At 38.1% G+C, this 72,089-nt stretch overlaps 5 protein-coding genes across 7 annotated transcripts in view; 1 reads left to right on the top strand and 4 right to left on the bottom strand.

Moving 5' to 3' along the window:
• Positions 1–3,694: 3,694 nt before the first annotated feature.
• LOC108680705 lies at positions 3,695–5,560 on the bottom strand. Its single transcript, XM_018169591.2, has 3 exons — positions 5,364–5,560; positions 4,358–4,429; positions 3,695–3,926 (listed from the first exon to the last, which is right to left on the bottom strand). Exons 1-3 carry the CDS (start codon positions 5,499–5,501, stop codon positions 3,816–3,818), a joined length of 321 nt encoding a protein of 106 aa, XP_018025080.1. The 5' UTR covers positions 5,502–5,560; the 3' UTR covers positions 3,695–3,815.
• An 8,984-nt stretch (positions 5,561–14,544) lies between these two features.
• Positions 14,545–21,668, bottom strand: LOC108680709 (period circadian protein). 2 transcript variants are annotated; one of them, XM_018169597.2, is made up of 7 exons: positions 21,572–21,668; positions 19,674–19,776; positions 19,305–19,496; positions 19,040–19,102; positions 16,343–18,133; positions 15,871–15,966; positions 14,545–15,495 (listed from the first exon to the last, which is right to left on the bottom strand). In XM_018169597.2, coding segments are annotated over exons 1-7 (2,571 nt in total). In that variant the 5' UTR covers positions 21,574–21,668; the 3' UTR covers positions 14,545–15,171. The 2 variants fall into 2 exon arrangements, with proteins under 2 accessions (XP_018025086.1, XP_018025087.1); XM_018169598.2 differs by lacking the exon at positions 16,343–18,133.
• A 7,041-nt stretch (positions 21,669–28,709) lies between these two features.
• Positions 28,710–45,871, top strand: LOC108680707. 2 transcript variants are annotated; one of them, XM_018169593.2, is made up of 8 exons: positions 28,710–28,930; positions 38,520–38,623; positions 39,188–39,736; positions 40,661–40,813; positions 41,553–41,663; positions 42,347–42,501; positions 43,077–43,254; positions 43,420–45,871. In XM_018169593.2, exons 2-8 carry the CDS (start codon positions 38,543–38,545, stop codon positions 43,555–43,557), a joined length of 1,365 nt encoding a protein of 454 aa, XP_018025082.1. In that variant the 5' UTR covers positions 28,710–28,930; positions 38,520–38,542; the 3' UTR covers positions 43,558–45,871. The 2 variants fall into 2 exon arrangements, with proteins under 2 accessions (XP_018025082.1, XP_018025081.1); XM_018169592.2 differs by lacking the exon at positions 28,710–28,930 and adding an exon at positions 34,916–35,061.
• A 10,026-nt stretch (positions 45,872–55,897) lies between these two features.
• LOC108680698 (ceramide synthase 5-like) lies at positions 55,898–57,846 on the bottom strand. The gene has a single exon (XM_018169585.2). It carries the CDS (start codon positions 57,733–57,735, stop codon positions 56,578–56,580), a length of 1,158 nt encoding a protein of 385 aa, XP_018025074.1. The 5' UTR covers positions 57,736–57,846; the 3' UTR covers positions 55,898–56,577.
• Positions 57,847–71,565: 13,719 nt separating this feature from the next.
• Positions 71,566–72,089, bottom strand: part of LOC108680703 (ceramide synthase 5-like) — a 1,307-nt gene continuing 783 nt past the window's right edge. Inside the window, exon 1 of the mRNA XM_018169590.2 lies at positions 71,566–72,089. This exon is cut by the window's right edge and continues 783 nt beyond it. Coding sequence (XP_018025079.1) covers positions 71,637–72,089 — 453 coding nt within the window. The 3' untranslated portion in view covers positions 71,566–71,636.

Here is a 72,089-nt window from a genome sequence, read left to right as displayed (position 1 = left end):
GCGTCTAGGCGTGCAATGTTCTAAGCTAATTGCATTTGCCTCATTGTATTTTCGATACTTGTGATCTCGCTCTCCACAAGGTTGACGAGTCCGGTCACTCCGATGCGGGAGTGCAGTGGGTCTTCCGTGCTGGATCTCAGCAGGCTTGACCTCAAAAAATCTGGTAGTATCTTCGGTTGGTCTTAAAAATCTTCTGGTACACATCTTCTCATATTGGTCGGAAACATATTGAGCCAGCTCCCACAGATCGCCCGCATCTCTCTGTTCAGCCCGATCTCTGAGATCGGAAGGAAGCCCCTCAATAAACGCGTCGATCGCCATCTCCTCCGCCCCTTGTCTNACCTTACAGGAGTGGACAGCAAGGATACGGGTACGAGCCGTATCACAAAACTGACGACCTTACAGGGGCGGACAGCAAGGGTACGGGTACGAGCCGCACCACAAAACTGACGACCTCACAGGAGTGGACAGCAAGGACTGTCTCTTATACACATCTAGATGTGTATAAGAGACAGGTCTCGTTCCAAGACTACCACAGCTAGACAAGTTTCCATATTACGGTCACGAAATAAATATTCGTTTACACATTGTTTAGTCATAAATTAATACATTCAACCATTATTGAGTCATATTTTAACGTAATAGATAATATCAAGACTCGAATCTCTTAATGAAGTTGACCTTCCAAGTCCAGCCAATACTACGTTCTAAAAAAAATTATTTCATAAAATTCGGGTTCCGTCACACGGCCCCCTACTCAGGATTCAAGCGTCCTCGCTTGACCAAAGGCGCATTCTTGAATCACATCGAGCCTCACTTCAGTAGCACGTAGCGCCGTTGTAGTATCATCCTTCCAATAGCTGGTAGTTGAAGTCCGCTGTTCATGCCGTATCAAGCATCCAGGTTCATATTCCGTCGTCGTCGCGACCATCATCCTCCCGGGTCGAAGACAAAGATGGTGTCTTCATCGAGTACCATTGAATGCTCCAGCTTTCGACACCTGTTCCACGTTCCACAGGTCGAAGCGTTGCTGGGTCCCGGTCCAGTCATCACGCCACGAGCGTCACAAACTCCAGGGATGAAAATGGCATCTTCCGACCCAACTGCGCTCAACTCTCGCCTGTCGGTCACGAACTGAACAGGCCCATCCATCTCATCCGGCGAAACATCATTCGCGCTCCAAGCGCAGTCACTAGGAACAATTCCCCTCAGTTTGCAGCCAGAATGCGTAGAGACCTGCATTTTGGCCACAGGGATCAGCGTTGGGCAGAAATTCCGTGTTTCCCGTAATTGAGGCAACTCTGGCGCGCGAACCGCGTTCGGAATCGAGGTAGGCTGCACCTCTAATTGTGCAGATTGCCCTGTACGAGCGGCTGCCAACGCAGTACGGACGGCTTCTGTGATGACTTCTTGGATCTCCTCCAAAGATAAACCCTGTTGGTCTTTGCCTGTTTCCTCTGAAGGGTCTTGTTGGTGACAACTTCTCTCATCAGATCGTCTGCCTCCAAATCTCTTCAATTCCGAGGTTCTAGATCCATAATGCAGCAGTGATGCGTAACACTGCCGTGACGTATGACCAGAGTATTCGACGTAAGGGCCAGCAAATTCATTATCATTAGTGCGGCGTCTAGGCGTGCAATCTTCTAAGCTAATTGCAGCAGCCTCATTGCATTTTCGAGACTTGTGATCTCGCTCTCCACAAGGTTGACGAGTCAGGTCACTCCGATGCGGGAGTGCAGTGGATCTTCCGTGCTGGAACTCAGCAGGTTTGACCTCATAAAACCTGTTACTATCTTCGGCTGGTCTTAAAAATCTTCTGGTACACATTTTCTCATATTGGTCGGAAACATATTGAGCCAGCTCCCACAGATCGCCCGCATCTCTTTGTTCAGCCCGATCTCTGAGATCGGAAGGAAGCCCCTCAATAAACGCGTCGATCGCCATCTCCTCCGCCCCTTGTCTGTTACCCGGCCATGCCTTTAGCGCAAGACCCAGACAATCAGCAGCGAAGTCCATAAGTTCTTCATTCGGACCCCAGGTCCGTTGACTCAGCCTCCGCCGAGCTCGATTCCTCTCCTCCGTGCTTCCTTGCCGCAGGAGATAGAAGCGCACATCCTGCCAAGTCAGCAACTCTCTGTCGATCATTTTCAATCGTCGTCGTGACGATGCGTTCAGAAGAGCCCTGAAGAGACGGACCTGCTCATCTTCATCAACTTCAACGGCAGCACAAAAATTTTCAAAATACTCTGCATAATCTTCTAGTTTCTCATGTTCACGTTGAGGTCGTGCCTCAAACTTGATCTCATAGCGACGCCTCGGCTGAGCATCACGCCGCGCTCCCGCTCTCTCGAGCAATTGATCCGCCATTACGCCGTAGCTCCTGATGTATCCTAATATTTTCTGTTTCGCGCCGAAAAGTCCGCCATTATACCGCTGGCTTCGGATTCATCCGGTTATCATTGTCACGTAGTCATAGTTGGTTATCGAAGTTTTCTTCTTCGTTGAAATCAAGCGCCAAACTTGACACAGTCGAGCGGCGCCTTGGAGGGGTGACTTGTTGTGCTCCAGCTCCCCCTAGCAGTTGCTGCTGAGCCTCAGCCATAACGCCGAAGGTTGTGGGTCCGTCCGGTATATAAAAGCAGGAAAGTTTGTTTCACTGCTTCGGAGCGCCGATGGAAGACACTCCAATCCCACCGCTGCCACCAAATTTCTTAACTTCACTTGTGTGACCGGAATAAAAAATAGATAATATAATATAATACAATAAAGTCAACATTTTTGGTAATCATTTGGCAATCTAATCACAGTTAAAAATCTAATAATCTTAAACTAATTCCAAAGAGACCAAACTCTCCATCGTTCACGACTGCCTAGCGCGCGCTATAACGAGGTTAGGAGCAGCTTGACCAATCACGCTGGAGCCACGCCCCGTCTCGTTCCAAGACTACAATCACCTCAGCTAGACAAGTTTCCATATTACGGTCACCAAATAAATATTCGTTTACACATTGCTTAGTCATAAATAAATACATTCAACAATTATTGAGTCATATTTTAACGTAATAGATAATATCAGGACTCGAATCTCTTAATGAAGTTGATCTTCCAAGTCCAGCCAATACTACGTTCAAAAAAAATTATTTCATAAAATTCGGGTTCCGTCACACAAGGATACAATGACTCTCGAATCATGATTATTACACTGAAGTGCGATAATTAAGGATATGCAATGAAGTATAAAAAAATTTGCACCATTCGATGTTCGCCCACCTCGCTCACATGCGCCTGTGGCGTGCACGCAATGACACAATGACTCTCGTACCGTGATTATTATACCGTAGTGCGATAATTAAGGATAGTAATATAGTATATAGTATAAAAAACATAATATAATATGTATGTAATATGTAATATAGTATGAAAAACTTTGGACGAAAGTGTTGTTTGATTTTTCTACTCAATTTTTCGTAGCATTCGAAAGCTATTTCAAACTTGCGCAAAGCACTAGTTCAGTTGCTTTCATCTGAGAAATTGCTTTCCTAAATCTGTTGAATAACATCTTACTTGTATCAACTTACCCAGAATCTATTGAATACCTTTTTGGCTTGTATCAACACATCCTAAATCTGTTGAATACTTTTTTGGCTTGTATCAACTCATTTTGAATCTGTTGAATACCTTTTTTGCTTGTATCAATACATGCTAAATCTGTTGAATACCTTCTTGGCTTGTATAAACACATCCCAAATCTGTTGAATACCTTCTTGGCTTGTATCAACTCATTTTGAATCTGTTGAATACCTTTTTTGCTTGTATCAACTCATCCTAAATCTGTTGAATACCTTCTTGGCTTGTATCAACTCCAGACTCTCGCTGATTTTCTCCGCAGTGAAGCCCGAGCAGTCGTCAGGTTTGTCTCTGACGCTCTGTACGATAATAAATGAATATGATTTATTTTTTGATCGAAGATGACAAATTTCATTATAAAACTATATATTGGTTTACATATTCATCTATATATGATGGCAGAGACAAAATTACGTGTGTTATTTCAAATAAATTGTTCTTGTTTTATGTCATGTTGTTTGTCTTGTACTTGCGGCTTACTAGCTGTAGAATTCTTTAAATAATTCGAGTTATGCCGTTAGAATATTTTTTACTCAATCGGAACAAGTTTGTTGGAGGCAATTTAATTACACTAAATGTCAGTGCAATTTAAAAATTAAATAAACTCACAGTTCCGATTTAAAATGTAATTAGACCAAGTAACCAATTAATTAAAGCAAATCATAATAAGAATCTGCTTAATTGAACTAAATAATAATAAAATGAAGCTGTTAAGTTTTATGTTGGTTACCTTGCTTGGTGACGACAGCCCAACGACTGACATGAGTTTTTTGAACGTCCTGGCGCTGAAAATTTCCGCCAACTGAAATTTTGAAAAATTAATTACTTAATCATAAATTACATAGAAAGTAACCATAATCATAAAATAAAAATAATCATCATAAAATATTATAATAAATAAATATAAATAAATAAATAAAATATCATAATAATCATAAAATAAAATTAATCCGAAATTACTCAAATTACGTCGTGAATTTGGACACCTCACTGCGTGTATTTGATGGGAAAAAGTTGTAAATTACTTGTTCATGATGACAATACATTCGGTGATGAAGCAAATTACTTAAATGTCATATCATAATGAAAATGTGGAACGATTTGACAAAACAATATTAATTGATTTAATGTTAGGCTTTTTTAATATTTTTTAATATCAAAATTAATAATAAAATATTAAAATATTTTTTAATATTTTTATTTATTATTAAGCTCTTAATGAATATGAATAAATTCCTGTCATTTTCACAAACAATCAATTTTTGGATGAAAAATTTCATTCAATAACGAATAGATATTAAAAATCTATTATATACAAATCAATTGTGGATATTATGCATTTGTTCACTTACATACATCCAATAATGTTAACTATATTGTGTGGCATAAAAAAAAACAAGTTTTAGATAGCTTAGACAGGCAATGAAGATTGAAATTGCTAATGATGATTGAGAACAAGAGAATAATAATAAAATTATCAATGACGACAGTAGACCACGATAATATTAAAAAAATATGATTAATGATAATGAAAAAGATTATTGCGATACAAATTGTATATGATCACGATAATATTGATAATTATACGATTCTGTATTATGTGTTGATACGGGAAGGAGTGTTGATACACATCCGAGCACCTGCTGTGGCTTCTATATGATCGCGATAATATTGATAATTATACGATAATTATACGATTCTATGTAGTGTGTTGATACGAGAAGGAGAGTTGATACCTGTTGAGGCAGCCAGATGAGGCAGGGGATGAGTATCTTGTAGATATACACGGAGGGATCCAGCCACGACGCCTTGTGTTGGATCACTAGACGTGGCTGCTGATCCATCGTGATGGGAGGATACGTGTAGCCACTCATTTTTTCGTTGAGCTACTATTAGCTTATTGATAGAAATCTATTTCTGGAATTTGTAACCTGGGAAAATTATATGTTCAATTAGTAATTTATTATCGGGTATTATTTTTTTAGTTATTAATAATTATTACGCAGGACATACTTATTTTTGTTACACACGTTTTTGTTTGATATTAACAATATTATATGCGATTCAATGCACGACTAATTCTCTGATATTCGGAGACTAACTACTAAAACTTAAGCCTGAACTATATAATGAAGACTGACTATATACGTAAATAACTGAGTAGGAATATAAGAATATCTGTAGATTTTTATATCTGTAGCACCCCACTCAGTAAAAATTTTTTAGGGCGTTAAATGTGAGATTGCCTGCAAATATTCCCGGTTTCTACTCGTCTGGGACCCGATCGGTTAATAAAAACACCGTAAAGTTTTTATGTGCGTTTTTCCTACACCTCGGTACCCAAAAAACTCGACCCTATACAATATGAAGGTTCGTTTAGGCCAGGTTCAGGTTGTAGATGCCCCGCACCCTTGAACTTAGAGCCCTACATTTTCTCTGTGGGTCTTTTGAGGGTTGCAGTTACTTATTTTCATTGTTCCCTTCACCGAGATGTAACTTTTTTTGAGTTGTACAATAAACATTTATTGTTTATGTTCGTGAGTCTATTGTGGTCTCAGCTACAGCCTGAGAGGAACATAAATAGGGTAAAAGACATTAAATATTTTACATAAGTGTTCATTGTTTTGATTGGGCTAGGATTGTAAGGTTGCACAATACAAGTGTGTGGTTTAAAAATTGTATTTCTGACTGAAATTTACGTCACTCAATATTTCATAGGGGCAAGGGGCATGCAAGGCTTGCATGTATGTATACCTGATTACCGTTTTTTGAACTCGTAAGTGCAGCTCAACGGTAAACTGGTTTGACGATAAGTTCAGCTGAAGTCAAGGTGAATCCTGGAGGTTTAACCTGACTCATAATGACATACTTTGAAACATTAAATTATAATTTGACACAATTGAAGAAAGTTGTACAAGTTGTTTATGATAGGATCAAGTTATTATATTTTAGACCTGCTATACATTAAAATAGATGCACACACACGGCAGATCTATAAAAACCATAAATTTAGCTAAATAAAAATGGTTTGTTTTTAGAATATTGTTAAAAAAATGTGGAGGTGAAACAGTGTTAAGAAGCTCAAAATATAAGTTGATGTCTAGAAAATCTAATTGTTAACACTTTACTTCTATTGCCAATTCATTTTTGCCGATCGATTCTCTTCTCTGCTCCCTTCTATAGACAAATTTTGTACTTAATTTTTTGTCATATGCAATATTTTAACTTCGTTTAGAATATTGAGCAAAATTCTTTGCCCATCATAGCAACAGGGCAGTTTGCAACAGAATCAACATGGCAGTTTGCAGCAGAATCAAGAGGGCAGTTTGCAGCAGAAGCAACAGGGCAGGTTTATAGCAGAATCAACAGGGCAGGTTTACAGCAGAAACAACAGGGCAGGTTTGCAGCAGAAACAACAGGGCAGTTTACAGCAGAATCAACAGGGCAGGTTTGCAGCAGAATCAACAGTGCAGTTTGCAGCAGAATCAACAGGGCAGGTTTGCAACAGAAACAACAGGGCAGGTTTACAGCAGAAACAACAGGGCAGGTTTGCAGCAGAAGCAACAGGGCAGGTTTACAGCAGGATCAACAGGGCAGGTTTGCAGCAGAATCAACAGGGCAGTTTGCAGCAGAAACAACAGGGCAGGTTTGCAGCAGAAGCAACAGGGCCGGTTTGCAGCAGAAACAACAGGGCAGGTTTACAGCAGAAACAACAGGGCAGGTTTACAGCAGAAGCAACAGGGCAGGTTTGCAGCAGAAACAACAGGGCAGGTTTACAGCAGAAACAACAGGGCAGGTTTACAGCAGAAGCAACAGGGCAGGTTTGCAGACTTGAAGGAACTGCCCCTAAGGCGGTGGATTCCCAGCAAAGATAGCCGGCTTTATAATGTATATGCATGAGAACGCAATATGCTACTCTTACACCCGCAATTCGTTAAACAGATGATGTCTATCGGAATTTATCATAAGCTTGTTCATTTATAATATAATAAATTGAATTGCTCTTCATCTCCTCGACGTACACATATATTTTGACCCTCCTGGAGTCCTTGACTTGTCCTTCATAAATTGCGTCAGGAATTACCGAGGATTGAGTTGCGCTGGTTTATTCCGATGATTCAGCATGAATTACAGGGTCGTGCGCATTACATTTCGTTACTTGACCATTACCATTAGCTGCAGGGCCATTACCATATTTGCGGGACCTAGAGCATCACCAGCTGGACCATTACCATTAACTGACGCTGTTTTACTAATACTTTTTACTTATGTGTCAGACCATTACCATCAGCTGTTATAACTTTACCATTACCTGCTGCTGAATCATTAAGTCATGTCCCAGACCAATACCATCAGCTGCTACAACATTACCATTACCCTCAAGACCAAATAAAGTCAAATACTCGGAACTCTGAGCTAAAATAATGCTAGTAATTATGAAATACTCAAACATCAGAGGATAAATTCCACTTATAGGGTATCGAATACTCAAAACTGGCATGTCGGGAAATAGCGTTAATTTTAGGCATATTTAACGAAGCGCTCAATGAATTGAAAGCTGCGTCTTAGCGAGGCCTGTGACTCGCTCGATATGAGCTCCATGCATCAGATCACGTACGTGCGTACTCACTAAACTCTTTTTAGCGCATTTTCTCATTTATGGAAAAAATGAACTATTGTGCTCGCCATGTCCGTCTGTCTGTCCGTCCGTCCGTCTGTCCGTGACCTCAGGTTTTCGTCGACGAGAAAATGCGCTCTCTGTCACTCACTGCTGTGAGTACTGAGTTATATTTTTTATTATTGTACTAAGAATACAGAGGCAGCTTCTGGCACCTGCTTGTCATAAAAGAGAAATTTTGCCTATGCACCAGTAAAATGCGAAAATACAAGTCAAATACATTATAATAAATGACGTCATGATATTTATTTAAAACTGTTTGAAATTTATCCAAGATCACTTAATTCATTCAACAACTGATATAAATTGATATTTGACTGCCCCATGCTTATAATTACCTAGCACAGCTTCACATTCATTCATACGAGATTGTTAGATAATTATTTAGGACAGCTTGATTATTTCGCAACACTGTTAGGTCTTTATCTACGACTGCTTTACACTAATATGAGACTGTTTTCTATTAATTTATGACTGATTGATAATTTAATAAAACTGCTAGATATTAAAGATATCTATCTATCTTTATTTAATTATCTAGTAGTCTATTGTACTGCCTAATCTTGTCAACTTTATCATGCCGATTTATTGCCGAACAAAATGTCATCCTCTACCGATCTGGGAGACAGCGACGCTGCTGGTGGCAGTGATCCACAGCATGGAAGCTGGTGGTGGCAGTGGTCCACAGCATGGATGCTGGTGGTGGCAGTGATCCACAGCATGGATGCTGGTGGTGGCAGTGATCCACAGCATGGATGCTGGTGGTGGTGGCAGTGATCCACAGCATGGATGCTGGTGGTGTTAGGCTTCAGGTTGTAGCAGAATTTCTGTCCAATTTCGACTCTGTTCAAAATTGATTTAGTTTCTGAACGTAGTAATGTGAAGTGTTATTAAATCTATTTTTTATGACGGGAAATATCTTATTCGCACAACCGCATCATCACACATCACGCACAACTATATTGCTCTATAATTCGCTAAGTCAAGTTGCATCTTCGTACAAACACGTCTCATAGAATTTGTAAATCTTGCTACAACGTATGGTCATCACAACAACATTACCGCGTGATTGTAACCACCATACCAGCACATAACCATCATCAACATATTCGAGCGTAGTCCGCTCAATCATGCCACCACATAAGTATAGTTCGCTAATGTTGATTTTGTCGTATTGTATGCGCCGAGTGCAGCCGTGCTGTAGCTTGCAGCAGCCTTACTTTGCTCTGTGTCCATTCTACAATGTAAGCGATACGCAACTTGATTTATTACAATAAATTGAGCTTTTCTACCGTAAGCTTAGCGTCTCTAGATGCTGGTATAGGGTGTAAACGGAGCTCAAGGATGTTTGTTATGTGCAACAAATATTATTTCAAATCAAACAAGTCGTCATATATAATTTTATTAAATCAATTCACGTTTACAATATTAAATTCAACGTTAGAGACGTTGTTTGAACTGGCCACAAGTTTCCGCAGTAAGGAATGCATAGCTGCATGATATGGACGATGCATTAAAGAGTTAAGCAACGTACGTCGTGTAGCAGCGATCATTGCGCTGGCAAGTGAAAGTGAGCGGCAGGAAAGAAGTGGCCAGGCTTCCTAATTACTTTTTGTTGGCATCTGAACAAATTGACGATAAATAAAAATACTGATCCGAACAATTGTTATTAATGGTGACAACATTAAGTTCCTAGTTTTTTTTGAGGGTACATAAAGATCAATAGTACTTCATAGTTGAACAGTTGTTCCGTCAGCTGTAAACAAATTATTTTCTACAAACATGACATAACCGCAATTAATTGATAAATATTTATTTTTTTCATAAATTTTTTGTAACTAAACTAACAGGAGGGTTATTAAGATGGGGTAAGCAAAATTTAAAAAAAGATGAGCAAAGTCATTACGTAATCAGCCAGAGGAGCGATGCTGCAGGCCGCCAGAGAATAACAATTATCAGAGATCGACAATTAAGGACGCAGGTCACCACGAGTACACCAGGAGATAACCAAGAGTCTTAAAATGTTCAAATTAACTAGGATATTTCTATAGAACTAAGAGTTAAGTTATTTTCTTAATGTAAAATCATGAATTATTTTCAGATGAAATTTAACTTAGGCGCACGAGGGTCAATAACTCTAACTGAATGGAAGCAATTTTGTATCTCAACGAGGAAAAGTTATTTTATTATTTAAGAGAAATGCATTTCGTTTTAGCCAATTTGAAAATTCCTAGAAATTATTTGGAAAATATATTTTTAATTTTTTGTAAATTTCAAAATTAACAAAATTGTTGTAATTAATATTTGCTAACATTTATGGGCAAGAAAGTGTGTGCCTTAAATCTCATTCATGCTACTCTCCACATATTTTGCTTTACCTCTATCAAACATAAATAACAAAGTTTACAGTTCCTGAATGCTACTCAATCCAACTTAGTTTTAAATCGAACAAAATTGTTTTCAGGAACACGTTGAGCGCGATGAGCCGCCCAGACACGCGCACACCTCACCCCACCAGCGCTCGCCAGCGACTGACCTGGAGAAGTGGACGACCGCAGGACGCAAGCGCTGCCTGCTGCTACTCGGTGAACCTGTAGCCTGCACCGGCCCTGAACTCATGAGGATTATCATAAATATTGGTTATTTAACAGCCAATATATTATCTTTCAGAACCATCTGGTGATAATATGCTTTCACAATGAAAGTTTCACTGTGATTCATGCTATGACATTGCACAAATATTATTAATTAATTTTAAAAACACGCATATCATCCCAACACTATCACTAAATTTAGTATATAATTTTACAAATATTCATGGACAACACTTAAAAATATCGAATAAATCGACAGTCAATGCGATATTCCCGCATTGAATTTTCGGCAGCGACATTCTTCACAGTCCAGGACCAGCGGGAGCTCTAGCGTCGTCGCGCAAAAAGAGAAAGACGTTCGAAGCAAAAAGTGAAAGACGCCATAATAACTGTAGTTAATTCCCGCGCCGCGCGTGCTTTACGGAACCGCTTTCGGTTTTGCAGCGCCAACTACGAATACAATGCGCGTGCTGCAAGACTCTGTGTGATACTTGCGCGCCTGTTGCTTGCAGCATTAGGATGCTTGCGCGCCTGTTGCTTGCAGCATTAAGATACTTGCGCGCCTGTTGCTGGCAGCATAAGGATACTTGCGCGCCTGTTGCTTGCAGCATTAGGATACTTGCGCGCCTGTTGCTTGCAGCATTAGGATACTTGCGCGCCTGTTGCAACTATTGTCACACATTAGCACTGGCATTTTGATACTTGTTACGATTGAGATACATGCGTCCAGTTAAAAGTAATGATTACGAAACTTAATTAAACAGATGATGCCGTGATAGTTGCAATGATTAGGATACTTGAGCACAGGTACTGTAACGACTGGGTTATTTTTGAGCCCGATTCAAGTAACAACTGAAAAACTTGAGAAGATTGTACTGGAGCTTCTTTCATTATCATATACGGAAAATGAAAAGTTTTTCATTACGTTAATTATTGATTTCTGAAGATATAAGCCGAACTTATGTCAGACACTTCCATTCACTTCATTGATTTCATTCCTTTACATAATTTGTTCTATCATTTTACTGGAAAAGATTTGAGTATCACACTTGAAGAATTAAACAACCTAAATACTAAGACATTCTCGTTTAGAAACAAAATTTGGGGATTCAACTGTTCACGTTATTTAGTCTGATACTGCTTATTAGAACTTTTAATTTTCAGCCTAATTTCTATGATCTATTTTCATTGTCAACTTGAGGGCCGGAACAACGGAACCAATGATCGAGTGAGAGAAATTTTAACCGAAATAACTTTCCTATGAATGAAGAATGGTGTAAAATTCTCCGCAATATATATTTGAATTCAACGTCACAGTCTCCATATTCCAGCCGCAGGCCACAACATGACGACACACACAATGACGACAGATATTATGACCACGTTTGTTCCACTCAGGCTGTAGCTGAGACAATAATAGACTCACGAACATACACAATAAAAGCTTTATGTGCAACACATGACGACATGCATTACGCCCAGGTAACTAATGGACGTAATTGGTCACAGCCTGCAGTGATAGGATACTTGGTCACAGCCACTGGGAGAAAATACAAATATACATATAGTTACTGCAGTGGTACTTGGTCACAGTCACTGCAATAGTACTTGGTCACAGTCACTGCAATAGTACTTGGTCACTGTCACTGCAATGGTACTTGGTCACTGTCACTGCAATAGTACTTGGTCACTGTCACTGCAATAGTACCTGGTCACTGTCACTGCAATAGTACTTGGTCACTGTCACTGCATTGGTATTTGGTCACTGTCACTGCAATGGTACTTGGTCACTGCTAGTTAGAAAGAAGGACTGTGAAGGACATGCGATCGTTCTAAGAATTCCAGATCATGCAGCCCAAAAATTCGACTAAGTTCTAATTCTAAAGCAATAGAAAATGCAAGCGCTTGAAAAGTAAAAAACTCTCCTATGTAAGTTGGGCAAAATAGAATTGATCTCTTCCTAACATTATGCTTTGTCGTAAGCAACTCGAACTGGAAGAAATTATAAAATCATGCTGACTTCCTCAAAAAATATCCCAGCATTCAAAAAATATTTTCTTTGTTTGGGTATATGTATAAAGCACCACAATAACTGGTTCAATATGTATCTATATATGTTTATGTTCTTTTTGTAAGGCATCTTAAAAAGTCAATAAATTAATTATTCAGGAATGAGTTACATCAAAGGCTAATTTGTAAATCTTTCCTTGCGGACAATATTTTTTCAATTCACTGGTTGATTCAGTAATGAACGAAATTAATTGTGGATTAATTTCTTTTCCTTTACTTGAGGGAATATTTTATCTAAGTCACTGAATATTTCAGTAATTAACGACATTCAAACTAAAGAGTCAAGCAATTCTCCTCACGCTGATACGAGTCAGCTTCTAGTTTATTATAAGAACACCGTTATCCTATAGGATACCGTTCAAAGGATATAAGACACAACTTCAAAAGAGTTGGTGGTTGAGGAAAATAAGCATTCACGGTTGAAATAACATATTTATTAAGAAGAAAAATCTAAAGCTTCTACGTAATGAATAAAACAGCCTGAGAACATGAATTAATAACTACACGAGACACTAAACCTCCCAGTACAGTTCTTGCAAGACTTGCAGGAGTACATGGGAAGTGTGGGAGGCTCAGGACCCGACGTTCGCTCAGTGATGGCCTATTGTGCTATGACGACCTCAGTCTTGTGTCGTTACGAAGGGAAAGGGTGAATTTGCCTGCTGAGACGGCCTGTGCTTGGAAAAAGCGAAGGTACATAGGTTTCGTACGTAGGGAAGTGGTGTCCGTGTCAGCGACAAAGGGGCTTGTTGAATACCTGGTTCTCAAATGCGCTTCTCGTGTACATTTCGCCACCGGATGCATATGTGTCAGTGACGTTTTACTTTAGTTCGATTTTAAAGGCATCTATAGAGTCAGTTGCGGTGTTGGCTATGGACTGTACAGAAGGAAATGTTTGGTAAGCGTGTTTTGATTTTGAAGATCCTTGTAGCTAGCATTCTTGTCTTTTATCGTGTTATGTCCGAAATAAATGATTTTAATTATCGATTATACCCATGTGCAATACTAATTTTATGTAACCATTTTAACCTTTGTATATTTGTTTTGCAGAAACCGATTTTATAAAGAAAAGGAAAACGAAAAATCGTGTATTCAATCCTTCGGCATACGAATATACGTAACAGGGCTCGTCTTCGTAGCGAATTTTAAATGTTGTTAAAGTTTGAACTCGTAGCTCACTACTTTGTAAATAATAAAACATTACATATCAAATAATAAGAGTTGAAGTTTCAAATTAGTTTGTAAGTTTATATCGCACTTCTAATCACATGTTTGAACTTGAAAACTAAGTCTTCCAACTCGCTTGCTTCCAGAATTACGCGACGTGGTTCACACGTCAACAAAAGTTAAAGAGAAAGTGTAGGGGAAGGAAAGAGACAGGAGCAAGACGCCTGGGTGGAGTTGTGGTGAAAGTGCAGGTGTGAGTGTAGCGCCAGACGTCACTGGAGGAGTGTACAGGAAGTGCGAGTGTGTAGAGCCAGGCGTCACTGGAGGAGTGTGGAGTGTACAGGAAGTGCGGGTGTGTAGCGCCAGGCGTCAATGGAGGAGTGTGGAGTGTACAGGAAGTGCGATTGTGGAGTGTGCAGGAAGTGCGAGTGTGTAGAGCCAGGCGTCACTGGAGGAGTGTGGAGTGTACAAGAAGTGCGGGTGTGTAGCGCCAGGCGTCACTGGAGGAGTGTGGAATGTGCAGGAAGTGCGAGTGTGTAGCGCCAGGCGTCACTGGAGGAGTGTGGAGTGTACGGGAAGTGAGGGTGTATAGCGCCAGGCGTCACTAGAGAAGTGTTGTACACTCGATCAAAGTTGCACCCACGATCATGGAAGCTTCACGTATTACGCCACTCTGCAATGTGGCGTTCAGTCTTCTTACATCATATCTTGGACAATTTGGATTTTATTGCACGATCTGCAAAACAATCCGTTGACTTTCTGCATGGCTATTGTCGAATTCAGACTTATCGTCTGAAATTTTTAGTTTTTTTTTATAGAACGTTCATTACGCCGAATGTAATATCACTTTGGATATTAACCAGACAAAAAACAGTGTTTAACCTTTTCAAATTTGTCTTGTCATTTTAATTATTTTTGATGTTATTTCATATTAATATAATTTGTTCCGTTGATAGGTATAACACAATTTATCCAGGTTTGTAATGTCAACAATACCGATAGCGTGAAAATTTCCTATTGGGGTTGACACCTCCGTTATCCAGCAAGAATACTGTTGAGGATGTCATCAATAGTACCATTAACAGTACCGTTGGCCAGGATACCTCCTATGGCCTCCTGCTGTTGTCGGAACGTATCGCAGGACGACAGGAGCAGCCGAAGACAGCAGTCGAAGAACGCTAGTTGTCGCCCAAGTTCGTTGCGAAGAGGTAACGTTAGTTGACTAACATCGATCGAGTTGGAAAACTGCACGCAAGTTTGTCGGTTTTGCTCCAGTGTTTGTCGCAAAGCTTGGGACACGTTGAAGGAAGCGAGGGTGTCGTTAACCGTTCTCATGTCGATCTCGTCCGTCGCTGTCAACTGAAAAAGGAAATAACAAATATTAGTAGGAGGAATGCAGGGCTGAATTATTCCGTTTTCATTCGAACGACTTTCATTCCGTGCCCATTCAAACGATTTTCATTCCGTGCCCATTCGAACCATGAGTGCATTCTGGGATAGAAATTAGATCTGAATATAAATCGCATACTGCATTTAGTGAGAAATGAATAATTACAGGAAAGCCTACTGCAGATGGCGTTGAAACAACGTCGATCACGAGTAGATTTTGGTAAACCAATAAGGACTTAGCGAATGAATACATGTTGCATGCACATTTGTATTCTTGTTGAAAAAAGAGATAAGGGTAATAGTTATATTTTCGAACACCATGTCAAGCATTATTAATTAGCTCACAAAGGAAGACCCCCGGAGAGCGCAGCCGGCAGCGAAGACTTCCTCTGCACTGCTGGCTGTCGTCGTCTGCCGCGCAAATGGTCCGCCCTCTAGCAGCTGCTCAGCGAAACAGTGCTAAGATTGTTGACCCGAAACTCTCATGTTTTTTGTCTTTTTTATTGAATAAAATTGAAATTCATACGAGATTGCTTCTTCTTCGTCGAATAATGAAAATGAAACAGTTATTTGTCATAGATTGTGCAGCGTTTTTGAAAGTAAATCAATGAAATAAATTTTTCATGTAAGAAATAAAGAATTAAATTATGGAGTGAAAACGTTTAAATTATTTCGGAGCGTTTTATGAAAAATAACACGGCCATCAAAATTACAAATTTAAGTTAACATGAAATTGATTGAAAGTTTTAATTGCACAATATTTCAAATGGTAAAGGAATGAGTCCATTGAAATCAGGAAAAATTATTCAATACCAACCATTAAACTTCGACCCGAGCGCTGCTCGACATAACTTTCTCTCTTGCTTCGTATTGGGCGAACTCCAGCTCCTGAGACGCCAGTGTTGAGTTTATACTTTAGCGTCTCTTGGACTTCATCTCTGGCGTCAAATTCATTGCTAGCCTCATCACTTGTCAGAAAAAAGTTTGTTGCAAAATCCAGCAGAGCAAATGCGCCTCCAATGACATAGTCGACGTCTCGACGCGTGTTACTCCAGTTTTCAGATATATTCAACTCGGAAGAGTATTGTGAGTCGTAATTATCGTAATCTGTATAGACCATGTCTGCATGGTCATCATTTTCATCGAAGTCTGCTGGGAGTAAACTACGACTATTACCATTGATAGGCAATTGCTTAATCGAATCGGTTTTTTGCTCAAGTTCTGTTTCTGAAGAAAACATTTGACTCATTTCATTAAACGTATTTTTCGCATCACTGTTGCCAGACATTAGCGGGTTAACCCAATAATTGTTGACATCTTCACCGCTTTTTATGTCGAGGGACGACGAAACCGTCGCGTATAAATCGGACTCAGTATCACTTGCAGCCTCCGTTTCATTGTGTCGGTTTATCTGTTCAGGATAAACATTCCAGCGATAGAAGTTGAGGTGACGATGTTTCGATCTTCCGCGTGGACGGAAAGGCCTGAGATAGACGACGTATGGGGTGCCATACGTAGAATTTTGAGACATGGTCTTGTTTGTCTCGAACAAGGAATTATTAAATGTCATAGGACCAGCATGGTAAAAAATAGGGATAGAATCTGGGTAAGGTATCCGAGAAGATGGAAGGGGAGGCTCAAGCCAAGGATTTAAAGAAAACGGAAAGCTAGGACGGATTGGAAATCGGGGAAGAGGAGGTGGGGGGAACGGAGGTAATACTAATACAGTAGGATATTGAATACCGACTCCAGTTCGAGGGATATAAGGGACAAAGTGCCAATAATTCCCGTCCCAGTACCATTTTCCTTCCGTGGGATTCAACGAGGGTGTGTCATCGTAATCAGACGGCCTCTCTGACCCGTAGTAGGGGTTGCGTGGGAAACTTGAGTTGGGGATCGATGGCCATCCTCCAGCGGTATTTGATCCAGAACCCATACTTCCTCCTCCCGTATTCCAACCGTTATTCCAGCCAGACCACCATCCATTGGGGTTCGTTAGGTTGCTGTTTGGATTAGTCCTATTCGGTTCAGTGCCTCCATAGCTTCCTCCAGTGCCACCGCCGGTGCCAGTATTGTTGACTCTCGGAGGAGTTGTAAACTTTGTACTCGTTCTTATGGAAGTCGTTGTTCGTTGAGTATTTGTGGCATTCGTTGTTCTTTGAGTTGTAGTGTTGGATGTACCTAAAGAAGTTGGCACGGGAGTCGTTGTTGCCGTTGATGCGGAAGATGTTATCAATGGAGTAACTGAAGAAAAAGTTGACGAGGCAGATGATGGCGTACTGATAGGAAGAGTTGTCGATGAAATTTCTGCTGTTCGAGTTGTTGACAAAGTAGCTGTTGACGCCGTAGGCGATGTGCTCACGGTTTGAGCTGTCGATGATGTTCTTGTTGTTACTGGATCAACGCCTCCATATGAACCACCAGTTCCACCTCCTGTTCCGTTGCCACCTTGCCCTCCAGCACCAATTCCTGCACCTGAGCCACTTCCGTCACCAGACCCAGGGCCTGGACTCCTGCTTGTTGAACGCGTAGTAACTGCAGATGCAGTAAATCTCGTAGTTTCCATCGTAGAAAGAGCTGCTTCTGTAGTTGCCGATCCAGATGTTATCTGTGGAGAAATTGAAGATGAGGTAGAAGTCGCTGAGGAACTGAGGGGCTGAGATAAGGTGGTTGTTAATGTCGTAAATAAGGAGGTGTTAAACTGAGTTGTGGAAGAAAGAGCAGGCGAAAGCATTGATGATGACACGTTTGTTGTAGCCGTAGATGACGTTCCGCCAGCCTGAAGTGTGGACGAAATTCCAGACGAAAGCGTTGATGACGAATTGGTTGAAGGCGCCGTAGATGACGTGCTGACAGGCAGAGTTGTGGGAGAAAAAATGGACGAAAGCGTTGATAACGAATTGATTGTTGGTGTCGCAGATAACGTGCTGCCAGCCTCAGTTGTGGATGAAATTCCAGACGAAAGCGTCGATGCCAAAGTGGTTATTTGTGCCGCAGATGACGTGCTGCCAGCCTCAGTTGTTGATGAAATTCCAGTCGAAAGCGTCGACGACAAAGTGTTAACTGGTGCCGCAGATGACGTGCTGCCAGCCACAGTTGTGGATGAAATTTCAGACGATAGCGTCGATGACAAAGTTGTTATTGATGACTCAGATGACGTGCTGCCAGCCTCTGTTGTTGATGAAATTTCAGACGACAGCGTCGATGACGAAATTGTTGTTAGTGTTGTAGATGACGGGCTGGAAGACTGAGTTGTGGATGAAATTCCTGACGAAAGCGTCGATGCCAGAGTGGCTGTTGGTTCCGTAGACGAGGTGATGACCGTGGAACCTACTGTGCTGCCAGCAGTCAGGGTTGAGTCCACCTGAGTCCCTGATATTGAAGCAGAAGTAGTGGTCGATGACTGAGTTGCGAGAGAGGAAGAAGAAGCGGTCGAAGTGGGCAAAGTGAAAGGTGTTCCAATTGAAGATTGTTGTGAAGTACTTGTAGTAGATATCCCAGCATTGGAACTTACCGTTGCTGGTACTGAGGCTGAGGTACTGGAAACTGGAACACAGGGCACAGGTGATGCCGTTCCCTGGTGAGAAAAATCAATGTCAAGAACTGGCCATTAAGTTGCTTGGGACAGTAGTGATTAAGCGGACTAATGACAGATTTATATGAGGACGTGCCTATGTAAATTTGCGTTTTCAATTAAAAAAACGAATCGTTTAATCCCTAAATTTCGCTTGAAAGACATATCGTCTCGGCAAAAAGCATGTAAATGTATCCCTTCTCACCCCGATGTTGTTTAGATCTTCCCTGAAGACAAGCTGCCACAGGACCTCCTCCCACGGTCTCGTCAGCTCCGCTTCCAGCCGACGGCTGTTCCACACCGGGGAGTTCCAGACGGCGAGGCAGGGCTCGCTCCACCGCGCGATGGAGTTGTTTACTCGCTGCGCAGCCCGGTCTCCAACGCAGGTCGATAGACGCTACATAACGGTCAAGACAGTGAAAATTTTTGTCTAATGTTAAAAAAATTTGACTTTATAATTTAATAACTATCTTCTGTTATTGATGCATTGTTGATACTGACGTTTATTCATAAAAATTCTTAGTTGAGAGCATTTTGCATCAGAAAGACGATGCTGGCCACAGAAATAACTCACGGAAAATTCATCATCAGTGAGCTGCGGTACTCCGCTCAGCTGCTGAGCCTCAACGCCATGCAGGGCAAGAGCGACCACCAGTAACGCTGCACCACTTGACCCCCTGCAGGAAATAATTGACAGACATGACCGAACTCTTTACAAAAATTTATTGTTATAGTTTTCGAAGCCACATGAAATAATTACCGTCACATCGATTTCAAAGTAATTTTAACGATATGATCATACATCGAGTAAACAGATAAGAATTTCATACTCATACGGAATGACTGTTATATACCGCAGAACAAATGTACTTCTCAAAATAACCGCAAAAAATTAATGAGCTTTTGTTTAATCCTATAGTTAGCATTGCCAAACTCATCGTGAATACTTTCTCGCAAATCCAAAGTTTGCAAAATTTTCAAACTCATCGCGAATGTTTCCTTTCTGATCCACAAAGAGTGTTTTTTTAACTCACCGTGAGATAAAGAAAAGCATTTTGTTTACATCAAGAGATCAAACTTTTGTGTGGAAAACAATTTTATTGCTCACTTGTGGCAATGAAGACCGAGTAACCATTGGAAAATTGAAAAAAATTTCATGTTAGAACATAGATTCCGACTATAACCAACATAATTCGTATAAATTACGGTTCTCGTAGTAGTCATAATAGTTTTAATGCTGATCCGTATAACAGAGGTAAAATTAAAAATCTGGAAACTGATTAGTCTATGAAATGTTGTCAATTTCTCATTTTTTCATTACTTTAAAATTTGCATAATTCAGCAACAAGGTAATGTCTATGAAAATTATGGTGTAAAACATTTCATATCATTATACCTATGATAATTAATACTGTCGGAAATCAATCATCATTTATAAAAGGGTATTCATATATGCAAGTTTGATTGAAGACCAGAGCATGAATTTTATTCAAAATTGTATTATTCATTTTCTTTTCAATGATTCGAATAAAATTTTGCCGGCACCGGGAGACCATAAGCAGGTTAAGAAATAATATTGTAATAGAATACGATGCACCGAATATTCAACATTCATTTTCCAGCAATTGAAGGTTTCATAACAAATAAATTTGAAAATTTGAAGTGAAATAAGTACAAATAATTAGTATAGCGGATACAAATCCAAAATCAAAACTTATGAATACTCAAAAAATAATTTAAACTTCCTGAAGAATCCGGTGGTTTGTAGGTTGATAGCTTGAGACTCCATCTCGATAATGAGGGCCTCAACCCTAACAAAATTTAGAGTCGCCCCAGCTTCTGGTAATCCAAATCAGAAGCTGACGCCTCTGTAAATGTTCACTGGGAACTATCGCCAGTCATGAAACTTTGCGGCACCAGCGGTTCCGCGTAGCTACGAGACTGTCGATGGCTGAAGCCCTCATTATCCAGACGTAGTCTTCAGCCATCAACCCACAATCCGCCGACCTTCAATTATTTTCCGAGTAATCTTAGGTTTTAATTTTCAATCTGTATATTTGTAACTATTTCACTTCAAAATTCACAGATAAAGTATTATAAAACTTTAAATCACCGAAACGACCGTCAATTACTTTCCGAGTAATCTCAGGTCTTAACTTTCGATCTGTATAGACCAATTATATGTAATTATTTCATTTCATTATTATTTCATTTCAGTTAATATGTCCTTTGGTAACCTACTTATTGATCTCCCAGCGCCTGTAAAAATTGTATCATTAAAAAAAATAAAAAAAAAAACATTGTTGATAAAAAGCATGCTCTGGTCGTCAATCAAACGTGTATATATGAATAATCTCTCCTAAATGTAACAATATGAGTTTCATATACATCTTCTATTTGATGCATACTGAAACCTATAATTCAGAATAAATACTAACAGTAAGTAACTTAAACTTTAAATACGGTACTTACATTATGGAATATCAGAATTTTGATCGAGCGTTGAAGGAAAGAGTTACAATAATTGCAGCCTGGAGAACAATACGAGCGAACGGAGCAGACCTGCCCTATGAACTGCCAGCCGACGACTGTAGCGCTTGTCCAGCGACTCGCATTCTTAAGAAAATGGGGCACGTGGAACGTGGCACGGTCTCTTGCTTAGCATATCTTAGAGCACGTATAGCACGACACGCCTCTTGCTTAGCATCGCTTGAAGCATATATGTATAGCACGGCACGGTCTCTTGCTTAGCATAACTTAGAGCACGTAAAACACGGCACGTCTCTTGCTTAGCATCGCTTGAAGCATTTATAGCACGGCACGTATCGTGTTTCGTATGGGTTTATTAGTGTTTATGCATATAACTAAAATATGTTTTAATTTATTATAAATTAATATAGTACATTTGTTGTAATCAGGGTACTAAATTTGGCTGAACTTTGTACTAGAAATTTAAATTCCATCCGTAAAATTTTATCAAAGCTAAAAAATTAAAATGTTGAGCAATCTTTAAACCACAACAAAAGTTGAAAACAAAGCACTCGATTGATATTTTAGCCATGACACAAAACTTCGTATCAGACGGTGTTCTATTAAGTGATGAAGTGATGAGTAGACACAGAGGTTTGTGTACATAGAGTACGCAATGCGTTCACCATAGTGATGACCTCGTCAATGCAACGTATCAAGAATGTATTGATTAGCCATTACTGAATTATTAATCCGTGACACCAGCAGCCTGACGATCTTCAGCAAGTAGGTCGACACAGCTATTATCCGACGTGATAAATATGAAGCCAGTGAAATACTAGGCAGTTTGTACACGGAAATACGGACCGTCGATATCTCTATTATTTTCTCGAATATAAGATACTTTATAGCGGTAATTACTGCACTTCATCACTGCACTCCATACTTCATAAATCTTTGTAGGTGTGAAGTATGTGATGATATTGCATGGGATCTCAAAAGGTTTTTAAATTTTTTTGATACATAGCATTATAAGGTAAGTTATAAATTAATTTTCATGGAAGTATTTATATACAAATAATATGCGTTTGAAAATTACTTTTTAAAGACATCACTTCTAAAGAGGCCAGTGTCACCGATCTTACTAATGTACAATGAATTTATTTTTCTATTTGTAGGTATATAAAAAATTATTTCTTAACATTTTTTAATGTATACGTTTTTACATGTTTTTACATTATTCATTATGTCAATTGATTCATGCATAGTCTTCAACTTCACGTAAGTGTGCAAAATTTCAGATCGATTGGACAGGTAGAAGCTTAATGTGGTAAATATCGATTAAAAGATTTGTAGCAGACAAACAAACAAGAAGTGAAGTTAAAGAGAAGTGTTGTAAAAATAGCTATGAAGGACCGATTATGATTATAAATTAATTTTGATAAATAGAGAAAATATACGGGCACGATTACTCCTGATGTGCAATAAAGGTAAAACTGTCCACGCAACTAAAATAAATTCTATCGACATAATTGTATTCAAAAGAGATTTTACGGCTCGTTAACACAAATATAGGAATGTATGAAACCCTATATTAAAATGTGCATGAATTTTTTAACTACCTGCTCTTCGAGAATTTTCAGTGTGAAATCACTTTTCGGTGCTGAGAAATATCCGAAAATTCAATTCGAGATTTTTTTTATATTTTACGAGTCCAGCAAGCCAGGTCTGTACGTGTAAAAATATCACTAAATTGTTCAGGTTGATGTACTAAATAAAAAAGCAGTAAAAAAATTTTAAATTGTGCGAGTAAATCTGCGTCATTAATATTATCAATGGTATGGAAATTATAAATTAAAAATTCAGGTTAAAAATACATTTTAACAGAACACTTTCTTCCTATGAAATACAATCGTAAATCTTACTACCATGGTTTGAAATTAGCTTCCTTGCTATATTTTGCATAAAACGTTCGTAACTTTAAATTTGGTATTAATTTAGAATGTTTTTGTATTATCCTCCTTCAATACTCGAACAGATGTATTTATGTAAACCATATCAACCTACTTCACAGTTCTCAAAAAACAACAACTGTGATTGCTTTCAATAAATACTGAGTAGTATAGTTGAATAATAGTAGTAAAGAACGTAGAGTTTAAGGGCCTAAATTCTACATGTTTCATACGTTTGTTCAACCTTAATTATTCGGTAAGGTTAGGAATAATTTGAATAAATGAACTTAGTACTGAATCAAATATTATAATTAATCTGAATAACTTATTTGAGCAAAAAATCGAATAATCTTGTGCAGGGAAATAGACATGATAACATACCGGAACGATGCTGTCAATGTAACTACCATTTTTTTAGAGCAGACACCCCCTGAAAAAAGTTTCTTTCTAACAACCAACGAATGTTTCAAAACAAGTTATTTTGTAGCCAACGAAACTGTTCGTGAATAAACTAGCATAAAATATTGGGTTAATATCACGCGAGTAAAGATCTATAAATTGACTCTAGAACTAAGTGCTCTTGAAAATTAATCATCACATTCAACAACTGTTCAAAGAGGCTTGCCTAGTCAGCAACTGGTAAATGGGCATAATACCTTGAGTAGCTGTCATAATGTCTGGATTTCATATGGGCATAATACCTTGCATATCGGCTGTCATTATGCAAGAATCGGCAACAGGCCATGGGCCTATTTCTTCAACGCCGACACTTCTATTCTATTCTATGGTCTTCATATGGGCATAATACCCTGCGTACCTGTCATAATGCCTGTTCTTCATATTACGACAAAGTGATAACTTCGGCGACGAGTGCACTTTTGTGTCACGGTAAACATCCATGCACCAACTCGAATTTCAAAAAATGATATATTGACAGCAATTTGATTTTAATTTCATATTTAATACGGAAATGCCCTACTGCAACTTATTGATATGTAAATCAGAATTACAAGGTTATTAAGAAAATTGCGTAATAGCCATTTGACTCTCCAACCGTTATTTAATTTTAAATAAAAATTTTAATTATCCTCTAGACGTGCAGTTTTTCTAGTAACAGTTCCTTGCACGTTACCGATGACTCAAAGACAGAGTGAGACTCGACTTCTTATCTCCTTATCAAGACTGAGGTTATAACACTCAACACGGAGTATCATCTCTACGGTGGCTTGATACCGACGCTATAATTAGGAATAAAGAGGAAGCGGCAGTAACGGGAATAACGAAATGCCACTAGCGTCCCCATAAATGCTACTTGTGTCTCTATCTAATGCCACTGGCCACTCCATCTCATGCCACTCACGCGACTCCATCTCATGCCACTCGCGACCCTATCATATGACACTTATGAATCCATAAATGACACTTGCATATATGCATCGGTATCTCGTAACTCGTTTAGCCATCAAATGGTACTCATATTCATGTCTGCGTCAAATGGCGTTAGCGTCCTATCAAATGCAGCTTATATTCCATCAGCCGCCATTCCATCCATGCCTCTATATTAAATTGATTACTACAAATACCATAATGATCTACACCAAATGTCATTATTGTCTACATCAAATTCCACAGTTTAATTTATCAAATGCCTCTTTTGGCTACATAAAATACCGTTCGTATCTGCGTCTAATGCATTTTATATCTCCATTAAACTTTTTGTTTGGAAACCTTGCAGTTTTGGTAAGATCATCAAACAAAAGAGTTTTATACACAAGCAACACAGAACAAATCAGGGATACTCCCTGCTGACGGGTATGCAGCACACACAGCAAAGATGCTGATAGCTTATCAGCTGATGCAGCCATCTTTACATGGATGTTTGTTGAGAATAGGAAGCATTGTTTTGAAGCTTGTATACAAATTCATATTCATCTGTTGGAGCGCACAGTCGAAGAATAGGTATTACTACATCCAAGCATGTTTCAATTCTGCTTAGTTAAATTTGAAATAAATATTTTTTTCTAAAAACATTTAAATATTTTGTTGTATGAAATAGAGAGTTTAATAACACTTGATATTAGTGTCAAATAGAACATTCTCAAATCAAAATATCTATAAATATTTGAGATAGTGAATATATGAAGCGATATTAGACAAAAATAAGAGTGACAAATCAGTATAGATTAAACATAAGTTTTTGTGTGGGGGTGATGTATGGGCGAAAAAGATTCCCCGTACATTCTCCAGATTGCCAAGATAATTTAATGAACTAATAAAGAAACAAGTACGTTCTGAAAAAATTACAATGCGCTTTAATATAATATTTTGCCACCATAATAATGAACAATTCATGAACCTTAACAATGGTTCGGGCAGCAGTGAATAATAAAAACGAATCAACACAGTTAATCACAATTAAAGATATACACAAGGCGCAATGTCCTACAATTCTGAAGGAGCACGGAGAAATTCCCACAATCTTTGGCACAAATACAAGTCAGTTCTATTAGGATGTTGTTGTCAATATTGCGATAGCTGCAAAATAGGTCATATTCTTAATGTTGTATTAAAAAAGTTTATCTTAAAGTCAACGCACTTTATCAAATGGCTGATATTCACGTACATAAACAACAATATTATTGTAGATTTCAATCTAAAAATATTATCGATATTTGAAATTACACCTAAGAGATTTTATTATATCGGTCCCTAACTGCGGGTGATGGCAACACTCGAGGACATAAGTGCGGGTGATGGCAACACTCGAGGACATAAGTGCGGGTGATGGCAACACTCGAGGACATAAGTGCGGGTGATGGCAACACTCGAGGACATAAGTGCGGGTGATGGCAACACTTGAGGACATAGGTGCGGGTGATGGCAACACTCGAGGACATAAGTGCGGGTGATGGCAACACTCGAGGACATACTGTAAGTGCGAGTGATGGAAACATACATCCACAGTCAAACAAACAGGAACCCAATAATAGAAAAAGAAGAGTTCACATGACATTTATCTTTAAGATAGTTTGGGTTCATCCGCGACCGTAAAGAGGTCGGTCTCAGATAAGAACCAGAACAAACTGGCTGATATCAGCTCCTCCCAGTGAGTGCAGATGGAGGAAAAACATTACGCGATAAAATGCGTACAATTCCGTTTTGCCGCTAAAAAGACTGTGAACGGCTTATAGTTATTATTATTGGTTGACAGATTAGAGAGTATAAGCAGCAAAATCGAGATGTGCATAAATCAATTCCTTTCTCGAAGGTGCCATGAGCTTTCATAAAAAATATAACTCAGTATTCACTGCTGTGAGTGACAGAGAGCGCATTTTTTCGTCGACGAAAACGTGAAGTCACGGACAGACGGACGGATGGACAGGACGAGCACAATAGCGCCTTTTTCCGTAAATGAGAAAATACGCTAAAAAGGTGCACGATTGAACAGAAAGGTTGGGAATGTTATTTATAAACCGTCTCTGTAAAAACATCAATCAAGTCAAGCTTGTGATAACATTTTCACATGATCTCAAAATAAAGAGGTATCAGTGGCCCATGATAAATGTATAATATACTTTTACATGTGATAGTCTTCTATATAATATTATAGTCTGTGGCATCAGTGCGCACTGCGGTTCGTCGCTTTCATCAAGATGTCGTGTCAGATGAATATATATATATATATATATACGCAATATTGAGAAGGCAATATAGTTTACCAGTAATCTGAGTACACAAGAGCGTCGTTATGTGTCGCTGCAGCCAGCGACGTTGCGCAGTAGAGGGTGCGCAGTGGCACCCCGATGTTGTTCTCTGTAACGTCTGCGACACGACCTACCGAGCTGAGTCAGGACAGGGGATACAGTGAATTACAGATCACGAAAGCTATTGGATAAATATTCACAATATTAATATTTATGGAAATAAATTATGCAACTTCTATTCATTTTTAAGGGCATTGATTTTCAAGATAGTATAGTTTCATTTATAAAATAATATGAAATACAATAATAATAACAATAAAACATAATATAAACCATAAATAATTATTATATTTATAAATAATTATAATTATAATTATTATATATAAACATAATATAAACAATAACGGTATTTAACAATAAGAGTACGAATGCAGAGTCTATTATATAGAGCGCATGAAATTCGAAACCATTCAGCAAAACATGCGCTCAGAAACATCTAATTATAAAATCGTGTTGATATTGATGTCGTACCTCTATATTTTCCTAAGGATATAATGCATGTTTTTCAAGTTGAATATTTTAACACAGATAATGATTTCTTTTACAAGCTGCCAAATTGGATGCTTCAATCGAAAAACTTGTCTATCTTTGTACGTTAAAAATAAATAAAAATAAAGATAAAATTATCTCACTTCCATTTTGCCAATGAGTATCCAAATCCGGTGGCCGTACCGAGCTAAGGGAGGAATAATGTATTTGGAACTATTTCTAGTGATCATAATTCAATAGACTCTATTGATAAATTAGTATAGGGCGGAAATTAGACGCACAATAATTTAAAATAATTCACTAATTACTTTTGCGTGAATAAAATAGTCACGTCTCGGCTAGGTTTCAATTGAAAAACTCGTCTTTCTCTGTATGCAAAACAAAAATAATAATAAAGAGAAAATTATTTCAATCCCTTTTTCCAAACTAATATCCAAATTCAATTCTGCAAGATTAATTCAAATGCAGGCAGGCCAACAACATCCATGAATTAAATTGGATACATATGGAGAGTGCTTCAAAAAACCACTTAAGAAAATCATAACACGGCAAAATACACCACCAATAATTCTAACCAATTTCGGTGACGGCAAAGGGGTCAATCTAATTTTGCAATTTCACAATTCACTGTTTTGTCGTTTCCAGGACGCCTAATTTAGAGGAATCTCGTCACCAGCTGCAGTCCTGTCCGTTCATTGGCTACGAGTAGAGGTGTGTGTGTTCCAACCAATAGCAGGCCGTCTTCACATCACGCCATGTCTTGCTTCAGTCGCTTGCAATGCCAGTTCGTGCAGGATGTTCTAAGTTTCCAGTTCTTAACCTAAACCAATAATATCATGCAGCAATTTTATTCTAATGTTTATTGTTAAATTTACGGAACTTAACATTGAAATTGTTGCTTTCATTAGGTAAAAAATGACATTGACATGATTCAAATAAAGTACTATGAGTACAGTAAGCTCATGCTCCAGCAAGCAACAACCGACCCGAGGTTATCTTGCAGCAATCCAGCAGTGTTGACCTTGCGAGCAGGAAAAGGCCTGCAGTTCTGCAGAATAGCTTGGCAGACTTGGTGCTTGTGCTCTTCAATATTGCAGACTAAATTTGATGTTACACACAGAACAGTAGTTAAACTTGCTCGACATCAGGTTACTGAGGTGAGCATCAGATTTTCGCAAGACCGACAATCGTGCAGAATGATAGGAAGTTCGTAACCAGCCGGCGCTCTCGTAGACTGAGAATGAGGTGATCAAAAGACTTGAAGACTTGAGTTAATTCGAACTAAACTTCAAACTTGCAAATTTCCTTCAGTTGACGTGCAGACTGACCAGTAGTCGTGCCGAATTGACGTGAGCGATGATGTAGACTGCCAAGAGCCCCTGCCAAGAGCAACCCTAATTATGTGTTGAAGATAACGTAAAGTTGAATTTCGTGCACATACTAGGTTTAAAATATGTCAACTGAATTCCTAATATTTAAGAATAAGGTAAATAATAGATTAAATAAGTCGTTTGTCCGATCCTTGAATGAGAGTCACACAAAATATGCATTAAAAAATATTCAAATTAAAACATCTGTATTCCCTTTGGAGGAAAATTTTGCAACGATTGGGTTTACCGAAGATTTTAGAGCTGCATCTTTTTCAATGCATATTTTGACCGACTTTTTCTGAATTGAAGGCTGGCGGTACAAAATTGGGCGATGTTTCGCGCAATGTAATACAAAAGTGCATAGATGACAGTAGATAGTTTACTAGCTGACAGAATCATAGGTGAGACGATTATGCATATGAAGGCTACATCGAAAGTCTTATGGTGTGAAGTAAAAAAAATTGTAGTCACAAAGTGAAACTTTCCGGTTATTTTGCTATAAGACTAAGGTTTGTGTTAGAGAAACACCGAAAGTTGGCTTTGTAGAACGGAATCTACGGAAGGTGGATCTTCGCTTGCGGTCATACCGCAGGTATTGTACGTCTGCCTCTTATGTATTACATGTTTGGAAAAAAATATTTGATGTGACCAAATATACACCAACATACGCAATTCATATGACTAAATGTTGTTACAATTTACCTTCAGAGAGGCTTTTATCGGTAATTTGTCCTCTTCCAATAGATTCAAAGGAATTGAAAGCGAGAATTGTACGTCTGGTAGCTTCCCTTAAAAAACCGCAGTCGCAATGCAGTTAGCAACCGAGCTCGAGTCTTGTTGCTGTGGGAGTCAGCTCTATCTTTATCTGCTTGCACTAGACCGCATAAATTTACCAAAGCTGAGGCCGTATTCGGAGTGGTGGTTACGTTATCTTATGAATTGCAGTCTATGACAGCTCACAATATCTTGCCTATTATCAGATTTCATTCTAGTAAACGTTTGAAAATAATTTTTAAAGCAAGGAATTCTTTTTTAGCGCTGTTTCTCATTTATGGAAAAATGCCCTATTGTATTCGTCATGTCCGTCTGTCCGTGACTTCATGTTTTCGTCGACCAGAAAATGCGCTCTCTGTCACTCACTGCAGTGAGTACTGAGATATATTTTTTTCGTAAGGGGATGATAGATAAAACGAGCCCATGGTTTCGTTTTGCATAGTTATTCACATATATATGGTATAGTCACTTAGTCATTTTTTTTTACTGTAATCATTACGCTAAATAATTAGATGAATTGACGAGCACAGCGTTAAGTGTAGCACTGTTTTACGCATTTCTACTTGAGTTTCCTTAATTCGTGACATTCAAGATATTTCATGCCGAAAAAATGCCCGGAAATGAATGTTTACATGTGAATTTTTTTCTTTATGTACTTAAAACTTCCTTTTACATGCTCTCAGATTAAAGTTTACTCGTTTTTTTTATTACTCACTCATCGCTCATCGATGATTTCTCATAATTAATTTTTCAAAATTCAGTAATCAATATTCATAACTCATTTATTACTCACTATTCTCTACTCCATACTCCCAGAAACACGGAACTTTTAAATCTAGCTTACAAAACCGTTTCTTAATGCATAGGTTGGCAGATATTTCGTCTCTCTAGATAGAAAAACGACGAACGTTTGATAGCAATTTTCTTCCTCTTATCGCACTGGGTAAGAAAAGTTAAACGTTTTTACACAACCTTTTTGTTTTTGCGCGCACTGTATAGAGAAACGATTATATAACGTTTGGACACAATCTTCAAACCCTAGCTGGTCGCACTGGATAGAGAAAAGTCCGACGTTCAAACGCAATTTTCTTTCCCCTTTCGCACTGGATAGAAAAATTTGAACGTTTGGCAGCACTCTTCCCTTCGTCTCACCGGCTAAAAAACGTTCAATGTTTGGAAGCAATCATTCTCGTCGTACTGGATAGGAAAATGTTGAACGTTATGAAGCACTCTTTCTCTAATTGAACATTATTTGAACTGAATATAAAATTTGAACGCTTGGGCAGAAACGTCTTCTCGTCGCACAGGGTAGACAAATGTTAAACGTTTGAAGTAAACCTTTCCTCGTCACACTGGGTAGAAAAACGTGTAACGTTTTGACGTAAACGTTCCTATTCTCACGTTGAGCAGCACGAACCGTCATCATGATAGTCTTGCCATATCACGCGAAGCCAGAGTGATCCATTTTCTGGGCTTTTTAATTTTCCTTTCAGCGGACTTCTATATTTGATTTCTGTATTCGTTTTTCCTTCTGTATTTCTACAGCTGCTGCGTATGTTTTTGGATGCATTAAAGCTGTTCTGGATTCTAACATCTGTATGTATGATTCCTGCATAAGGTAAACATGTTCCTGCCTGCAATTCAATACCTGAATTCCTCGGAAATGTCCGTTTTCCCACTATATCATCAACATAAATAAATACCGACTTAACTAATTCTGTGTTATGGAATTCCTGGATAATGAAATCCAGGACCTGATTTTTGTTATTGTAAATCTCGAATGTTGATACATAGTTCATGGTGATTTGCTCATGTTTCGATGGTTCAGTATTTGATACAATGTGTTATATATCAGGCCACTATAATCTTCAGAACGCGATACTCATGCAGCATATCTTCCGGTACATGTTCGATGATACTTCTAGTGACTGACAGTAATGTCCTCACTCTCTACTTTTGGGGTTATTTTTGAAAACACTAATAGTGACTAAATATAAATTTCACTCATGCTACTTTGATGGTACTTCTAGTGGTTGACAGTAATAATAACACTTGCTTCTATGTGGTGCATGTTTCCATAAAGGCGTCTTGTCAATAACGCATTACCCTTAATTCACACGAAGCTGAGGTCATAATTCGTCTGCGTTTTGTACTCCCACGAACCTCGGAACCAATTGGTCAGTGATCGGTTCTTATGATTACTGTAGAATATGAAGCATTCCAGCACGCACTGTAATGTATACGTAGGTAGGTACTAGGTAGTGTCCCGTCTTGGCGGTCGCCTCGGTACTATGGAGATCTTCACCTCCTAAATGCACTGGTCAACGAAGAAATGTCGAATCATTTTGTCAGAGGTAATTTTGTGTAGGTTGGAAAGCATTTTTGCTGCTTCCAACACCACATTTTTGCAAACGGGATATCGTTATTCTTATTGATTGATTACTAGATTTAATTAGATAATCTGATGTATACCGTGAATTAAGTTTGTGGAGCAAGTTCAGATTAAGTTTGATTTGTGTTGTCGATCGCTATCTCCAAAAGCAATTGAAATGGTAAGAGATAATTTATGTTTCAATTTGAGTGCAAATAAATTAATATAAATTTGACCAAGTGTCGTTTTTCACATGAAATTGTACAATGAATTCTCAGCACAAAAAAAAATAACTTATATACATACGGCTTACTGCTCCAGAGCAATTTGATTGTTTAAAGCTATAGCTTTTTTCTCATCATTAGGAGGTATACGTTCCCATATTTTTTTAGTTAAAGCCAACAAAACACGTTGGCCGTATGGCCGGAGTACAGGTGGCGGCACGCCATCAGCGCGTGCAAGGGCCACCGTCTGCGTGCACATGGGTAACTCGTGTATCTTGAAAGCAAAGGATTCACGTTTGGAGCTTATTTCTCGATTTATGTGTAAATTTTCTTAGTGAATTCTACTTTTTATTCAATCTTACCAATTATGATTTGTGATAACGAAGAAATAATGAACTGTTATGTCTCAACACCTAGTTAGAATTGACTACAAGTAAATGCTGCATGATACGATATTTTCTTTACGGATGAAGCAGAAGTCGTTGCATCCTCTCACTACAAAAATAAAACACAATCAATAAATTAGTCACCCCGATTTTACAGTTGAACAAATTGCTGTCATATCAGATGTGTCGCGAAGTACTGATAAGTATTATCAATGTTGCCCAGAGAGTTGCTGGTGATAAATTTTCATATTGCGGTTGGTGACCGTTAACATCGAGCCCTCATCGATAAACTCTGAAATCGCCGGACTTGTATCATACCCTTATCTATTATCAGTTAACAATACCATTCCCGATGGTCTTGCCAGTGACCCTACCTATCTAAAGGAGGAGAAAATTATTTTGATATAATTTTAGTGATCATAATTCAGCAGACTTTATTGAGGAATTAGTATATACTATATAGGCCGGAAATTAGACGTAAAATTCGCTAATTACTTCTGCGTGGATAAAATATTCACATCCCGGCTATGAATGCAACTTAAATTATCAAATGCACTTACCATAACTCCTACCATCATTTTTCTATACCCATTGCTTTCAGTTCCCATCTGAAGCTTTCTAACTTTACAAATGGGCATCAACAGGAAAAAAGGGAAAATATGGCAGAACCCCTATAATGCCAGTCTTTAATCATATTCATAATACCAGGTTTCATATTGTCATCCACATATGATGAATCATTGATTTTCATACGGACTAAATAACAGATATTATCAATTGCATTTTTTTATTAATTTATAAGTATTGTTTTAGCTGTCCACCACACAATTCTAACGATCATAGTTTCCCATCATTCACTGGTATTAAACTTGGAGCATTGCATATGCAATCATTCTGGAATATTATTCCGGTTAATAATAGGCTTTTGATGTACTATAGTTCAAATCTGCAGCTGCGAGATCACACGCGATTAGAGAACTTGGGCACGCGATCGCTGCATGATGCAGATGCGACTGTAGCTTATATGTTCCCGACGCTTCACAGAGCTGATGAAACGTACAAGCGCTAAACGAGAAACTTCACAAAATTACGGGATTTTAATTAGAGATATTCAATCAAAATCTCGACAATGGCGTAATGGCATCATGAGATGCGTGAATAATGCGTGGGTGCAGTGCATACAATATGTAACCGTGCAGGAAAACTGTATAGAATTCATACAGTAGGTGGCCATGCAGGAAAGCTGTTAAATACACTTAAGCTAGATTGCCCTACGTGCAATTTGTACAAATTCTTACAATATTGACATGTTACTATGACTATTACTTACTATGTACTATTACTACTATTATATGACTATTACTATACTATGATATATTGATATTACAATATTATTACATACTATATAGACATATTACAATATTGACAGTGTATTCATGAAATAAGTGGCCGCGCAAGACAGTTCTAGAGAGCAAATGAAACAATTCTAAATTCTTGGTTAATAAATTCTCGCAAATTTTATACTGAAATAAAATTTGTATTGGCATATTTCAGAATACAAGCTTTCTCACTCCCTAATTGTAGCAAGGCTATTGATAACCGTATTACTTTTGTCCAAGAACGAATTTACAATAAATGTCATCTTATAACAATCCTTGTAAATGATTAAGCTCTACGTGAAATTTACCATAGACTGCATGTTATGGCATCATGTTAAAACTGATGATAATTACTTGCAGTTAACTATACTAGAAAAACGTCAATGCGGTACTAGTAACAACTTTTTCACTTGTAATCATCGTTGAACATACGGCCATTGCTGAAAGAATATTAGAAGCTGCAGTTCACCGTAACCTGCAAGTCATAGCAACGCTGCAGTCTGCAGCTATCACGTGCCTGCTGCATGATCGAGAGCGACCGCTCACTTGCACCAGCGGCAGATGTTGTCGTACGCTTGCTGCTGATGCATGTTGTCATACGCTCGCTGCCGCAGCCCTGCATTTAAAGAAGGAATTAGCTGTTTGACAACCAGTTGTCGCGTCGCGCCACTGAGATTTGTGTGTATATGTAGTAGACCTTACTTCTGCCAAAGGAGATTGGAGTGCTCCCATAATCAAGTGCATCCTGTGTTTTTGTGTCCTCTATTCGGTGAAAGTTAATTTTGTAAGTACTCATGTGTTCGTTCGCATGGATTATTACACGTGTTGCTATATGGCGCGCAAAGATTTATTTAATGTAACAAACTAAATAGCATTGTTCTCAACGATGTGACCTCACCAAACGCCCAACAATTTAATGCTTTTAATTTGGCAGGGCGAGTAATTTTCTCAAACCATTCATGTGTTGAGGAGACGGAGTTGTCTACCATAAATGCTGATAACTTCGCCACAGCCCTTTAGTTGTCAGCCGTCAATAAAAACAATATATTTCCTAAACAAAAGTAAACCACATCTCTCTGGCGCGATCGAAACAGCTTTGTAGTCATCATGTGATTAACGAATACAACAAATCGTTGTTCTGACCACGACCAGTGTTATGCAGTTTCCAGGAACGAGTGTGCAGTTGCAGTTTCTGCTGAGTGACGATTTACATGTCATTGACCGTTACAGTAGGTAGGCAGTTGCCATCTACAGCTGCAACGAGCAAATTTCAATACTACACCAAGTGCAATTTCCTCATTATATGGTCATCAACGGCACGAGTCATTTCCGGCATTATTACCATCAACATTAAAAGACATTTCCAGCATTATTGCCTTCATTACTACAAGACATTTCAGGCATTGTTACCATCAACACGCTAGACATTTCGTAGTATGGAATAAGCAGACTTCATTGATGTGCTACTAAGTACTGTAACTAAAAGTACACACATGTATATTGTAGAAAACGAAATACGTACGTTCACACTTTCAAAAATACTGCTCAACATTTGAAATAAATTTTCAATGGCAATCCAAATTCTTCTTTTTTAATTATCCTTTTCTATTTTTCTTTATTAATTTTTTCTCTATTTTAATTTTCTTCTCTACTTCCCGCTTTTTCATTCTCCACCTCTCCCTATAAAACGAGCCTAAACTCTCTACCCTCGTGAAGCAAATGAGGAGCTATTCTCCGAGGGCTTGGAGTCCCTCAGGTCAAGTATTGACCGTCTGACCGATCACGGGTGCACATGAAGGGTCAGCCTTATATATATAGGGTCCACGGGTCAGTGTTTTCTGGACAAAAGAATGATTCGGTGCATAAACTGCAAAATATTATCGGGTCATGAAATGATATTTTCCAAAAGTTGTCGCTAAAATTATCATCTCGTTGAAGTAATCATACTAGCAGGCAAATTATCATGAAAAGGTAATCCTCTTTGCTCGATAAATACTAATAGTGGCAAGGTAATAATCGATACAAAATAATCAGCGTGACATGATAATCATCGTGGCAAAATAATCACGAGAGCCAAAATTATCATGACCAGAATTTCGTTAGAACTAATTGAAAATATCACGAAAAAATAAACATACTTCCTTGACGATATTTCCCTCATTCTGGATTGGATTATTGATTGGATTTCCTTACCTCGTGACATTATCGTCTCTGGCTGAAGTCAATACATGAGTGACGTGTGTTGGCTGAAGTCAGTACACGTGTCGAGCGACGTGTGTTGGCTGAAGTCAGTACACGTGTCGAGCGACGTGTGTTGGCTGAAGTCAGTACACGTGTAGAGCGACGTGTGTTGGCTGAAGTCAGTACACGTGTAGAGTGACGTGTGTTGGCTGAAGTTGATAAATCGTACCGATTACCTCTCATCTATATGCACATAAAATCATTAATTTGTTTAATGGATTTATATTTTGTTGCCTACTATGTGGCATTGAAAGTTATAGTAATTTTTATCGACTCTTCTCCAATGTTAATTCCAATTTTTTTTCTCTTATATTTATAATGAATACTTTCCTCTTATATTAGTGCTAAACACTTTCTTCTAGAAGCGATCCTAAATACTTTCCTCGCACAGCGTCTAAATATTTCTCCAATATAAAACATGACTATTCTTCCCTAATTTTAATACCTAATGCCTTCATCTAATAATAACCCTTGATACTTTCCTCTAATATTTATCCCTAACACTCACCTCATATTGATCCCAAACATTTTCCTCTAGTATCAATTTCAAGGACTTTCCTTTGATCTTAATCCGAACTATTTTTGCCTAATATATATCCGTGACAATTTCTCCTAATGATTATCTTAAATACTCTCCTCTAATATAAACACAGAATATTACTCGTGGTATGAAAGTTCTTCAACATCTGCTCCCTGAAATACCGCAGGACATTTGAGAGTCGTGTTACCTAGGTTTGTAGTACACATGTTCTGTTGTTATAAGAGAGCGCAAGCCAGGATGTGATAAGTGGCTTTCCATTCGTCTTGTTCGTGCTGAGAAATAGTTTATTGGCATCATAACTGCTAGCGCGTGTCGTTGCATTTCTAGACGTACGTAGACCTTCAATAATCAGAATCCTAAATGATTTAGAACACATCTCCTGAACTATGTTGAATTAAAATGTAAAACATTTTGATTTAAACCAAGTTGTATTATAAGTGACGGGAAGCATGATTTATATTATGAATTTTTTAAAATCCTACGCGTAATACCCTAACCAAAACGATATTTATGTCAATAAATATTTCATGTTTGTGTATACGCCAAATAATTTTGCTATTCACTATGCGAACCTCAGCTCTGTATTTTTTATGTATCGAAGTGACAGTGCGCGACCTCGTCCACATTTGTTTTTCGTCCCAAAGAACCGTCATTACAGAAAAAGCAGATCTCGCGCAGACTTGAATGTCATAGAATGTTCTCTCTGTTGAAATAATTAGTGAGGTCCTCTATTGGAACACCATGAACTTTTCAATTATAAAAATTTGTCATTTCTATTGCAAAAGTTTCTTTTGTCTTGGAAAAATCATTTTTATTATTATTTTTATATTCAGCACGTGAAACGTGTCAGTATTTACATTATATATTTATATATATATTTTAATATTATATATTTAACATGTCAGTATTTATAATGTATATTTTTATATCGTATATAATATTTCACTCGCTATCCAGCAATTATGTTCAACTTTTTTGCATTGGTCACCTGTAATTTAATGATATTTCAACATACTGATAAATTTTTTGCTTTCATCTTTGCGATCTACAGCATCTCTTTTTGTATCATTTTAACTTGTACAATTTTCTATGTAATTTATATAGGTATATGCTTTTTCACTTTCGCTACATTTTTAATATCTGTCAATTTCTTTGCTGATAACGCAGTGATGCGGTATTTATTTTTGTTCGTATATAATGTTAATATTTCTTTTATTCCTTCCCTTCAATTAATTGCAAAAAATATAAATTTCAGTATACACTAAGATAATTTTTCGGTTACTTTTTCCTTTTGCAATTTAGGGTGCATATTTTCCTCCTTAATCTCCATTTGCTAAATTTGTACTTAATATTCCTTAGCTTCTCTGCTATCGTTTTTATCTAGAAATTCTCGCACTGTTTTCTTTCTATAATTAATAATTCGAAAGTTTTATGATAATTAATTACCAATTTTTTCGCAGCCTGCAGCGTGACGTCGAGGATCATGACGATGCAGGGCAGCGGCGTTCTAGTTCTCCTTCAGGCAGGCATGCGTTCTGGAGCGTCCTGCTCGGCTAAGGTCGCGGTGAGTTCTGAAAAAAAAGCTGCTCGTCACGTTCGGTTCATTTCTTTCATCTATGACTAATTTCTCATGTAAAAACAACGATGGAATATTAATTCTCAAGCATGTCCTACCGCGGATTGCATTTCGAGAATACTTGTTATTACGTTTGTAATAGAACGCTTGTTCCGCATTATTTGGTAGCTCACATCAAAAGAGGGCACACCAGCAAAAATCTATGTAATTTTCAGAAATATTTTCATTGCGCTGTTAAATATACGTAACATCATTTGATTGATTTCATTAGTAATTCGAAATTGATGGCTTAGTGTTCTTGATATAAGGACTCGCTGCCTCGAAAAATTACGTGCCTCAGAGATTAGAATTTAATTTGAATACCGGTACTTGATATAATCATCAATTTCTTTCTCATTTCTCAATTACCGGTATACTATATAGGTTCGATGAATTTGATGTATTCAATATTCCATTATTTTTTTCACTTTCAAAAAGTTGTTGTTTCCATAATTCGATATAAGTTTCTATTTTGAATGCGTTATTATTAAATTTTGAATTTTCTACTGCCAGGCTCCAGCGTGCAGCAGAAACATATTCAACAAAGTCCCGCAAAGTGGGGAAGCGTCGAATCCCCTCACAAATTCCTCATCTAGCACGCACACAATCCACGACCGCACCAGCTCCCCATCACGAATCCAACGGAAATCCACTCTCACACTTCACCATAAATCAACAATCCCGCTCCAGCAATCCACTGCCCCAGCAGCTGCTTATCCAAGCCCCCTATCCGATGACATTTACGACCACCCCAAAGTGATCAATGAATCGCTGCCTCACGGCTCCAAGTCTAATGTCATTATCGGCAGAAATGGCATGCCGCTGCAAATTCGCACTCTTCCTAAAATGCCAGGCGTATTTGGCTCAGATCCTTATTGTATGGAGCATTTACCAAAGCTGGACGTGAATCGTTTCAAGAGCGGCCCGTCCAGCACCAGCGCCCTCTCTATGTATTGTTATCAAAGAAAACTCCATATCGATAAGATCTCCAAGTATATGACGCTCATATCTCCAGTGCCTGAAGAAGGCACGTACACGCAGGTTCAGCGCAAGCAGTACAAGGTGGGCAACTGTACAGCTCGGCAAATTGACTTGATTGTTTGAGATTAGTGTCTGTTCTCGGTGTGCGTCTTCTTTGGGATGTTTGTTTTAGAATAGAATAGAATAGAAGTGTCGGCACTGAAGAAATAGGCCCATGGCCTGTTGCCGATTCTTGTTCATAGAATATAATAGAAGTGTCGGCACTGAAGAAATAGGCCCATGGCCTGTTGCCGATTCTTGTAATTTTTGTGACTTGATTCCACAAGGGATCCGGCCTTTGGAACCCGATCTTTCCATAGCTGACGATTGATTGAGAGATAGCTGCTGAACTTATTGCCTGGTCCGTAATTTGCTAGGCATTTCAAAACTGAACATATGATCATATGCTAAAATCATGTATTGTTTTCGGCGTGCTTGTTCTAGGAACGTTTGTTCCCGCATTCCTGTTAGCTTCGTGCATGTTCTATGCGTTCCTGTATTTCGTGTGCGTTCTCAAAGTTCTTGTTCTTTGAGTAGGTACTTGTTCTCGAGGTGATTGTTCTATGCGTGCATGTTCGTAGTGTGTTAGGATCAGTTTACTTTTACCTGACATTGTACCGGGAATGCTGGTTCTTTGGCTTGGGACTTTGAAATCTCATGAATAATATTTGAAGATAAGCTATGCGTACAAACTCTAAACCCTCAATTTTGTTTTCAGTTTAACGCGCATTTCCCCCAAAAAATGTTGCCTAACAATTTATTTCCCCAATATCAATTCAGATTCCATTTTTATCACCTCTTATCACACAATAAACACTAGTGTCAATCTTTCATGTCTAGCCATTTTTTTCATTTTAAACTGAGAAAATTGAATTTCATTGCAATTTTTCATTTATATCTTGAGTCGCGCTCGGTCCCAAGGGATTATTCCTCTGCAAGTTTCATTGAAGTTTTGTTGTATGGCAGGACGCGCGGCCGCTGGTGCTGCTGTACCCATGGCTCATGGCACACGATAAGCACGTCGCCAAGTACACGAGACTCTACACCGACCTGGGCATTGACGTGCTCAGGGTGAACATCACCCCGCTCGACCTGCTCAGACCCGTGCCTCGTGCCCAGGTGCGTTGTGTTGTGTTATTGCCCGGCGCCCAGGTGCATTGTATTCTGTTATTGCCCTGCCCAGGTGGGTTGAGTAGTAGGATCAGCTATCAACGCTTCAGCTATCAAACTATTTCGCACCACAGCGGAAATCCTTCCGCGAGGGAAGCGGAAAACTTCTCAAATTTTTTTATAGCCCAGACGGGACGGGATGTCCCTATGTCTAACCCACAGCTGACTTGGAAGAAGCAGCGTTAGCATCTTAAAGAGACGAATTATAAGGAGGGACTGGTTAAGAGCTACAAAAATGACACCCGCACAAGAGGTCGCTTACACTTGACGTCTTAACGCCAAGTATAAGCGTCCTAACGTACAGAGAAAAAAATGTAAGGAATCTTACCTTACGTAAGAACTTAACCCTATAAGTGTGGGGTTAAGTTCTCTGTGGTACGGCGGGGTTAGATACTGCGAGCTCTATGGCGGGGCGCTCAGGAACAATCCCCCTAGGAACGAGAAAACCCAAAGGACTTTTGACGAGCACCGACAAACGTAAGAAGTCTGCTTGAGGGACCAGGTTGATTGAGCTCAATTATTGCTGCACTCCCAGGCGGATTGAACGTAGTTTTGTGCATGAAAGATGAAGAAGATCGAGGAATGGAGATTTATAATGATGTGTTAAGAGTTGCTTTCTGCCTAAGTATTAGCATGAAATTAAAACATATATTATTTATATATCTGCAAGTTTAATGTAATCCCTCAGGTCGCTGCCAGGGAGGTGCTGGAGTATCTGCTCGCTAACACGTGCTGGCACAAGCTGCTTATACACGGCCTCAGTGTGGGGGCTTACGGCTTCATGGAGGTCATGACTAAGGTGGGTCATGGAGGTCATGATTAAGGTGGGTCATGGAGGTCATGACTAAGGTGGGTCATGGAGGTCATGACTAGGAGTTAGTTGAGTAATAATTTAAGTGAGCTTTTCCTAAGTGATCGTCGTTTTGTAAATTAGTTCGATGTTATCAGTCCTCTAAAGTTAAATTGCACTCTTATTATAACTTTACCAATAATAATAATAATTCAGTGTGACTGATCAAAGATGCCTAGGACGGAAGGACAGTTCGTCATCTAACTTTGGCCTCACCATAATTACTGTTTACTGTATTTATTATTTCTCTTCTTTACAAGTGTATGAATTTTCATGTGAATTAGAAAGCTTTCTACAGCTGAACGACGGCAATGGAGAAATCCGGCTTAAATCGAGCTGTCCCGTTGGTGTATAGCCCCCTCTGTGATAATTTGTTAATAACAATACGGCAATACCTGTTAATAACAATTATCATCAGCATTAATGATAATTTAATACAAATGCTACAATATCTCAGTTAAGATTTGGTACTATGGCATTTTTTTCTATAATTTTAGTTGGACAGTAATCGAAATTTCGGTTTGTTACCTAATCATGCCTCGCATTGACTGCCACGACAGCTTGTTCCCTCTATTATTACCCTCATTCCTGACCCTTGCCTGGCATTGACCGCCCTCAACCCTCGTGTTCAGATGGAGGCCCACGAGGACCGCTACTTGAGCATCAGGCCGCGCTTCATCGGGCAGGTCTGGGACAGCCCCTGCGACCTGCCCGGTCTCAAGGAGGGCGTCTCGCGGTCCATCACCAACAACAGGATCCTGCAGATCAAGATCATGGACGCCCTAGAGTCAGTTCCGCCTTTGAAATGCGCTTTTTGCTGATGTGTTACTATTTCGAATAACGCTTCATATGCTGAAAAATTTTTTGTTAACGTCTTATGATTTAATAGTTATTGGCGTGTTTGGTCATGGTCAAACATGGACAAATAATTGCGTTGTTAGTATTTATATGGAAGAGAATTCATGGCTGGAAGATTTTCAAAAAATGTCAGTAGTTGTTTAATGCCCAAATGTGATAGAGACAATGTTTATTGTAGATCACTGTTGTTTAAATTGATTTCAGTTGTTAGTTTTTGTCTTCATTAATACAATTAATATCAATAGTTATTTTAACTGTACTAATGCAACTGTAGTTGATTTGTCGGTATTAGAATTATTAAAATTATTCTGTAGCCTAACTTGACTCCTGGAATCACATTTTGCCCTCAGTATTAGAATTAATATCAATGGTTATGTATAACTGTACTAATGCAACTGTAGTTGGTTTGTCGGTATTGGAATTATTGGCATATATTATTATATTATTATTATATATTTGTCGGTTATTATTATTATGTTATTAACTTGACTCCTGGTATCGCAGTTGGTTTCTGGAGTTCCGGTACGAGGCGGCAACACGTCACTACGTCAAGACCCAGGACATGTTCCACAAGAACTACTGCCGCGCACCCAGCCTCTTCCTCTACTCCAGAGCTGACCCTGTCTCCGTGCCCTACATCAACACTAACCTCGCCAACTGGTGGCACAAGTACGGCTTCGAGGTACGTAATACCTTCATTGTCTCTCATTTGCTTTTTGGAAAATCATGATATTATTTGATGTTGTGACATTTTATGATGAATTTGAATGAAGTCTAAAAAATAACACTGATGTAAAATCCGTGTTAAAAACAGTTTCGCATGGATTATAATCGATATTATTTTCAGGTATTTGCGAAAGTATTCAACGAGTCAGGACACGTCGGCCACTTCCCTAAATACAAACTAGAGTACACGTCCCACGTACACGCCTTCCTACACCACATCGGCATGCTGCGCTACGCTGGCATCAACTTGGATACGTAAACATAATAAACAAAAACACAAAATAACGTTTAGAAGAGGTAATGAGATTTGTAGATTATTTCCTTCCGGTTACTCTTTATAAGTTTTCCAGAAGCGTTTGCTTGTCACCGAGTCATTTCTTTAAATGGGAATTGAACTTTACGAATATGATTACTGGTACCCGTATATCTGTAACCCATACATACCGATCGCGGGTATCATTACCGGGAAATTTCCAAATTTTAAGAAAAACTGTTGATTTTATTCCTTATGTTAAATGTACTATTGATCCATTTTGTAAATTAGCTTATTTGTCGTGTTAAGTTACATTTTGTTGGATAAATACTAGCATAGCAAACCAAATAAATTGATGAAGAACGTTTTACCCATATTCCTATTCAACACTCGAGTGTATTTAACTTAGGCTCGTATATAGAGAAACAACACGTCTTACCTTCGCTGGTAGTACGCATTCCGTTCACATTTTTATTAGTATCTTCTCATACATATTAGTGACTTCTCGTGTATGGAGAAGTTGCGTATCAATTAACCGTCTTGTCTCTACGTCACATTGTTGTTCGATATGTCTTATTTGTGTCGCAGAGTTGTATCGTCGCCGGAACGTTAGTTGTTAAAATATATTTATTTTAATCGATACGAATTCGTTACTGTGATTCTAACCAAATTGGCCTTATCGTAATAAGCTTTCACTGATAAAAATTATTAGGCTTTTGAAAAAAGCTTACTTATTAAGCTTTAAAATTACTAAGCTGAATTAAGCTTTCATTGCTTTCGGTTGGAACTATGAGGATTAACTGGAACTATGAGGATTAATAAGCATCCAAATGTATTATTGTGTTTCCATGCTGCTGAAATATGATTCCACGTGATGTAGGAGCCACTCGTCTTAGACTAAGATTGCTCATCCACCATCGATGTTCGATGAACTAAGTGTGCATTTTGACGGCGTTCATAATTTCATTCGAGATATTTTTTCTAGCTGATGCATATAATCGTTAGTGCATTTGTGCTTCATTGGTTTTGGGGCTCAAAATTCGCCACGACGAATGGGGAAACCTGGAGCGCACGTATCTTGGACGACTTGCAACTGATCTTTATTAAGAGATACCTATACACTTGCAGCAAACGGATCTCTGGAGGGCTGTAGCTGAGCTTTCAAAAACCCTTATAAATTATATGTTCAAAGGTCCACTCCCTCACTTTTAAATTTCCATTCACACGTTACGTACGCTAATTTACTTTAAATTCATTACTAGTTTGGTATTTTCACCTGTTTTTTATGTTTCAAAATTGTATTCTCTTCGTTCCGAGGTTTATGATTGTTTTCTCACTCCACTGCGTAATTTGATTTTAATTCCTGCTCAAAATTGAAATTCATTCTGCACCACGTAATGGATACCGCACCTGGCAACAAAGTTATTTTTACCTACGATACAAATAAATTAGAGCTTCGTGTGATGCTACGCACATTGTGTTTATCAGTTCGTTGTGGTTATTTAAATCACATTTAGGTGTTGTAATTAGCTTGGTGATGGCTTCTTGAAGACATCAACTATTATTGTACGCACAATTATGTGCGCAAATTATGTTAACGTTTTTTGTAGAATGTTTTTTTTATATTTAATCATTAAATTGTTATTTCTTTATTGTTTCGTGTGTGAAGTTGACTCTAAGTGGTCGTACAAAATCAAGTTTGAGTTAATTCATATTGCGTCCATACTCACCCTGTCAAGTATCTTCTCAAATTACAGACCTTAAGTTTTAATACGTACTGAAATTCGAGTTACCTCGGATACTCCAACGCTTACGAAGCACATGGATATATGAGATTATTTCTTTCTGAATTGTTAAGTTACCCTATCAAAAAATGTTGTATTTATTGTCTCACTTTCAGTGATATTAGCGCTATAAGGATTTGCAATTGTGGTAATAATCTATTTTAATACATTTTATTTTTGTTATCTGGATAATAGTTATCATTATTAATTGTATTTTAAGGGAAAATAGCACGATTGTTTTCCTTATCGACATCTATCAGTCCTTGAAATGATTCTAAATTTAGTACCGAGATGGTTTCGTACATTCCAACGTCCTCTTCCATCTACTGTTTTACATGTTGTTTCCCAAGAAATAGACTTATAATTCATCATTTACGAATAACGACACCTTGCTTTTAACGCGAAGTTTAGGTTCGCACTTTACGTTTGTGTACTTGTCGTATTTATTACTTTTTTTATCTCGGCTTCGACATTTTCCTGTATGGTTTTTCGACATTTATTTTGTATTTGTGTCTCTCAGTAAATATTTCTCCGGATTAAGATTTAATTTCTGCCTGATGAGCCTTCTGGTTCCACCTGACGTACTGATAGGTTCCTCTTGACACTGCTGGGTTACAGCGCATCAATCCGCAACTGAGATTGGACATTCAAACGTAAATTGCACGTCTGCAGTCTGCACGTCGCAGGTTCTACCCTCACATGTGCTACCCTCGTCTGCAGTCTGCACGTCGCAGGTTCTACCCTCACACGTGCTACCCTCGTCTGCAGTCTGCACGTCGCAGGTTCTACCCTCACACGTGCTACCCTCGTCTGCAGTCTGCACGTCGCAGGTTCTACCCTCACATGTGCTGCCCTCGTCTGCAGTGCACGTCGCAGGAGCTGCCGTCACGTCACTGTATTGTGGCTCTGCAGCGGCACGGCAGCTCGCCTGCTCTGGTCGCTACTCGCACGGCCAAAATAATTTAGGAATAAAGCTTGAGTTGTTTCCTGAAATTATTGCAAATAGTGGCTTTAATTATGACATTTATACCATAGCACTAGAACAGGAGGCATAATTCAGTAGCAAAGGAAGCAGCAGATACATTGAATAATTGGTGCACCTGGAGAGAAAGCAGTTCGCATGTTAATATTGTGCTGCGTGGACAAAATGATGAAGGTTATCTTATAAATTACACATGTTTCAGCTAATTTATCCGGTATCTCTTAACTAGTTTTGATTTTTTTCCGTAGTAATGTCGGATCATTAGTGACTATTAAATGGCGGCGTTTATTTCGCTATTTCTGTTTATCGTCAATTATTATTAGATGACAGATTTTTTTTTGAAAAACGAACGATTAATGACCAGAGAATGTATTACCTTCCAATTTTCAGGGAGTAGAAAAATTCTCCAGATGAAGTTAATAGATCAAAAGGCAGGTCTCAGCAAGTACTTATAATATATTTAACGACGTTTCGAAAGTATCAACATTAATTTTCAAGTTATACGAAGCATTGAACAATGAAATTTCGGTGTAGATTCATTAAAATGTATTTATGTCCACTATAAGGGACATAAATACATTGTAAACCCCGAATAAATACATAAATACTACAAACCCCGAAAAACTCTTATTCTATGGTTTTCAAACCATGGGTTTGGCTTTAAAACCCCGAAAAACCCTCATTCTATGGTTTTCAAACCATGGAACACAACACATCGTCATCATGCAGTGCTGGAGGAACCCACCAGCATCGTCATCATGCAGTGCTGGAGGAACCCACCAGCATCGTCATCATGCAGCGCTGGAGGAACCCACCAGCATCGTCAATGGGGATTGGACTCCAGCATCTGTTTGCAAATTACTGAAATTGTCTGAATTTTGAGATAGTTTTCAGAGTCATTTTCCGTTTCAAAATTTTCGTCTTGCATCCTATTTACGTGTATTATGTACTTATGTCCACCAAAATTTCATTCTACAATGCTTCGTATAACTTGAAAATGTATGTTGATACATTCGAAACGTCGTTAAATATATTATAAGAACTTGCTGAGACCTGCCTTTTGATCTATTGCCTTTTGATCTATAAACGTCATTTGAAGAATTTTTCGACTCCGTGAAAATTGGAATACAATACATTTTCTGGTAATTTCATCGTACGTGTTATCTTCGATTCTAGACAAGACAGTGATGATGAGAGTGACATCATGAGACTACACAGTATTTCAACAACTTTCAAGCAAATTTCTTTGTTTAAATCTCTATTGAATTACTAAATCATTATAAGTTTTTATGCTCAATACCATGAGGCATTAAAGGCAGCAAACATCCACTCGAAATTAGGCTAATTTGCTCGAAATTAGGCTAATAAAAATGTAATAATACTTAAATAAAAAATACAAACATAATAAAATATAATTATACTACTTGGTTAATACTCAATTATTCGTTTCCAATGCGTTGATATTAAATGCGTATGTCTTAAATGTTGTTGTTGTTTTGTCTGCTTCTTGAGGAAGTGGAGTCGTCCTCCATGCACCTCACGGCTCAAAGAGGCTCCCTCGTCTGGCAAGCCAAGCTGTAATAAATAAAGCCATTAGGCGATATATTTGTGTCATATGAAAGTTATATTGTGCACCTGGTTAGTCTACAGGTTAGTAACCCTTACCTAGCACTAAGCTTGTCATTTGGACACAAGGATTCATAGGGCCAAATGGTCCAGCCTGGGCGTATGGCTTAAATATTCATCGAAATATAACATAGAATACGAAAATCGTGAGCACGGACTCAAGTAAAATTAAACTTTATCTCTAAAATAAATTTTTTAATTAATACATGACCAAGTTCATTTAGTTCGGCTGACCAGTGATGTGAGCGGTCATAACTATTTATGTTATTTTTTTATGTTACGTAATGAAGTAATTCGAACGGTCAACTTTATGATATATGGACAAACTAACATGTCATATATATATTTTTACATATACAAGGCATTCACAATTATTTAGGTATAAAACTGAAAAAAGTTGCAAGTAATTATTAATTTATTGAAATAACATCAACGAACGCAGTCAACGCCTGATTAATAGAGATATATTCGGTCCTTTGCATCTGATGCGAAGGACCGAGTGATGGATGACACGGCCTTTGTTGTAGACTGTTGCAGCAAGGTACTCAACACATCGATTGATGTTATATCTTGCAAGAGGCTACGCTCGAAGGATGCTGCTGGCAACACCTTCAGACCTCTGCTGGTGACTGTAAAGGGTTCTGCTCAGTTCTGGAGCGTGCTGAAAACAGCGAGAAAGCTTGGAGAATCCGCTGATTACAAGTCAGTTTTTGTAAAAAATGATTCCGCCCCCTTAGAAAGGGCGGTTTTTCGCAAGAAGTGGCAGGAGAGAATCAGGCGGAAAGGCACGGAAAATCAGGTCTATCACTTCCAAGCTGCCAAGACAACACCGGCTGCTCACGGACAGTCAGAGGAGATGGAGGACAAGTAATTAGTAGGAATGATGTCCGTAGATTTTCTGTGAACAAGGCACGAAAAGGAAAAGAATCGGCGACAGGCCACATCAGGCCTACACTTCAGCGCCGAGATCAATATGTTATGTTATGTTAATGAATATTCGCCTAAATTTCTCGTCATTACAAAAACCGAAATATGTTTCACGAGAAAGCAAGAATTATTTTCTTCTAAGATAATGTCGATAGTTTGTAATTTGTTTGGAACGCATACGTCAGCGCTCGCACAGACGGCATTAAATTGGCTATTATTACAACACTTCTCTTTAACTTCACTTGCTGTTTGTCTGCCACAAATCTTGTAATCAAAATTTAAAACACTTCTACTTATCCCATCGATCTGAAATTTTGAACACTTGTGTAAAGTTGGAGACAATTCATGAATCATATGTCAAAATAAAAGATTTTTAAAGCATTTTTTTTCAACATTAAAAAAATTGGAAAAATAATTTTGTCAGCTACAAATCTTATAACTGATATTTGACACACTTTTACCTGTCTAATTGAGCTGAAATTTTGCACACTTGTGTGAAGTCAGAGGCAATGCTTGAATCAATTAACAGAATAAATAATTTTGAGAAAAAAAATTTATATAAGAAAATTGAAAAATTAATTTTTTTACTTCATTTATTTTCTCATAAAAAAAAATTTATATTAAAAAATTGAAAAATTAATTTTTTTAATATTCGAAAATTAAATGAGAAATTCATTGTACATCTGTAAGATTGGAGGCACTGGATTCTTTGGAAGTGTTGTCTTTAAAAAGTAATTTTTAAACGTATATTTTTGTTTGCCTGTCTGTCTGTCTGCTACAAATCTTATAATCGATATTTAACACACTTCTACCTGTTTAATCGATCTGAAATTTGGCACACTTGCGTAAATTTGGAGACAATGCATGAATCAATTGACAGAATAAATAATCTATCAAATTAAATTTTTTTTTCATTATTAAAAAAATTAAAAAATAATTTCGTCTGCTACAAATCTTATAATCCATATATGACACAATTTGACCTGTCCAATTGATCTGAAATTTTGCACAATTGCATAAAGTCAGAGACAATGCATGAATCAATTGACAGAATGAATAATTTTGAAAATGTACAAAATTTTGGTATCATAAAAAAATTTTGAAAAATAATTTTTTTTCAATATTTGAAAATAAAATTAGAAATTCATTGTAAATGCATAACATCCAAGACACTGGATTGTTCAGAAGTGTTGTCTTTAAAAAGTAATTTTCAAACGCATATTATTTTTATACCTAATTTCTTTCGATTTATTCTGCTTCTCTTCTTTTTATGTGTCAGCCATGAAAGGAAAATATCAATAAGAAAAAACGGAATATTGGTAAACTCACATTCATACAAAATACACTTATCTTAAATTTGATAATATAAAAAAGAAGAAAAAGTAATGATAAAAGTTTCGAAAGAAAATAAGAATTGGTTCATTCCTTATTTTCAGTGTTCATTGTTATAGAAAAAGTCTTTCACCTTAATTCTTTCAAAATCCTTCCTAAAAAGTGCCCTTTTGCGATTACATTTATCTATTCAGAAAAAAACGGGACTAAAGGTCGTTTTTTTACGTCGGTGGGAAATTTCTTCCTAACAGCTGCGCTCGAGTTTGCCCATGTTTGCCGCTCAACAAGCATACGATAGTTTGATAAAAAATATTTGCAGAAAATATGCAAGACAAGGTGTCGTATACGTGGCCTTCACCGCGGCAAAACAATTTGTGCAAGCTGCACTTGTTCGGCGCACAGCGGGCGAGCTTTAATTTCCGACTTAATCTGAAGGAACAACACATAACTTTTTCGTTCAGTGAAGCAGATGAGATCTTTCAAAATGTCTAATCATTCTAAAGAATTAATTCATGGTATATTTTCTTCTCTATAAGTGAAAATACACATGGCAGAACTCACGGAAGTGCGTTGGTGCGACATAAATATTATGTTTTTCTTACTGATTGAAGTAAATTATCAGATCTATTAGGCAAGGAAGGTCAGAAAGCGTTCTAATAATCTTCATAAGAAACTTTTAATTTTAAACTAAAAAAATCTTGAACTTTGCGTAGCATCAGTATTATAAACTTGAAAGATTCAAGTCTGGAATGATCACAACCTTAAGTTTACATGCCGTTCGTACACTTCAGGATTTGTATTTGCGTAAGTTCACTTCATTAAGGTAATTTTCCAGTTTTGTCTCATGACAGGGAGCATCATCAAATTCACTAATTCAAATCGAGCATCACTAATTTTATTTCAATGCGGCAGCAAAAAATCAAATCGGAGAAAACCTCCAGCTTATCCCTAAGTTTTCTCAGATCATGTGCTGAATTTGACATGTGCTGACCAATTGATGTATTAATTTATTTATTAATTCATGATATTAGTTCTATTGATTGTTCCTAAATTGTATTTGCGAGTTGAACATCACACGTTTTATTCCTCAATTGGAATCTTCTTTTTGAATAAGTTTCTTTGAACTACAGGGAGAGCCTTTATTTTGCTGCGTTTGATTGCTCGAAACTAATTTTTCCCCTACAATTGCAGCGATGGTGTCCCTCGAAGCTCACAAAAAAGATTTAAACTTGCGTGATCTCCACACCAAACTTACATGAAGTTGCCTACAACTCATTAAGCAAATAATGCGTGCTCCAAACTCGTTAAAATGTTCACTAACCAAGTATTATCGTTGAGTGTCGCTCCCTTTCACACTTGCATTGTCGTGTTAACTAAAATCTGCTGAGGTCATGCGAACTCTGTTGGTTACCGACCACACGACTTATATTGTATCAATACGAGAGAAATCGGGAGGATCGAGAGTCGATCGCACCGTGATGTAGTATTAGGCACTTCGCGAAGTGGCGTGAAGTGCATAAGTCCAAAAGACGTTACGTGAAGTGTCGTCAAGTGCATAAGTCCAACAGACGTTGCGTGAAGTGGCGTGAAGTGCATTAGTCCAACAGACGTTGCGTGAAGTGGCGTCAAGTGCATAAGTCCAACAGACGTTGCGTGAAGTGGCGGCAAGTGCATAAGTCCAACAGACGTTGCCTGCAGTGGCGGCAAGACCAGAGTATGCCTTTTATTTACAATAGTTTTATGTGTTTTTTCAATGTGCTGAGGCAGGGTTGCCAGACGGTCTTTTTTTCCGGGCAAATTACTCGATTTAGCTTTTCAGTTACGTTGGCCGGTTAAAATTTATGTCAGGGGTACTTCCTAATTAAAAAAAAATAATAATAATAAATTGAATTTTTAAATCCGAACCTACAAATATACTAGTAAACCTTGAGTTATAGGTCTTTTTTGGCCTTTTTTTTTGTTAGCCAACTTGGCCGCTTTTTAAGCAATCTGGCAACTTTCTGATGAGGCCCTCATTATCAAGAGCGAGTCTGCAGCTATCAAGCTCCAAACTACTGGATTTGCCCGGATGCTGAAATTATTTTCAGAGTAATTTTAAGCTTCGATTTCAAATTGTATACACAATACCCTCAATTTGTACCACTGTCATTTTCAAAAGTTTAATTTCAAGTGCTGCAAAACCAGCTTGATAATGAACATTGTATATTCGAAACGTCACATTCCATTAAAATTTCATTTGTTAACCTATTTTTTGATCCTCAGGTGCCAGCAAGAAATTTGGTTCGACACATTGATAAAACAAATAGGAAGATTGTTAATAAAAGGAATGCTCTGCATGGTCTTCAATCAATCTTGCATACAAGAAAAGCTTCTGCTGAATTACACCAATCTTTGGAAAATATGAATAATCAGTAGTATATGGTAGGAGGTTATACTGCAAAATGAGATAAAACAACTTTAATGTGAATTAATCAAAGCCAAATCATCATCACTGCCGCACACAGTATGAAGATTGAATTATTTATCGAGTATTATTTTAGTTAAATTGATGGATGGTAGAATTACGGCGGCAGGATTTCCTGGATAACAGACTAACTAGTAATAAAATAAATACGGCGAAAGAATGACGGATTATCTCAACATGTGATAGGCAAAATTTTTTGTTCAAAAATGATATTTTGAAGCGAGACTTACATATGTTAGTTGCTGGCGCAACATTCGTTACCATATATTTGCCACAAACCGATCGTAGTCCTCAATAATGTTAATTTAATTCATTTATCAACAGTGGATAATTATCTTATAAATTACCTTCGCACGAAGACAGAGCAATTGTTAATGGAGCTTGTTATATATTTTCTTCACAGTAGTGTATGTTGATTATTGTGCCTCAATTTGGTAATGAAGATAAACTAATGAAAATAATATCAGTCTGTATTTACGTCCACGTAGCATTTTAATTATAATTAGTTAAATTAGTCAACTGCATTACATTGCCACTAGCCATATAAATTTATTAGGCTGCGGGTATTGACTATTGGACAAGAACAATAATTAATGGGTATCAACATATCGCTGCTGGAGGAAGCGGCTGTGGTGGTTGAGGCATAGATATTCTATGGGTATTGGGAGGGTAAATGGGTAATATGGAATTATTATTTTACATAGGAAGTGCTTCTGAAAATCGGGTATAATGGTGAATGGGTATGCGGGATTTTATTGCATTTAGAACGAAATTCATGGCAATAGCTTTGTGAAAAAATTGCATAGGACGTAACGCATAGGAAAATAATAGCTAGCATGAATGAATTTGGAAGTAGCGATTAATTATTAACTATACGATATCGAACGTTGCGAATTTGGTAGTTTTTGGTGTCATGAGACCTCCCTCTACCGCCATATACCAGATAGAAATTGGCCTCTTTATAAATTTACTAAATCAGTTTTTCCTAGGGATTGATCCTTGAGCCATCGCCAGCAAAAACAAACCATTCAACCATGCACTTTTTGCTAGATTTTTCCTCTAATAAGCGGAGCTGTGCCGCCTTGGCTGACTCAGCGGGCTGTGCCGCCTTGGCTGACTCTGCGGGCTGTGCCGCCTTGGCTGACTCTGCGGGATGTGCCGCCTTGGCTGACTCCGCGGGCTGTGCCGCCTTGGCTGACTCAGCGGGCTATGCCGCCTTGGCTGACTCTGCGGGCTGTGCCGCCTTGGCTGACTCTGCGGGCTGTGCCGCCTTGCTGACTCTGCGGGCTGTGCCGCCTTGCTGACGCTGCGGGCTGTGCCGCCTTGGCTGACTCTGCTGTCTCGGCCGATAAAAAAGAAAACTCTGAGGAAAGAGTGGCCTATAAAGTTTACGCTGCGTGTAGCCATTAAAATTTCTACTAAATGTATTTGTAATTTTTGTAATCTGAATGGTTTCATTGGTTTTACTGTAAAAATCTAGAACACATGCGTGAGAACAGACTCAGGGAAGTGTAATTTTTCTGCCTTCGATGTTATTTTCTTTTTCTGAGCACTGCAGAATTAGGAGCAAGAGTTGCCGCAGAGAGTCGCAATCAATAATTCTTCTTATTATCTTTTATATTTTACGTCATACGAGAGAGTAAAAAAAGCTTTTCCATTACAAATTGAGTATAATTAATTACTTTGCATTCATATTGGATCTTTTCAAGCTATTGCCTTCTTAATTGACAGTCAAATTATCATAGTAACTCAAACTATCTGCAAAATAATTAATCAATGTCACCTGGGTTTACGTTTGAGACTTTGTTATCGTGCCTTTGTCGATTATCAATCATCTGCCCACCGTTAAATTCTAGCACCCTCATGCTCAGTAACTAAAACGTGAACTAAGTGAATGGTGTGGTGGTGATGCCGAAATGAACGCTCTTTACGTATTTTCTCGAAATACAGAAATACCAATATTTCTTCGAATAGTATTATCAACTTGATGTAACCAAATCACATTAATGTTAGACGGTTTTCTTTTTCATGCTCAATTTGGCATAATACGAAATGCTCTAAACAAAATTATCACATATGATACATTTTTCGACTGCAATTTACTGCTTTCATTTGCTGAATTTTGGAACATATTCCTAAATAAATGTTTCCCGCAAAACGAGACACTTTCCTGCAAAAGACTAAAAGTTTATAAATTTTCCGTTATTTATCTTTGCTCTTCAAAAGGTTAGACAATCTCTAAAAGAAAGAAAAAAGTTGAGACAAAAGGTTAGACGAATTGTACTTCTTGGAGCACTAAAATGACGGCAGTTCATGAAATTTTAATTTAAAAAATATCTCACGAATTTTTTTTAAATAACGTGCAACGAATTGAGTGAAAAAACTGGTCCGATCCTTTGCTCCTTCCGTATTCATTTGTCCTCTGAAGTGTGCGTGGTCTTTGTCTTAGTTTCTTTACTTCCGACGTTTTCCTTTACTGTTTCTGTTTGGATCAAATTCACTTAACGGTGCGCCATATTCTTGATGTGTAAGGTTAATTCGATTTGTTAATCTGATTTATACATCATTTTCAATTATTTTGCCTACTACCCCAATTAATATTACTGAACCGTATAGAAAACCATGACAACAATGTTGCTTCAATGTGCTGATGTAGGGAAATATTTCATTTGTTTTTAACAGGATTTACGGTTTTATTTAATTCGAAAATTCGGCCATCTTACAGAGTACATGTCTGAATGAAATTTAGAGCAATGATGCTGCAACACATTGATGCTGAAACCTTGTCTAAACTTGCAGTTAAGATCACTTGATTGCTTAAATCGCAAGTTTATCCAGAATTAAAAGCAAAGAATATAGCCGGAAATTTCACCATTTCTTATAAAAGAAAACGTTTCGATATCCAGCTCCATCATCCGTTCTAAACCTAAAACACAGGTACAAGCAAACACAGGTATTAGCAAACAAATTCATATTGAAGCATGAATCATCAAATGAAAACAAATAAGAATGAAGTAACTATGAGGGGATATGAACCTATCATAGGGGATAAACCTATCTATTTACAATTTCAAGGGGATATGAACTATTGGCGGCATCGAAATTAGGCTTTTGTTTAAAAATATTAAGGGACTCTAAAATTCGCAGGTCAGAAACACAGGTTGTGGAGGATAAAATTAGAAAATCACTATCGGACGCTGGGACGTTGCACTGCTCGGCATGATCGAACGCGTACTGCTGAATGAAGGGAATGCACAAGCAGGTTTCCTGTTCTAAAACTCCCTTCCTTAATTTGTGCTCCGCCAGTCTAGTACAAAAATTGCGAGATGTCATACCAACATACGCAGATGCGCACAGCGCACAACTATATTGACAAACTAGGGACTATCACATAAGAGTGTATCTTCATACATGAAAAAAACTGATTTAAAAGTATTCACCTGAAATACATGAAGTTTACATTTAGGAGGTATATAGAGAACAATTCTTTCAACTTTAGCCATAGACTCCGAAGCGGCACTAAAGTAAGGAAATGAACTACTGAGATATTTGGGGCCAATAAAACTTGAGCGTACATAAAGTTGCTCTTTCAAAAATATCCGTGGTAAAGGTTCAAGCATCTCGAGTCGAAAACAATTTCACCAAACGAGGCCGAAACAAAAGCTCCTGACATGTAGACAGCTCGAGACTTCGGTAGTGGCCAAAATAAATACATGAAATATAAGGCACCTGACGGAGTAGAATGTATACTATACACAAACGATGCCAGGTAATGTGCACACAAGAACGTTTAGATTATAACAAATTTCTCTTCATGTTTTGATACACCTGGGAAAAAATTGAATTCATTTGACAATTACTTAGATGCCATAATTATTAAAGTTTTACTTATAAATAGGAAATTTGTACGCTCAGAAGACGGAAGGAATGACTTTGCGTTGTCTCCCATTATCCTCATCCAGCCAGCCACGAACCTTATTTCGGACTTTAATGTCAAAATTTGAGTTTTCAGTAACTTTTTCTTCTTCAGAGAGTTCCTCTCCAGATGACCTACCGTCTGCAACGACTTTATCTGTAGATAATTTAATTTTTATTGCTTTGACGAGCTCCACGGTCCACATGCAGTGAAGGAAAAGCAAAATAAGAGATAAAGCCGATCCCAAGTAAAGTCCCGGCCAAATACGGAACCCTAAAGTGAAATATTTTGCAAAAATTGGTTTAATAATCATCACTGGGTAAAGCACAAGTCTAGTTATTATCCAGACCACAGCAAAGATCACCATGCAGAACGTATTAAATTCTTTTCTGCCCGAGTAATCAAGCATTTTTCCCAAAGCTAGAGGTATGTCGGCAGTCTCGTGGATGAAAGCACTTAAAGATTGCAAGTTCATCCCGTTCATGGACACGTTAACGAAATATATAAGGAAAACTGCCAAGTGATGGATTACCATTATAAAAAAATCGTGACGTCGATCTTGGGTGAGCAGAGTGTACGTTTGGGTGATGTAAAATCCGCAGTTAAATGCGCAGTACCACCAAATTATGACTGGAACTCGTTGATACGGAACGTCTTCAAAGAGCAAAGAGGAATCCCAAACATAGTCTTGTGGTAAAACTATGAACAAGCCAGCGATGAATTGGCAGCTATAGAAGAAAACTTGCCAACCCATGTCACAGAACTTTTCCAGCGTTGTCATTTGCGAAGATAAAGCTCTCTGCCGAAGCCATCTTTCGACTGCTCGCTCCGACCAGTTGTTGCGCGACGCGGCCGCTGTCAGCATTTGGCGCGGCGGTCGCGCTCGGTTTACAGCATACAAATCTTCAAGAGTTTTGTTGGGCGGTGGGGCAGCGTACGGCCGAGACCTGACGCCAGCTCTCAAGCCCAGGGGCTTTAGAATGAAAGGGATGAGGATGTAATCTCTAAAAATGTACAGTGTAGCGCCAAAAATTAGAGCCCATTTCCAAAATTCTGCCAAACTTGGATATGGCTCACCAAGTTTTTCTTCGACCTCTTCATATGAGACACCCGATGGCAAACCAAGCCATTCTATCCAGGTCCTGTTATTCATGATGTCTTCGCGATTATTTCTCTACTGCTAAGGACTGCGTCGTAGTAATTTGTAATTACTTTAATAATTATTTAACAATAAATTCTGGAAAAGAACTGAAATTAATAATAAAACATTTACACTAAGACTAAGGTATCCTTAATAACTCATACTTTCAAACCATATTCAAATAGCAGTAGAAGGCGGTTACTCGTCCCTGAGTCTGACTTTATTATTATCCGTTTTTGAATGAATGGATAATAATAAATTTTATTCATTCATCCACTCCAGATAAAATTTCAATTTCTACGTTTCACCAAAAATTCTAATGTACAGGATCACTCATGAATTCCCAGATACGTAGAATTAGCGAACGCTCAGGAATTCACTCGCAGATGAGGAAAGCTGCTTGGATTCACTGCAATCTCAGGTAAGTTCCTTTAATATAAGCGCATCAGTCCTGTTAGATTACACGAAATTAATTCGGTTTACAAAATACCGCATACATATGTTAGCATAGAAATTGCATGATTTTACAACACTTCTCTTTACCTTCACTTCTTGTTTGTCTGTCTGTCTGTCTGTCTGTCTGTCTGCTACAAATCTTATAACCGAAATTTAACACACTTCTACTTATCCTATCGATCGGAAATTTTGCACACTTGAGGTTGGAGAAATGGGAGACAAGGTTGGTTGGAGACAAGGTTGGACAAAGTTGGAGACAATGCAAGAATCAAATGACAAAATAATAAATTTTAAAAATTAAAATTTTTTTCAACATTAAAAAAATTGAAAAAATAATTTTGTCAGCTAAAAATGTTATAATTGATATTTGACACACTTATACCTGTCAAATTGACCTGAAATTTTGCACACTTGTGTGAAGTCGGAGGCAATGCATGAATCAATTGACAGAATAAATAATTTTGGGAAAAAATTTATATATTAAAATAAATTGAAAAATTAATTTTTTTAATACTCGAAAATAAAATTAGAAATTCATTGTACATCTGGAACATTTGAAACACTGGATTCTTTAGAAGTGTTGTCTTTAAAAAGTAATTTTAAACGTCTATTATTATTTCAAGTTATCATAGATGAAGAATGGACACGTAACTCTTATCTAGTCAGTCTGTTGGCCGCTCACCGTACGTTGCAACTAAGCAACTCTGAACGACTGCGACTCCGCCTGAGATGCGCGTGCCTTATATACGACGTAAGAGAGGACGCGTGAATGACGACTTCTTCAGCATTTGGACTACAATGAGTTATTGGACTAATAACCACGACATTGAAACCATCTCACCTGTCACCTACAGTCAGGAGGACCCCTCTGAGACAAGCTCGCACTGAGCTGGAGGAACCCACCACCATCGTCATCATGCAGTGCTGGAGAAACCCACCATCATCGTCGTCATGCAGTGCTGGAGGAACCCACCAGCATCGTCATCATGCAGTGCTGGAGGAACCCACCAGCATCGTCGTCATGCAGTGCCGGAGGAACCCACCAGCATCGTCGTCATGCAGTGCTAGAGGAACCCACCAGCATCGTCGTCATGCAGTGCTGCAGGAACTCACCAGCATCGTCATCATGCAGTGGCGCCCAATATTAACCTACCGACGATTGCTGGAGCGCTCATCAATGGGGATTGGACTCAGCATCTAATTGCAAACTACCGGAATTGTCTGAACTTTGACTACTATGTACTTATTATATATTTTGAGCTATTAAGTACTTATTTCCACCAAAATTTCATTGTTAAATGTTTCTCGTAACTTGAAATTAAATGTTAGTACATTCAAAACGCCGTTAAATATTTTATAAGAACTTGCTGCCTTTTGATCTATTGCCTTTTGATTTATTAAAGTTATCTGAAGAATTTTTCGACTCCCTGAAAATTGGAATAAAATTCATTCTCTGGTCACTAATCGTACGTGTTAAGTTGTTAACGTCGATTCTAGACAAGCGAGTGATGATGAGACTAAAGAAGAGGGTGGTTTGGGTGGTGGTTGGGTAACTTGGGTTTTGAGTAAGATTTTACAGCAACCTTCCCTCTTTCCTAATTAATGAATGGTCACGTCTAGTGGGGTTGTAGTAAAGACTGCGGAGCTCAGATAGTTTATTGGGGTTGAAGAACGAAGACGCCGACCGACCAACAACTGCGGGCGGTTGGTCATTATAATACAAACATGACATGAACAAAAATGGAATATTAATGATTAAAGAAATAATGAATACAAATGGTTATTCAGATAGTATGAGGTTGAATAGCTATCTGACTTTGATTCAGAAGGTTGACTAAGCGTAACACTGACATAAAATAGCAGAAAACAATATTGAGAAATATTGAGAGCAAGCCATGAAATAGTTCTGACGGTTACACTTTGAAATATTTAATCACAAATAGCTGAATTTAAATTGAACGATCGACTGAGTAGCTTACTCCGTAACCCCGGAGATGTTAACACGTCGACGTGAAAAAGCAAAGTGATTCTACCGTATGGTTCTGGCTCTGTTCGCTAGCACGTTCTAAACGAAAATCACAACTTTCGAGTGATCGAATTAAATATAAAAAGTATTTTGTCGAATATCGAATTATATTGTAACTCAAAAATCATACGAATATTATAGTGCTAGAAATTTGAGAATATCTCTTGACAGAATGTTTGCATGATTATTCAAAAGTTAAATTGACGACATAGGAATAATTGACAAGTTTCTGGGTAATTAAGTTGCGAATAGCTATAGAAATTGGTGATTAACGAGTTTGAAGAGTTAATAAAAAGAATTACGATATTCACAAGAAATTATAGTGCGAGTTATGATCGAGTCACTACAAGACATCACAGTATTATATTATAACAGCTTCAAGCAAACTCCCTTGTTTAAAACTCTTTAGAATTACTAAATAATTATGGTTTTCTTTTGCATAATACCAAGAGGCTTCAAAGGCAGCAAACATACACTCAATGAATTTGCTTAAAATCAGACTAAAAAATTATAACTGCTTGATAATAAATGTATTCGTTCCCAATTCGCTGATTTTAAATGCGTATGTCTCAAAAAGTTCTTCGAAAAAATAACATAGAACACGAAAATCATGGGCGCGGACTCAAGTAGAATTGAACTCGATCTCCGAATACATTTTTTAATACTTGAATAAATTCATTTAGTTCGGAAGACCAGTAACATGAGCTGTCATAGTTATTTATGTTACGTAATGAAGTAATTCGAATGGTCAAGTTTAGGACAAGTTAATATGTCATATATTTGTATCTAGTTTAGGAATTTAATCATCAGAGAATAATTCACAATTATTTATAAAGCCAAAAAAGTTGCAAATAATTCATAATTTATTGACGTAACATCAACGAACGCAGTCAAGGCCTGTTCAACAGGAATAATATAGATAAACGCCAATGATGTTCTCAGAGCTTCACGGCATCATAATACTTCATAATTAATGAATTTGGACTAATAAATAAACATATCATGACTCGAATTTCTCGTCGTTACAAAACCCGAATTATGTTTCACGAGAAGCAAAATTTATTTTCATTTAATATACTGTCGATATTTTGCAATTTGTTTTGGAACGCATACGTCTGTAGTGACTCGAATTTATATCTCGCACTGTCTTTTCTCGTGAACGTCGTAATTAATGTCATTAATCCTTCAAACTCGTTGACCATCAATCTCTCTCTGTAACTATATGTTACTTAATTATCTTGAACTCGCCTACTTATTTCGGATTTCATCAATTTCACAAATAAATAATTCACTCAGGAAACCTTGTCAATTCTCGAGCACGAATAACACTCGCGTAATCTCTGAGTTCCCCCAAAATTCGGTAAATGGCGAAAATACTTCCATGTTTGAATTGTACCATCAAATATTGTGAATTCTGTTTAGAGTGCCCAGCGGGGAACCATTAGCCAGTCGCGCTTTAGCTAAGTAGCTTCATTTTCTATCTGACGCCGTGTGGTCAACAACTAAGGGGTAAACTGCCAAGTTTCGCTCATGTCGTGTCTGTATTCTAGCGACTTACACCGATACAGGTGTAGGTCGGTGCCATCATTCTTCAGTACATTAATGAACATCAAATTTTTGTATTATTTCCAACAACCTACATAATACAATTAGGGAGAGGGAAGGCCTTTTCCAACTTCTAAATGCAATCCCAACACCATTAGAAACCCCTCTTTCTAATGGTGTTGGACTTCCCATGAGCTGATCCAGTCTCATTAATTTTATTTCAATGCGGCAGCAAAAAATTGAAATCGGAGGAAACGTTCAACTCCCCTTACAATAACCTCAGATCTATTGGCCATATGCTGAATTGGACATGTGTTGAAAAATATTGATGTATTAATTGATTCAGTAATTCATAATATTAATTCTATTATTCGTTCCTAACTTGCAGGTGCGATTTCAGCATCACACTTTTTATTACTCAATTGTATTTTTTTTAATTAAGTTTCTCTGAACTACAAAAGAAAAAGAATCGGCGACAGGCCACATCAGGCCTACACTTCAGCGCCGAGATCACTATGTTATGTTACAAGGAGAGCTTTTATTTTGCTTTGTTTGATAGCTCGATACTTATTTTTCCTTTAGAATTGTCGCGATGGTGTACCTAGAAGCTCACAAAAAGATTTAAACTTAGGTGATCTCAATACCAAAATTATATGAAATTGTCTACTCTACTCGTTGAGCAATTAACGAGCGTTCAATGTTCATTGAAATGTTCACTAACGAGTAACGAAGTATTATTGTTGAGTGTTGCTCACTTTCAAACTTGCATTGTCGTGTTAACTAAAATCTGCTGAGGTCATGCGAACTCTGTTGTTTACCGACCACACGACTTATATTGTATCAATACGAGAGAAATCGGGAGGATCGAGAGTCGATCGCACCGTGATGTAGTATTAGGCACTTCGCGAAGTGGCGTGATGTGCATCAGTCCAAAAGACGTTACGTGAAGTGGCGTGAAGTGCAGTCCAACAAACGTTTCGTGAAGTGGCGTGAAGTTCAGTCCAACAAACGGTTCGTGAAGTGGCGTGAGGTGCAGTCCAACAAACGGTTCGTGAAGTGGCGTGAAGTGCAGTCCAACAAACGGTTCGTGAAGTGGAGTGAAGAACTGTCCAACAGACGTTTCGTTAAGTGGCGTCAAGTGCTGTTCAACAGACGCTTCATGAAATTATTTCGAGAGCAGTCGAACATGCCAGACGTAAAATTCAAGTATTATGCAATTAGTGATAATATTCAGCCAACACGAACTCTGCTGACGTCCAACACACCGCCGGAGCCACGCACACTGTAAACCCCCTGTGCACTTTAGACCCATATACACTGACCTTATAACCTTATGACCCCATGTCCACTGCACTGTTAACCCCATGAACACTGCAGGCCCCATGACCACACGTAAACTGTAGATCCCACCTACACCTAAGACCCCATGTACACTGTAGACCGCTCACACACTGTAGACCCTACATACACTGTAGACCACACGTACACGTTAGACCCCACGCACACTGCAGGCCCCATGTACACTGTAGACCCCAAGTACACTGTTTCAGCTGGATTTTTCGGAGTTGGATTGAAGTGAATGTAAGGACGTTCTTATCCAGGACGACTATACAATGAACGCATATGCCTGTACTTGACCTGAATGCTGGGCCTCTTCCAGCAGTAGTGAAAGAACGATGTCGCACGCTCTAGAGGTTCATATATGTAACTCATCGTCAGGTTCAAGCTCGTGCCGAGCAAAAAACAAACTTCTGCACGGTCACTCAGAGGCGCTTTACGCAGGTGGAGTTTTTCAGTTACGAATAACATGACCATAAAAGTCTGAGCTGTTTTTCTGGCAGTAGTGATACTTCAGTTGTGTTTTTCGCAGCTACATTAACTTCTTGTGAATGAAGTTGGTCTAAAGACTGCTTTTTTGCTCTTTGGGACTGAGTTACGAAATTTGAACGGAAAAACACAGTGGATGTGCCAAACGTAAGCATTTGAACAATAATTGTTTCAAAATTTGACCACATTAATACCCTTCTAAGAAGACCAATGATTAGTTTTGATTTAACTTTGAATACTTAATTCTTTCAGGTTTTGCACCACCTTTTATGCACCACCTCCAGGCCTTCATTGACCTTAATTTTTACGAGGTTCACCAGTGTTTTATCGCTATATTGAATATATAATCCATAAGATAGGCGTTGAATTATTATGATATAATTAATTCCAACAACAAATCAACGCACAGAACATGTAACTGCACGAATAATTTAGAATAATTTAACTAAAATAAATATTTAAACGCAAATAAATAAACCTACGGAAGATTTACTAACATCGCGTTAAATCAGCTTTTTATGCTAATTTTGGTCATGATTTTGTTGAAATTTTGTTGCTAATAATTTTGAAATAGCAAATAATAAAATGACAGTTGTCTTCATTAAATGCTGCTATCCAGATGTTGAGCAGACATTGAATCTTTCAATTTCTTATAGAATGCATGTTGCAGGTATTTCATTTTCCTGTAATATAACTGATTGAGCATTTCGATGGATTATGATTTATTATAAATAATAAACTGATTGATTTATTATAAATAAGTGTTATGTTGTAATCTATACCTTATCCAAAACAATTTTTGTTCTTATTGAACTCTAATCCTGTCGAAAGACGATTTATCAGTTCATTTCGTGCATGATAAACTCATGCAGGAACTTCATTCATCAAGTTATTTCGTATTATTCATCTGGCAGTAGTTTCACTTTGTATTATTTGCCCCCAGGTCAAGTTGGCATTATTGGTAGAATTGCAGTCTAGACCCATGTATTGTATGCCCATCACCTCTCATTCACTTGTGGCATAACAACATTTCCAACACGATGTCCGCGTTCTTAACGCTCAGGTATTTAGCTTGTTTAAAAGTCCATATAGTAATATAATGAACGGCCCTTTTGTACCTGTTTCTTAAACAAGGGTCATTGGCATCATGTAAGTATTAGTACTGGCAATTACTTATAATGTCTGAATTCGAACCAATAGTTAAGGAAGTCTGGCTCTCGGCCTTGGATTTAACGCGTATTTATTAGAGCCTGGATTCTTATGCGTCTTCAGAGAGCCGTTCAAAGGGCGTCACAATTAACAGCGCTCCAGTGAGCCTTTGTATGGCAGCGACAGCTGCTGCATCGCCGTTCGCGGCGCATCAAGCTGGCAAAAAACGTTTTTTATTTAACAAACAATTTTTCTGCGTGAAAAAATTGCTTAGTCAGAACGAAATGCCAACAGATCTTAAAACAATTAAAATAATTTGGTTGATACAATTTCACACGCATTTGAGTTTAGGCTGTCTCTGTGTGTGCCAGCGCAATTCAAATTAGTTAGTCTTTGGAATGTGCAAGTTTTATTGAAGACCAGAGCATGCTTTTTATTTACAATCTTCTTATTTGTTTTACAATGTGTCGAGACTGGCGATGGCTGAGGCCCTCATTATCAAGAGCGAGTCTCCAGCAATCAACCTCTAAACTACAGAATACGTTCGGACGCTGAAATTATTTTCAGAATACTTTTAAGCTTAGATTTCAAACTTTATCCACAATACCCTTGATTTGTACTACTGTCATTTCCAAAGTTCAATTTCAAGTGTTGCAAAACCCTTCACCTGCTTGATAATGAATATTGTATGTTCGAAACGTTGCATTCAAATAAAATTTCATTTGTTAACCTGTTATTTGATCTCCCGGCGGCAGCAAGAAATTTTGTTTGACACATTGAAAAAACAAATAAGAAGATTGTCATAGAAGAAAGCTTCTTCCGAATTACACCAATATTTGGAATATATGAATAATCAGCGGTATATGGCAGGAGGTTATACTGCAAATTAATGAGATAAAACAACGTTAAAGCGAATTGATCAAAGCTCTCAATAAAAACGAGCTTCATCATCACTGCCGTCCATAGTATGAAGAGTCAATTATTTATCGAGTATTATCTTTGTTGAATTAATGGTTAGCAGAATTTGGGTAATAGTGAACTATTATTTGACATAGCAAGTGCTCCTGAAGATCGGGTAATGGTGAATTGGTGTGAGGGATTTTATTGTATTCATACCGAAATTAATGTCGATATTTTTTACAAATCGCTTATGACGTTGCGCCTAAGAAAAACATAGCTTGAATGTATTTGGAAGTAGCGAATTTTTAATTAACTGTACGATATTAAACGTAACGAATTTTTAGTATCATGCGACCTCCGGCTATCGCCAGATACCTGAAGTTGGGCTCTAGAGAAATTTACGAAATAAGTTTTCCGGGATTGGGGAACAGATCCTTGTGCAACCGCCAGCAAAAACAAACCTCTAGACTATGTACTGTACTTTTTGCTAGTTTTTTTCCTCCAGTAAGCCGAGCTGTGCCGCGTTCGCCGACTCTGCGTGCTGTGCAACCTTGGCTAACTACGTGGGCTGTGCCACCTTGGGTTACTCCGCAGGCTCAGCCAAATTGGCTGACTCTGAGGGCTGTGCCGCCTTGGCTGACTCCGCGGTCTGCGCTGCCTTGGCTGACTGCGCGTGTTGTGCAACCTTGGCTAACTTATACGAGGGCTGTGCCACCTTGGGCTACTTCGCAGGCTCAGCCAAATTGGCTGACTCTGAGGTCTGTGACGCCTTGGCTGACTCCGCGGGCAGCGCCGCCTTGGCTGACTGCGCGTGTTGTGCAACCTTGGCTAACTTATACGAGGGCTGTGCCACCTTGGGCTACTTCGCAGGCTCNTTGATTATAATGTGTAGTTGACTGCAGCAGTTCAACTTCAAGTTAAATCGTAAATTTTACGAAACAATTGCAACAACTATTCATGCACTTGCAAAAAATCCACGCACTTGTAACATATATTCAAGCACTTGTAACATACCCACGCTCTTGTAACATATATCCAAGCTCTTGTAACATATCCACGCACTTCATATCATATTCATGATAACAATATTTACTATCACTGAGATACGGTACATAATTCTTAGCACGTAGAGATTCATTAGATATAATTAGCAGGTAGAGATTCATTAGATATAACTTATTCATTTCGGAGCATTCCGATTGATTTGATTAACGTTTCCCGGGTTACGGATGCGGATAAACGGCATACATATACTGCAATTATCTGTGGAGTAACATAATAATATTAGACAGCTACTCCACATATACGTTTGTCACGAGCAAGATATGCAACTACAATACTATAAAAGTGAAAATTTCAGCAGATTCTTCACTAAGTGTTGCGTCTATATATGTTTCTCAATTGTTTTAGATTAATCAGACGAACACAAATACCTTGTTTTTATAAGGAGCGTATCGTAAATCGAGCGTATCGTGTTAGGGTCCTACACTGCCATGTCACAATCTTAAAGGGACCGCCCTAGCATACGAAAACTTCTACAGTTATTATCCGATTGTCATGAAACTTCCCATACATACGTAAATTGTAAAAAAAACATTTTGCTCCTATGAATTTTTCGAAAAAATTGATAGAAAACGTGAAATTCATAGAAAACGGCTAAAAAGGGGTACTTTAGAAATAAAGTCATTTTTCGACGTACAGGGACGATACTTATACCGTTCGATGCGCAAGAAAACAACCTTTAAGATGAGACAAGAAACAGAAAAACTCAAAATTTTCAAATTTTAGCTAGGGCGGTCCCCTTAACCAGAGGATAACCAAATTTTCTGCTTGAACTTAACACGTGTACAGTTACACCCAAACGAAACGTTAATCCGAGAGCCACGCGTAATCTTCCGCAAAAGATTCGTAAGTTGAATTGCTTGAAATTTATTTGCCTAAAATAAACTTGAAAGTTGAGTTCAATACTAATTGTGACTGAACATTATCATTTACTGTGAAAATGTGTGCCGCAACATGTATTTTATTATATATAAAATCTGTCGTCCAAATTTTTCGTCTTCTATGTAATAATTAACGAGAATAACCATTTTATTATATGATATGCATATATATTGAATGTGACTTGGGAATTGCAAATAAGTAACACGAACGCTACTGTACGTAATTGGAAAGTATTTATTGACCACTGGCTTTCAGCTATACGTCATTCAATCAACACGAATGTTGGTCTCGACGCCAACAGACAGAGTAGGAGTATCATGCAGAATATGAATGTATTGATATTTCAGGCGATAAATCCTCCTAGGTTTTTGATGTCTTCCTCCTACTTTCAATTACCAATAATAACACTTTCATTACTTCTGATATATAAAAAACATATAAAGAGTATTATTAAGTTATTCAAGCTCTGTAAGACGCTGGCAGCCAGCAAAGCCGGTGTGAAGGCTAGTGAAAGTCATATGCAGCCTTTATTGTCTTTCCCATGTTACATCGTTCAAGGTAAAGCATGAAACACCTCAGCATTTGCTTGTTCATACAAGAAAATGATGGTGAATATATCTGATGATTAACTCTCCAAGATTTAATCGGGATAAAACATCACCTACTTAATTTGAACTGTATTATTTATGGGAGGAACTGAATTATGAGATGTACAATCATTTGGTGGCAGCCAAATGAACTTGTACGGCGCTTGCCAGCTACATGCAAAGTAAAATAGCTGTGCTTGCTTATTGTAGCTGCGCCTTATTTTGTACCAAATTTGCAAGCGAGAAATTTAATGATAAATTCCGAGTTAATGAATAAATTTAAATAACACACACATCGAGTTCTTATGTGTTGTGGCCATTTTCTAATTATTTGAAAATTTTCAGAAATTTTGCGCAGTCGCTTGAAATCCTTTCGTCGTTTAGTAGTTTTAAATCCTTTTGATTATATTTCAAAAGACTAAAATGCCCTTTTGACATAAACTGTTAAATGAAGGATTCCGAATTTATTGATGCCAATGCAATGGGAAGTAACATCCTATTTCGAGATGAGAATGAAAATAAATTCACCAAGCAGTGAAGCAAAATTTTCTAACGAAACTTAAAGAGAGGAAGGATTAAATAAAACTGCAGCCGTCGTGAGGATCTTATTTACTGAAGTAGCCATCTCAACTCATGGTTATGTTATTACTTACAATGCTTAGTTGCTATAACTCATCTAGTTTATTACATCATTTTTTATACGTTCCAATATTACGTGGATTTCGCTTACAAATTGTCTTTTACATAAGTTTCCACTGTGTACATATAAATTTATTATATACTTCCACCAAACGTTCTCAACGGGCAAAATTTTATAATCTTAGTTCTCATCGTAATTTAATTTAATTTTAAATTCTCATCGTAATTTTAACCAGTTAGTTTTACAACGAGGAGCATTAATTAAAATTTCAAAAGAATCCGGTTGAAGTAAATGTTTAAATTACGCAGTAGCTTACGCATCTGTATTGAAGGACCAAAAAATTGTCGGACAAATATTTGAGAAATGTATTCAATTGTTTTAATTATTGGTGTGAATAATAAGCTGTTTGATTTTCGAAAAATCCATTGAAATATCCCTATTTACAATATTCCGATTCAATTGATTCAGCAGTTAATTATTCATGAATGAATGCAAATAATTGCAAATGCCTTAGGAAATTTTTGCGGGCATTGTTGAATCTTGACATAGCCCGTACAATATGGTGCTGTACGGAGATTCTTTGACGACGAGAAAACTAGTAACTCTGCGCTAAGAAAATGTCTGTTATGATAGAAATAGCACTATAAGTTATATAAGTCGGCCATAAGCAATTTTCTTTAAATACGCCTTATCAGTCAAATCGACATGTCCTAAATCTCGCTGGTATTGAGGGATTACGAATATCAAAATGAAAATCCCTACATATGGTTCAATTGAAAAATCACTCCTGAAGAAACAATTAGAAATTAATTTGACCAAAGTGAAGAGGGCTACACTATATTATTCTCAAATTACAAGGTTCACATTTCCTAGCAATATCAGGGAGCAAAGTGATATCAAAACTTTGTTACCATCTTTCCCGTGTAATAATGGAGCTAAATAATCAAAGCTATGAGGCAAATTGCTTTGTTTTGGTAAAAAATAATCGCTGAAACCGGCTTTTTAACGGGAATAAAAATCCCAATCTACGTACATGGAGACTCAGGAACCCAGGCGAAGATAAAAATAATAAATAAAGTACTATTTTTCCTAAAATTTACAGAGCGATGTGAGCCAAATCGAATTCAGGTCAGTGAAAATTAGACAATTCATCAGTTTTATCAACAGCTATGTATTTCTAAATGCTAATATTGAACTCTATAATCTTAACATAACGTATAAATGGAGCGGTTTCAAATGAGTATGAGTGAGATATTTAGGGCCAATAAAACTTGAGTCTACTTCAACTTGCTATTTCAAAATATATTCATGGCAATGGTGCTCAAATTCAAGCATCTTGAGTCGAAATCAATTGCACGAAACGAGGCTTGAATAAAAGATCCTATAAAAAGATCGAGCCTTCGGTAAACGCCGACATACATTTGATAGTAGACACCCTATGGAGGGGTAGCCTGCCGAAGACCACCACTGCCCTGGATGTAATGGATCATCATGATTCCTGCCTTCCGGAACGTAGCCTTCAACACTTCTGGACAATCATATCTAGGCCGTGGGTCGAACCAGCCCTCGGTCGAACGGCCACTCGTCGAAGGACGATAAATTTTGGAACAAAACTATGCTATCTGAAACCTAACCTCAGATGCGGTGAACGTAAAATTACGTAATTTAACGATGCCCAGAAGTCAAATTCGATCCGCAGCCTGGTGGTGCACGGCAGGTTTTATGTAAGTCCGAAGGAGGACAAAGCCGAGTGGTTCACGGCTGATTGGTGGATGTCCGGAGAGATCCAAGGCGTTCGATTTAGTGCTTATTGGTGCACAAAATTTGTGGTGCACGGCTGCGCTCCCCCTATGGATTATAGGAAGTATATAGACTTACGATGTCAGGTAACGTGCATATAATAACGTTTTGATTATAACAAATTTCTTCATGTTCTGATACACCTGGGAAAAAAGTCTTTTTGCTAAAACATAGATGCCATGATTATTGAAATTTTACTTATAAATTAGGGACGCCTGTCGGAGACCACCACTGCCGTGCTTCGAATGGACTATCATGATCCCTTACCTCAAGAACGTAGCCTATAACACTTCTTGACTGTAACATTATCAGCCGCAAGCCACCAGACAGATCACATCCATTGAATCAGATCAATCAGCTCACAGGAAAATAACCTGACGTAGAATGGCCCAGCGTCGTCTGCCAATAAGCGAAAAAATTGTACGCCACATGGACGGAGCGCACCGGAGCCGTCCGTATCTGTCACGTGTGTCGAATCAGCCTACAGTCGAAAGGCCACGCGTCGTAGGACGAAAAATTTTGGAACAGAACTATGTTATCTGAAATCCAACCCCAGATGCTGTGAGCTAAAAGTTACGTAATTTAGCGAAGCTTCGGAAGTCACTCGTCGGCGGACGATAGATTTTGGAACAGAACTATGCTTTCTGAAACCTAACCGCGGATGTTGTGAGCTAAAAGTGACCGTCTGGTGGTGCACGGTAGGATGCATGCAGTTACACTGGCGAGCTGGGCTGATTGGTCGCTGTCCGTTGTCCGCTAGTCACAGTTCGAGCTAGAGTCAGGGTATGAAGTGATGATTCGATGTAACGTTATGTTGTGGACAAACATTATTCTCTAGGCTATTCACTTCAGAATATGGTGGCGTAAAGCACCTAATATTTAAAGCAAGATGATGTCATGGGCTGGTTACCGACGGATGGCTTAATCCGCGGCTGATTGGTGGTCATCCGGAAATAATCTAGGCGTTCCTTTCAAAGCCGATTGGTGCACAAATTAGGTGGTGCACGGCGGCGTACCCATAAATAAAACATTTGTACGATTAAAAGACGGAACGAATGACTTTGCGCTGTCTCCCACTATCCATATCCAGTGAACCATTAACTTTGTTTGGGGCTTTAGTATCCAAATTTGAGTTTTCAGTAACTTTTTCTTCCTCAGAGAGTTCCTCACCAGATGACCTAACGTCTTCAAAGCCTTTCTCCTTAGATAATTTAATTTTTATTGCTTTGATGAGCTCCAAGGTCCACAAACAGTGAAGGAAAAGCAAAAGAAGAGATAAAGCACTTCCCAAGTAAAGTGCCGGCCAAATACGAAAACCTAGAGCGAAATATTTTGCAAAAATTGGTTTAATAATCATCACTGGATAAAGCACAAGTCTAGTTATTATCCAGATCACAGAAAAAACTATCATGCAGAACGTAACGAATTCTTTTCGTCCCGAGTAATCAAGCATTTTTGCCAAAGATAGAGGTATGTCGGCTACTTCGTGGAT

Source organism: Hyalella azteca, unplaced genomic scaffold (assembly GCF_000764305.2).
Source record: "Hyalella azteca isolate HAZT.00-mixed unplaced genomic scaffold, Hazt_2.0.2 contig8450, whole genome shotgun sequence".
NCBI lineage: Eukaryota > Metazoa > Arthropoda > Malacostraca > Amphipoda > Hyalellidae > Hyalella > Hyalella azteca.
This window is presented reverse-complemented; position numbering and strand designations above follow the sequence as displayed.

Bases quoted from the DNA above. Each gene is read 5' to 3' on its own strand.
- LOC108680707 (XM_018169593.2), top strand. From the start codon at position 38,543: ATGACGATGCAGGGCAGCGGCGTTCTAGTTCTCCTTCAGGCAGGCATG. The intron at 38,624-39,187 runs GTGAGTTCTGAA...TTCTACTGCCAG, and splicing joins CCTGCTCGGCTAAGGTCGCG to GCTCCAGCGTGCAGCAGAAA. The intron at 41,664-42,346 runs GTGGGTCATGGA...CCTCGTGTTCAG, and splicing joins TCATGGAGGTCATGACTAAG to ATGGAGGCCCACGAGGACCG.
- LOC108680698 (XM_018169585.2), bottom strand. From the start codon at position 57,735: ATGAATAACAGGACCTGGATAGAATGGCTTGGTTTGCCATCGGGTGTC.
- LOC108680705 (XM_018169591.2), bottom strand. From the start codon at position 5,501: ATGAGTGGCTACACGTATCCTCCCATCACGATGGATCAGCAGCCACGT. The intron at 4,430-5,363 runs GTATCAACTCTC...TCAAAATTTCAG, and splicing joins TCATCTGGCTGCCTCAACAG to TTGGCGGAAATTTTCAGCGC. The intron at 3,927-4,357 runs GTAACCAACATA...ATTATCGTACAG, and splicing joins GGCTGTCGTCACCAAGCAAG to AGCGTCAGAGACAAACCTGA.
- LOC108680709 (XM_018169597.2), bottom strand. The intron at 15,967-16,342 runs GTTGGTATTGAA...TTCGCTGAGCAG, and splicing joins GCTCGGGTCGAAGTTTAATG to CTGCTAGAGGGCGGACCATT. The intron at 15,496-15,870 runs GTGAGCTAATTA...TTCCTTTTTCAG, and splicing joins CTCTCCGGGGGTCTTCCTTT to TTGACAGCGACGGACGAGAT.